This window comes from Gossypium arboreum, chromosome 12 (assembly GCF_025698485.1).
Source record: "Gossypium arboreum isolate Shixiya-1 chromosome 12, ASM2569848v2, whole genome shotgun sequence".
NCBI classification, from domain to species: Eukaryota; Viridiplantae; Streptophyta; class Magnoliopsida; order Malvales; family Malvaceae; genus Gossypium; species Gossypium arboreum.
Window position 1 is genome coordinate 6135777 of NC_069081.1, and position 72089 is coordinate 6207865.

Below are 72089 nucleotides of genomic sequence, written 5' to 3' on the forward strand. Positions count from 1 at the left end.
AATTATTCCATAACTATAAATTCAATATACATTTAATAAATAGTTTGAGTTATAGTAATACAAACCCGGAATACGAGTTTACTTCTCAACGATCTTTTCTTTTCCTTTGGATGTCGATGCCTCATTTTCCTTGTTAGCTACGAAAATAAAAATAATAATAACATTTTACATTATTAATTACATCATTAATTTAAATAATTAATTAAATTTCTACTCAATTTATGCCTAACTTTAAATTTAATCCTAATTGACTCTTTTATTTGTTTCATTTATTTCATACTTCAATTCTATTCATTTTTCTTCCATATTCATCCTAACTATTAAGTATTCATAACATAACTCTAATTTAAAATTTATTTTAATTTAATCCTCTAATACAAAACTTATAGCTTACTTTACAATTTAATCCTTTTACTAATTCTAACTGAAAATTTATTCAATTCAATCCCTAATTCATCTTTTTCTTCAACATGAACTTTGTTTAAAAGCTTATAAACTTTCAAACTATCAAATTAATTTCATCAAAACCTTGTTTTAAGACTTCTAAAACATCAAATTTAAGAGAAAAGGACTAAATTTAGCTTACCAAACAAACTTGAAGCTTTAAAATCAAATTTTACCCTTTTCTTTTCTTGCCCTTTTCTTCCCCTGTTTTTCGAATGCTCTCTGTTTCTTATTCTGTTTGTTGGCTTTTGTTTCTTTTTCCTTTACTTCGTTTTATTCTATGTACTTTAATTTATTTAATTTAATTTATTTGTTTTATATTAATAATTTAATTCTAATTATCTATTACTTTAATATTAAGTAAACAAATTATTTTATAACAAATGTACTAATATTCTTATTACAATTGTCATTATTCAATTTGTTTATTATACAAAAATCATATAATTTAATTATTTAATTTAATAAATATCTTTAACTTAAATAATAAGTAATTTAATTATTTATATTACAATTGTACTAATATAATTTTAACACATGTATAAATTGTATTAATTGTATACCATACATTTGTCTTAATCTAATTAATTTATTAAACAAAAATCTTATAATATAATAATTTAATTAATAAGTTATTTAGGAATTTTTGTCAACAAAAATTTAGTTTAAAACTACTTCGTGTTTAGGTTAATTAGAGTTCTAGTATACCTAAGAGTTTTATTTAGATTTATTTTGCTAGCCTATATAAAGACATTTACATTGTACACAAAAAAATCAATTTATTATTATTCAACAACTTTTCTTTGAGTTAATAAATTATTTTTGAGTTTTCTTTTACAAGAGTTTTTAACAATTTTTTCAGATTGTGGAGATCATTTTCAAACTTTTTCTTGCCAATTTTTCTTTCTTGGAGGGGAAATTAAAGCCACTTGAAGGGGATTGTGGATTCCTCTTGTTTCTAAGGCTCTTTAGGACTTATACACCTTACATTCTATCCTTTTCATTTATCTTTCTTATTTCCTTCTTATTGTTTATATCTTTGATTTATTATTCTATTTTATTTATCTTATTTATCTATTTTAATTGTTTTATCTTACTTGGATTCGATTGTATGTTAGGTTGTGTCAACATCCAAGATTCTTTCTGGACGTCTAAAGCTCTAAGTCAAATCCGCAACTTGGACAAGCTTACGATCCTTCTCCATCTAATTCGTTACCATTTGGTATTAGTTTATTGGCATTTTTAGTGTTCTTTGTTCTTATAAACTTATTTCCAACCAACAATCTCAAAACAATTTTTTTTACCTAGAAAATTTTCAAAAAAAATATTTTTGTGGGTAAAAATTTTTCAAATGATCTGAAAATTTACATATTGATTCTTAACACTCTTTTATAATATATAAAAATATTTCTCACAAAAAAAGTGATAAAAAGTACAAAAATAAAAAAATACGAAAAAAATTAAAAAAAATCTTTGGGTTGAATTCTGTGATGAAACTTTCTAGATCAGATCTACATTATTTTAGGAGGCTCTAATTTAAATTTCGTAATTTTTGGAAATTGGGAACACCTCGAATAGATTTTTTCAAGTTACTTCGCTATTTTTTAGGTTTTTGGGTTTCAGGGATTTTCATTGACGGTTTTATTGTTCATTTATGCATTCTAACACTTTATTTTTTTCTTGTGTTAGTAGGTTAAAGTACTTTGCACATTCTTTCCTCCGTGCAATACAACTCTTTGGTGTCTAGCTGATTTTGGACTCCTAGTGCTACTAGGTTTGCTTTGTTAGTTTGATTCTAATTCATCCTGATTAATCGATATAAAAAATTTTAAAAAACTTACAAGATTACTTCTTACCTAATTGGAAATTTAATTTTCTTTCTGAGTGCATAAGGTGAGGTTTGCTTAATTTTTTTTAGTGTTTTTAGTTCATCCTCTAATAATGGTACGCAAACATAGTATGGAAGAGTTTTGGAACCTCCTACTGATGGGGACAATTTGCTTGAGTCCAATTGTCTTGTAGTGTGACAATATCTTAGCATTCAAGTAAGGGATGATTCTGATGAAGTGCAAAGGACTAACATCTTCCACTCGAGGTGCTTGATTCAAGGAAAGTTGTGTTCTCTTATTATTGATAGTTGTAGTTGTGCCAACGTGGTGAGTAGTTTTTTAGTGGTTATTTTATCTTTACCTTTTCAAAACCATCCTAAGCCATATCACTTACAATAGTTTAACGAAGTTTCGAAAGTTATGGTAGCTAAATAGTCCTTAATTGCATTCAAAATGGGAAATTATTCTGACGAGGTTTGGTGTGATGTAGTTCCCATGCATGCCACTCATTTTCTTCTTGGAAGACCATAAAAATATGATCATGATGTGGTACACTATGGCAAATTTAATTGTTACTCCCTTGCGTTTAAAAAAAATACACTTTAGCCCTTTTGGAGCCCAAAAATGTGTATCAAGACCAATTGAAAATGATAAAATTTTGTGAGAGGGTTAAGAGGAAAGAAAAAATTGAAAAGACAAATGGAAAAGAGACCTTGAATGATAAATGTCTACTTGATGGTCCATTTTTGATGAGTGAAAATATAGATGAGGTAAAATTGGAGAGTTCTCAAATGGGAAAAGAAAATGAAAAACAAGAAAATATTCATGCAAAAGTAAGGAATAGTTATGTTTTAACTAACTACAACTCGAATTTGTTTTGTAGTGTTTCCTTGTTATAGGATTTCAAGGATCCATTGATGGACTTCCAATTATATTATTATACCATCAATAGACAATTTTACTTGTATGAAAGAGGTAAGTTGAACATTGATAATTCTCCACAAGTGCTTCAAGGTAAGAAATGTAAGGAAACATTAGAAATTGAATTAAGAAGGCATACATTGCATATGTTTGATAAGTATGCTACTGATTTTAGATTTCCTTGTGACATGTTTTCTCGTTGGTTAAGTTTCAATAAACCTTTGTCAGTTTCAATTAATTTTATGGGTTTATCTAGATTTGTAAAGGTTAAAAATTGTAATTTTGTTGCATTAAATAGGTTTATTAAAGCATTTTATACATTTACTCTTACAACAAAATTTTCTATCTTGACCTTTAACAATGAATTTTTACATAATCTTAACATTCTTGATTTTTATAATTATGTGAAATTCTTGACTCATTATTGGGAATTCTTATGGATGACCATGCATATTCAAAGAAAGTTACAGATTATATTTTTCTTGAACACTCATGTGCCTAACATCTTTTTGTTTAGTGTTGATAACTTGTTTTTAAAGGAGACATCCATGATCAAAGCAAATTTGAAGGATTGAAATAATATCTTTGATCCTGGAGATAGTTTTGGCGTCCAAGAAAGCTTAGCTAAGTATTTTTTTTTTCATTTTATTGTTATTAGTTCTAATCCCTTTTCTTTTATGCAGCTAAAGATTTGAGGACGAATCTTTTCGATGAAGGAGGAATGATGCAAGTCTCAAGGCCCAATTTTAGACCCATGAATGTGATGGGCTTACACTGCCCCAAAGCCAAAAAATATGATCAAAGGCCAACCAAATCAAACCAAGATTCAGTCAAAGGCAATATGTGAGGAAGAATCGTTTTGAGGAATGATACATGTATGAAATGGGTGAAATTTATTAAATTTCATTCACCGTAGCTGCCAGTTTTTAAGTTTGGGGAATTAACAGACTTGCGACAACTTTATTAACTGGATCCAAACATTTCTTGGTTAATATGTCTTCAATGAGTTTGAATATATATCTCTTAGCTTCGAAACGCACTTTGAATCACTCAAATTTGAGTTTGGGAGCTCAAGTTATGATCGTTTTAGTGAAGACTATGCAAGCAGAATTTTTGGACGGGGATGGAAATTACAAGTTTCGGGCTTTTAATTCGAGTTTAAATCATAGTGGGTTTGAGTTTTAAGCTTAATTTTTATCATATATGGGCTCAATATTGCATTTGTCAACTTTTTTTTTATTCCAATTTTTTTTATATTTATTAAGTATTTTAAGTTATTTAGGAGTTTTTGTCAACAAGAAAGTTTAGTTTAAAATTACTTCTTGCTTAGGTTAATTAGAGTCTAGTATACTTAAGAGTTTTGTTTGGATTTATATAGCTAGCCTATATAAAGGCCTTTACATTGTACATAAATTAATTAATTCATTATTATTCAACAACTTCTCTTTTCAATTAATAAATTCTCTTTGAGTTGTTCTTTTTAAGAATTTTTCTTAAGTTTTCTTTTAGAAGAATTTTAATAATCTTTTCAGATTATGAGGATTATCTTCAAACTTTTTCTTGCCAAGTATTCTTTCTTGGAGGGGAAATAAGAGTCGTTTGAAGGAGGTTGTGGATTTTTCTTGTTTCCAGGGCTCCTTAAGACTTCTACACGTCACGTTCCATCTTTTCCATTTACCTTCTTTATTTTCTTCTTTATTGTTCTATTTTATTCATCTTAGTTAATTATTTTAATTGCTTTCTTTAATTTTTTTTATTTGACTTGGATTCGTTTGCATTTCAGGTGGTGTCGAAATCCAAATTTCTTTTCGAACATCTAGAGCCCTAAGTTAAATCTACAACTTGGAGAAACTTATGATCATGTTTTCGCACTCATTCTTTATCAGAGTCATTATGTAAGTATTTTGGAGTTCTTATGATATTTTGTTTGTATATTTATATGCTCATGTTTTGGTATACTTGGTAAGGTGAACTATAAGACTTCCAAGGTTTATTTTGAAGCTTTGATTAGTAGCTAATTATGTATGGTTGTACAAGTTTAAATATGTTAGTTGATAAGTTTTGTCTAGATGTATTGGATTGTATGCTTGGATGATATTTGGTTGTAATTACATGTGTTGAATAGATGGTTATTGTGTAGGTGTTATGTTTAGGTATGTTTTAAGTATAACTTGTTAAGGTTGGAAAGCTTGAAAATAGACATTTTTGGTCATTTTGTCATTCAGTCTCGAGACAAGAAAAACATGTCTCGAGATCATTATAATAAAATTTACTTAATTGTTCATGCAAAGTCTTAATGTCTTCAGACAACTTCAACCCAGTCTCTTGTCTCGAGACAAAGCAGATTTTTTCTTGAGACCAGGATACATCAAAGCTAAACTATTTTTACGTTCTTCTAGGTCTTGAGGCAAGAATCCCTTGTCTTGAGACATCTAAATATCAAAGTTAAAATAGTGAAACAGGGGAAGCCTATCTTGAGACTCAGTTTCAAGACTTGAGAAGCAATGTCTTGAGACATGGATTTCAATATCTTAAAACATGTCATCATCGAAGCAAAATTTGTAATAAAAAGAATTATATCCTATCTTGAGACATAAAGACCCTTGTCTTAAGACATCTTGTTGAAATTTGATGAATAGAGTTTGGATTCAAATATTAACTTTGTTTTTGATCGAACGTAAATCTGTAACCTTATTTATAGAATCATATAATATTGAATCATCATGTTTACACTGATAACTATAATTGAATTTGATTGTTATAAATTAATATTAAATTTTTTGATTAAATTATTTAAAATAGTCTAAGTTGCTTTGGCAACGTGATGTGACTTCACTCATTTAGATCCGACGATCAGATCGAGTGTGAGGTGCCACACAACATGAATGTACTTTGGCTTTAAAAAAAAAAAGCAATGGTCTGCATGTTGAAAAATCTGGTTGTGAAAACAATTTACTGTTACAGCGAAAGTTTAAAATTTTTCAAAACTGAGTCGGTTTTGTGATATTTATAGTAATGAACATTATACTGAAAAGTACATATGTTTTGTGCAAGATGGATCCAAAATACTCCTGGCTTTCAATTGAACGTCCATCAACACTATCCTCGTACCCTGAATTGTGTTGAGTGTGGGCTTGGGAATAAAAAAAAACTATTATAAGAAAATAAATTTCCACTAATTTCTGGCAGAATAACATTTACTTATAAGAAGAGATAGGAAAATCTTAGTTGAATAATAATAGTACAAATAATATTTATTTAATAGAAAAACACTCCCCTAGTATAATTAGAAGAGGGGGGAGGCACACCCTAGATAAAAATACTAGGGTTGCCACCTTTCACATGTAGAATGAGAGGAATTGGGTCTCTCATGTATTGTATCTAATTCTATGTGATTCATGAACTTTTAACCCAATACTTTGTATGTAACACCCCAAACCCGGCCCAGACGTTATGACCGGATCCGACATGCCACATCAAGCGTTCAAAATATTTTATATTGTTAATCCGAAAAACTTACTTAGTGTTTTAAAAGATAATTTCATTATAGGTTAAAGTGAATGGAAGTCATGCACCGTAGGAAGCTGGAAAAGGGTGGTGAGTCCATCGGATCCGCTAAGTACCAAGCTCCTTCGGATCCAATCCTAGACATGCATACCGCCATTGCCACACCTTAACGTCATGGATATTTCTAGGAAACCGATTTGATTAAGTCATTTTAGGAAAAGTGATTAATTTTGGAAAATACTTTCATTATGGAAGCTTTGCTTGTTGTCTTGTTATTTTGAAATCAATTGTTGTTTTTGAAAACGCGCCCTAAAGCTATCCAATTTCAACAGTTAAAATAAGTAATACCTATCTTAGTAATACATATTAAAACCATCAAAAATAATTAAGCGGCCTTATTACATTTAAAAACCCAAAAACTTCAAACGTAAATAAAATGATGTCCAGTTCACTAAAAGAAAATCAAACTTTCAGAACGGGTGGCCACTCCGAATTCCCTCACAGCTTCAAGCCCACTATGGTTGGGGATTACCTGCGTGGATGAAAATAAAAGGGGTGAGTTTGGGGAAACTCAGTGTGTAAATTAACCCAACCATAGCTTATATCAGCTCAAACCACAGAAATAGAATAAGTTGGCCTTAGCCTAGAACAGAATTCAGAATAAAGCCCATAGGCCCATAACAGAACAGAACAGAACAGATATTACATGTTTATGCAGAAACCCAAACCAGATTCATCCATAACACCCCCGTACCAGCCTTACACCATGTGGGGAGACTACTCGACCCACCCAACCACTACACACCACAGAAATCGCAGCGAGGCTACCAGATATTGTGACGAAGTCACCAGATACAGATATTGTGGCAAAGCCACCAGAACAGATATATGTGGCAGAGCCACCAGATCAGATAATTGTGGCATAGCCACCAGGACGCTTCCTCCATAGTATAACCCAAGTCCCCATGCAACAGATATATAATCATGGCATACATCATACAGAATCAGATCGTCATGCTTTTCAGTCAAAAGTAACCCTAGGGGTATAATGGTAATTTTGCATACATAGGGGTATTCAAGTAATTTAACTATTCTTAAGGTTTTCATACATAACATAGTCATTTACGTGCGATCAGAAACACTTACCGCATTTTCTTACCAATTTGGGCCCGTTGGCCCATTATCCCGTTTTTGGCCCATTAAGCCTAAAAATATCGAAATGCACGTAATCGCACTCTGCGATCTTATCACTTTAATTTACCATATACATCAAACTATTAATCTCATGAGCATTCACACACTCGCAAGATCTCAAAATACCGGCTTTTCGGCATTTCGGCTTTTCGGCTTGTGCCGATCTAGTCTATAAGAGGGTGTTAGTTACACACCTGTTTGCGACGATATGCTAACGAGATCCACACACGAACCGCCTACAATTGGATTACTAACACGTTAATCTAACTATTCAAATACGAACTACGTATTAACCCCTTACAATATTCGGCCAACCACACCTATAGATCAGAGTAAGCTTATAAGAAATCAATAAGCAACTCATTAACAAATATTTGTCAGTGTTTACCACATAATCATAATTTCACTGCAAGCTGTCTTCCTGAGCAACAGTCACTAAATCATTTATAACTAGAGCTACGAAACTCTAAATCAAGTTCCGTTAATTTTCCCTGAAAATAGACTCATATATATTCTATCCATAAAATTTTCAGAATTTTTGGTTTATCCAATCAATACCATATTTTTCTCAAAGTTTCCCATGTTTCACTGTTTGACTAATCTAACCACTCTTCATTACGAATCAAATTTCTCATTGTACAGAATTCAAAATATGTTCTTATTTATTTCATTTGAAACTAGACTCAATAAGATTTAATTACATAATTTATTCAGCTTCTAATTCATCTCCCACAATTTATGGTGATTTCCCAAAGTCACGTTACTGCTGCTGTCCCAAGCAGATTTATTACCAAATCACTCTTTCACACATACCTTACATACATGTTATTTAAACATGTATATCACCAATCAATCATCACATATCTATGATTTTACTTAAGTATAATCTCCATTTAATCATTTTAAAGCGCAACATGTTAGCCGATTTTTCCCTTTAGCATCTAAGGCACATGCATGCTCATTTGTTTGGCTCAACTTCACCTATCTTCCATTTTTCATCAAAAGAACATGAAACAACAACCATTTCCTTCATTTTAATTCATGACTAAATGCTCACAACACAACTAAAAATCAAAATATGCTTCAAGAGTTAAGGTAGAATTAATAAGAACTCATTAACATCAAGATAGAAGCAAACTACCATGAACTTACCTTCAATTTTCTTCTTCCTAGTGACCGAATACTCAAGAGCTTTCTCCTCTCCTTTCTCTTCTCTAACTTTCGGCTATGATGAACAAAGATGGAAAAAACTTTGCTCTTTTCATCCTTTTGTTATTTTATTAAAATTTCATATTTCATCCATTTAATTCTTTAATACAAAAGACATGAAATGCCCATCATGGAACATTTACCTAACCCATTATCATGGAACATTTACCTAACCCATTATCAATTTTTATCAATTTGTGCCATAAATTATGGACATCAAGTGCAAATATTGTCTTCAACAACATGATGGCCGGCCACTTCATGTAAAATGGGAGGTTTGTCATGCAAATCCTCCTATTTTGCACTCCTATTTGTTTGGCCACTTCAATTTAGCATATAGCATTTTCAAACATTTTCACATAGGTCCTATTTCATAATTTCACCCCCTTTTTCTTATGGAACAAAAATTAACTAAAATTGTCGGGTTCTATCTTAAACTTGGGCCTTCTAGAGGCCCACTAACATAATTAAACCTATGCCAACATTCACAGAATTCCCGAAAATTGGGGTGTTACATTGTAATTTAATCTAACCCAACATTTGCTTTCCACTCCCAAAATAAATATCATTTATTTATTTAATTAAATTAATTAAATTAATTTCTCAATTAAAAATTTTTAACCCAATTTTAATCTCGTTAAAGTCATGACGGTTTTACTGTAAAAAGAATCTATGCGAAATATATTTAATTTTCATACGAATAGATTCATAATGACTAATTAATTTAATTTCATTATCGAAATTCAATTATTTAATTACAATTAATTAAATAATAATTTAAAAAATTAAATTAATTCTCAAGTCATCTCTATACTCAGTGAGATAATGCATTCATTTGTGAATATGACCCATTTCTCAAACTTCATCATTTTTATTCATTGTTGTTTATTTGGTTCTACATGCAATTCATTTTCGATTTCAACAGGCTAGCAGAGGGACCAATTTGACATATGTAATTAGGACTTAAATAATTTAGAATTGAGTTCCATCTTTTATCTATTAATTATAAACTTATTTAGTTACAAAGTAATTCCACTATAGTATCATGACTGAGTTCTCCATAATTACATACCATTACGAAAGCTATTTAATTAGTGCTCGTCCAATGACGTAGTCATCAGTGAGTTACCCTATTAAGGTATCCTTAATCTATTTGGGATAAATTCGTTCTCCCAGTATGATCCTATTTTATATCATGATAACCATTACATCTTCCTTCTTGAAAAGTCAATTACTATCAAATGGTAATTAAGTCATTAATCACAACGACAAATGACCCGTGGTCATGTTTATTTTTCATCTATCATATACTACCAATGAGAGGATATTATTTACCCATTAGTTAAGGTATGAATTCCACTATTGTGAATAATGCTACATACTGCAGAATTCATATACTCAACGCACCAACTTTCAATTCCTTATCTATTTGAACTCAAACTTTTACTTACATCAAAGTATATAAGTCACACATACATAGTCCATCATCTATTAGGATTAAGGTATGTCACAAGTGAATAAATCGATAAACGGGTCTAGGATTTATTCTACTTGGGTCTTGTTCGATGTACTGTCAGTCTAGATAGTCATATCTATGTTTCTATCTTTTGGGAGTCATCTGTTCCGATACTCAAGAAAAAGCATCTTCCCATTGAATTGATAGATGACATATTAATCTTTCAATCAGTTTGCTCATTTCTCATTAGATTAAAGATAAATTTAGGCTCACCTACTAATAAAAGTTATTTTTTCGTATTACGATCTAACAACGTAATATCGCTTAGTATCAATTAAATATTAAATAATCAATGAATCAATATTTGTTTCCATTTTGCTTTGCATGCAAAAACATTAGACAATATACAAATGGTACAATGAAATTAATGGATGTCATTGCTAAACTAATTTATTCGAAAAATACAAATATACAAAATGAATATATTACACTTAAAACACCAGATCCAACAGTACCGACAACAAATGATTTATAAGTCTTGCTCCTCTTGCATCTTTGATCCCTATTATAAATCCATCAACTTCTAGTTTGGAGAGCATTAGAGAAAGTACATACTAGCATTGGACAAACAAATAAGGAGAAATCAAATCTCCTTATCTCAGGTCATGACACGATTTAAAAAATCTTTATAAGATTACCATTAACCAAAATCTGGTAAGACACTGAAAAGATAATGGAAATCCACTTGTCACTAATGCCAACTAATTCCAAATTGCTTGAATGAAATTCCAACTTATTCTCTCGTAAGCCTTAATTATGTCAATCTTGAACGTTGCTAATGAATGTTTGCCTTTATGGTGTTCAGAAGTTCCCTTACCGGTAATATATTATTCATAAAAGGCCTTCTAAAATTCGAATATGATGTCATTCAATCCATTAACCAGTTGCGGATTCAGATTCGGATATTCGATCTCAATTTACCAGTGAGAAAAATATTGATTCCAATAAGACTTGGAACCCTAAACATCTTACATATAAAATCATACTTTAATCACTAATACTTGCCTTAAATTATAACTTACAAATATTAATAAATATGTATAAAAACATAATAAAATATTTTCTAAAATTAAATGTAATAATTAATAATAATATGAAAAGTAATATTATTTTTTAGAAAATATATCTTCTATAACATCTTATTCTCTTAAATCTCATTCTGCTGACTTTGAAATATATTCTTTTGTATCCATAAACCTAGTTGAATAATAAAATGAGATCATCAAATCCCTCAATTGTGTTTATCGCCTTTATTATTTGATCAACTCAATTATCTAAATTACTTTAAAAATTAATTAATATTTATATAATTAAAAAAATATTATAATATGAACTTATTTTATAATGTGGGATGTAATTATATTTAATACATATTACATTAAAAAATGATATACATACAAATTTAACTATGTATAATACATGTCAATTATTATATACTAGAAATTATATCACACACTTATGCACGTGGAAACCACATATTTAGAATATAGGTGTGTTTAAAAATAATATACAATAAATGATAAAATGTAATGTTTGAAACTAATAATAATAACACATATGCAATATGTATGAAATTAAAATAAAAACTAGTTTAACTTTTGAGTAAAAGAAAATTAAAATAGATAAATACATCATATTAAGAATATTAAATACACTCTAATTATTTATCACTGTATTTTCATTTTGTATAACACGTCAAAAGTTATCAAGTTGGTGAAAAGAAAATTCAATATTAAAAATTCTATTTCTAAGAAATTAATTATCGAGTTGACTTGTAATACTAACACAATCAATAACATTATCTATATACACAAATTTGGTGAGAGAAAATATTTTATGTTAAATGTTAATTTTTTAAAATTTACTCAAAAATTATTATTGATGTAGTGGTAAATAATTTATTTATAAATTCATTAAATATAGGTTCAAGCTCTAACCATATCAAATATTAATTCTTTTATTTAAAAATTATATAAAAATATAAAAACACAATTATGAATGTATAATAATTAGGTGAAATTATACGTCTTTATAATTAGTTTAAAATACTTTTTGATTTATTTGCAACATCAAATATTTATGTTGAATCCTTTAAAACTAGATGATGACGAATGCTCTATTGTGCACCCACCCTTCAAGATTGGCCTCTCGTCGTCGGACTACCTCCTCAGCCGACTGAACTATTGTCAGATATTAGTCGAGACCTTGAGAAATACTAGTTGGTTCGGTTCGTCTCAATACTTGTCCAGATCTGTCATGCCCCCCAAGACGAAACCACCTTTTCCTCCAAAGGAGGATGGTTCTTTTACGACTCAGACTCGAAGGAGCCAGACTCTAAAAGGACACCATCGGAATCCGAAAATGAAGACACTCTGCTCCTTGAAGACAGTGAGAACAACAACAAATCCGCCAATATGAAAAAGGTTGAGAGGAGCTGTGGTTGATAAAAATGATGAGAAGGACGCTAAGTTGATTGCAGGGGAAGTTACAAAATTTTTGTAAGGAGTTAAAGAATGAAATTTTAATTTTTAATAGTATATATTTTTATAATTTTTAAAAGTTTAAATTAATTTTTTATAATTTTAAGGAAGTAAAGTGTAATTTTATTTATATTAATTTAAAATTTTAAAAAATTTTAAAGAGTTAAAATAATAATTTTTTATTTTAAAGGCCAGGCCAGACTATACCAATTGCGTCTAGTTCATTGGCAAGCCATAGCTGATTAGGAAAGGTATAAAAATTGTGAATAGAAAATTATTAATATTTAACTTTTAAATCTTTTTGCCAAGACTATTAATGCAATTTTTCTCGTTTAATTTTTAATTTTTTGATTTTCTTTTCGCAAAGCCAAAAATAGAAGTATATGCCACTATTGAAATTATTATGTAGCAAATAAATAAATAATTAGCTTGAATTAATTATAAAGAGGTTTTAAACTTTAATCAAAAGTAAAAAAATATCATGTCAAGAATCCGTTAATGGATTAAGAATTTTGAACAGTAGTGACTAATCCGAACAATTATATAAATTAGAGTGACTAAATTGATAAAAATAATTTTAGAGTGACTAAAATAGGAACAATACCATTTTAGGGTGACTCGCAGTGTAGTTTACACTAATAATTATTATACAATTATGATATTATAATGTGCATTATCTTATTAATGATATGCAGCATAAACCTTAAATGTGAAACTAGTTTTTTGGTAGATTATAATATATACAATTAACATTATATAATTAAAGTCGATTATTAATGATATGTTTTCGGCTACTTTACTAAATTAACTCAAAAAAATTTAATATTTATAAAAATGACCCAGGTTCTAAAATAATCATCAAAATGACCTAAAATGAATAGTAAAATGAGGTTATGGGACATCATTGGTCGGCACCACCTCGTATTTTGCCCCTATGATTGCCTGATGATTGAGTCTGCCTTTAAAAAATTAATTTTTTTGACTTTGGGTAATCAAGGGCCGGCACTAGGGTATTTTTTTTAAAATCGTATCATACTAGTATACAAAAATACGAGTATTTGAAAAAAAAATTGGTGCCGGCCTTCTAATGGCTAGCACCACTCTAGTAAAAAAAAAAGTTCAAAATTTTTTGGGTGCTTGTCTTCTAATGGCAAACACCAGTACAAAAATATCAAGAAATTTTTTTTTTTTTGTGCTGGCCTTCTAATGGCCGGCACCACTATAGTAAAAAAAAATTTAAAATTTTTTGGGTGCTGGTCTTCTAATGCCCGGCACCAGTACGAAAATATCAAAAAAAAAAAATTTGGTGCTGGTCTTCTAATGGCCAACACCACTGTAGTAAAAAAATTTTTCAAAATTTTTTTGGTGTTGGCCTTCTAATGGCCGGCACCAATACAAAAATACCAAAAAAAAAAAATTGGTGCTGGTCTTCTAATAGCCAGGACCACACTTGTAAAAAAAAATTTAAATTTTTTGAGTGCTAGTCTTTAACAGGCACCGATACAAAAATATCAAGAAAAATCTTTTCTTTTTTTTTTGTGCTAGTCTTCAACATTGATGGCGGGCACCAGATATGTAAAAAAAAAAAATTGGGTGCTAATTAAGTAATGATTGGCACCAAATTTATCATATATATATATAGGTATTTTATCTTCCATCTAAGTTTTTGTTTGCTTTAAAAATTTTAGTTTCATCTTTGTTGAGAAAGAAGCAAAAGTTTTTTAAGATGAATTCTGAAATTTTGTTTCTTTATGTTTATTTCAATGGAGAAATCATACATACAACTGAAGAAGGATGTGTATTTCAAAGTCGGCAAAAAATAGCAATGAGATTCAACAAGTGGATTGCGCTGGCAGATTTAAAACAAAAAATCAATACAAAGATAGCAACCCGTTGCGGAAAGCAAATGCTGAGACTGTTTTACAAATTTTTGATTTCAAATGATCCGCTCAAGTTCTTAGAAATGGAGCTTGAAGATGATGATGATCTAGGGACAATGATAGCAATTTATTGCCCCACTGAGATAGAAAATCCCAGTCCGGTTGAGTTGTTTGCGGAGATAGCCGAACCAGATCCCATTCAAGTTGTAATTCCAGCAAGCCAGCGCTCTGGAATTGATTTTGATCTTAATGTCTCCGAGGAAGATCAGTCGGGTTTTGGACGGTCAATGTCAACTGCTGAAAATCTAAACACCGGTGGATATTTGTATAATATCCCGAACTGGTGTCCTCGTCTAGATATCCATCCAGAGGTGCTAGCTACTATAGAAGATGGTGATGAAGAGTCCGATAATGATGACAGTCCCACCATGATCCGAAAGATGATTTCAGTGACCCCGATTTGGATGACATCCCTGAAGACATAGATGAGGAAGGGTCAGTAGAGGGTGAAAATACAAACCCCCATTTGGCAGAAACACGGGCCCTAGTATAATTTTAAGAAATAATCTAGGGTTTTTCATGACAGACGTAGATCTTGATGCGGCTCTTGCACGCGAGTTCTCATAATATACAAATATTGTGTCAGCTCACCTACTTGATGATGAATTCGTCGATGAAGAGTTGTTTGTAGGACAACAATTCGATAACAAAAAAATATTATTTACATGCTATAAAATAACTTAGCTTGAAGTTAGGTGTGGATTATAAAGTGACGAAGTCAACGCAGTCTTTATACGTAGGAGAATGTTGGAAAGCGTCAAATGGAAATGGCGTGTTCGAGCCGTGTTAATGCAGCGGACACAGATGTGGATGATAAGGAAACTAGAAGGTCCACAGACATACACATCCACTCGTATGTCGCAAGACCATAGAAAGTTAGATGTAAAAACTATATGCAACTACATCATCCTTTTGGTGAAAGAGTCGCCCACCATTCAGGTGTCAGTCTGTAACGACCCAAATTCCAGTGGTGTCAGAACAGTGATTCGAGATCACTAAATCTGACAAATGAGTAGAAAATATTATTAATTTAATGAAAATAAGTTAGATGTGAAGTTAGGAAAATGATTGAAATAATGAATAGTATTTTGTAATAAATACTAAATAATTTGAAAGTGGAAACGAGGTATTGAGACCTCAGAATATTAAACCGAGCCATAAATATTTTTATAATTTTTTATGGAGTGTTAGTAAGTTAGTATTAAAGTTTCGTCAAGAAATTTTAAGGTTTCGATAGTCAATTGGGTAAAAAGGACTAAATCAAATTAAGTGAAAAATTGTGAAATGTGATTAAATAGCTCTAGTAATAATTAAAGGAGGACTAAATAGGCAATTAAACACCTATTATTGGGTTGGATGGCATGTGTGTGCAGGAAATATTGAAATTAGGTGTGAACAAGGGGTAAAATTGGAAAATAAGTAAAAATTGAATAGTTAAAAATGGGATGAAATTGGAAATCTAGAGATTTCTTCAATTTTCTTCATCCTCTTCAGATAAAAACAGCCATTGAAGAAACTTAGAGCTAGTTTTTCATATTTTTACTACAAGTAAGTTCAAATCTTGATTATTTCTTGAAATTTTTGTGTTTTTGGGACTTTTACAACTAGGTTCTATCATCTAATCCATTAGTTTTTGATTTCATGGTTGATTTTGAAAGTTTCCATGAATAAGTGCTGGAAGTTTATGATGATTTAGCATGGAATTAAAGCTTTAATTTGTTTATATGTCGATTTTATTGAAAGAATTATAAAGAAAGTGAATATTTGGGGACCTAATTGTAAAAGAGCATGACATTAGGGTTTTATGTGGAAATTCTAAATTTCAATGGTTGTGAAGTAACTTAAAATGTCTAAGGAAAGTGTTAATTGAGAAGAAAAGGTTCTATTGATGAGTTAATTGGCCAGGGACCAAATTGTGAAAATTATAAAATTTGGGGTAAAAGTGTAATTTTAAGAATTAAACGGTATAAATTGTGAGATAAAATAAAATTGAAATGAATGCTAATTAATGAATGATTTTGCAATTATAGATCAAGAAATTTAAGTGAACCGTGGAAAGGAGAAAATAGGCGAATAATTTTCTCAAACTTCTACAACTATTGCGAATTAGTCCAGGTAAGTTCATGTGGCTAAATTTTAGTGATCATTGTTATTCTTATGAATTTTATAATGATTTATACTATATGATTATGGTAAAACCATGAACAATGTAAAAATATGAAATTGAAGAAATGATCATATTGAATGAAACATCGGATTGAATACTTTTGTCCAGTGTCAAACGATGAATTGACGGAAAAAGACCATGGTTAGACCATGGCAACAAGTGATAAGTGATATCCGTATAAGACCATAGCTGGGCTATGGCATTGGAAAACAAGTGATAAGTGATCCGTATAAAACCATAGCTGGGCTTTGGCATCGGAGAAAAGTGATAAGTGCTCCCGTGTACGACCATATCTGGGATATGGCATCGGTATGATATATGACTCATGTAAGACCATGTTTGGGCCATGGCTTCAGAAAGTGAAACGTGATCATGTGCAAGTCCATAGTTTTACTATGGCAAAGTGAAGACGAAGTACTCAATTCCGTATAGTTTCTTAATTTGAAAAGAGATGGTAAACGATAAATGGGCCCAAAAGAATGAAGTTTAAGTGTGAATAATATTAAGTGAAATTCATTTGGTTTATGAATGACAAGAGAAATTAATAAATTGTATAATATACGGATGCTTTACCATATTTGGTAAGTTTATGTTTTAAGCCTACGAATTTACTAAGCTTTCACAAGCTTACTTGAATGTGATTGATATGTCTTATAGATTAAAGTGGAGTCAGAGGATCGAATCATCACCAAGAATCACACTATCTAGACGTTCTCCGGTAGTTTTTGGGTTATTATCTTTTGATTTATATGGCATGTATAAGTATTTGGTTGGATAAAGTTATAATTGGTTAAAGTATGTAAAAGGGATGGCACATGTGTATGAAACTTAGTTTAATCATTTAGTAGTAGTGTGTTAATATAAAATACATATTATGGGCATAAATTGGTTGATTGGTTGGTTGTAAATTGTATATAATTGTGTTTAAGTGCAGGTAATAGATGAAAGGGTGAGAAAAGTGGCCCAAAACGGCCTATTTTTGTCCACATGGCTAGACACATGGGCGTGTGTCTAGGCCATGTGTGACACACGGTAAGCCCACAGGCGTGTGAAATGATCGTATGTCCCCTGCATCCTTAAATATGAAGTTAAGATAACACACGGGCAAAAGACACGACCGTGTGTCTTGGTCGTGTGAAGGACACGGGTTTCAAGCATGGTCATGTGTCAAAATCATGTGAAAATGGCTTAAAATAGTGAAAAATCAGTTTACCACACGGCCTAGCCACATGGGCATGTGCCTCTTTGATACTTAAGAAATTGTAAGTCAGAATTCCAAACGGGCTGGCCACACGGCCATGGGATCCCCACGAGCTAGCCACACGGCCATGTCCCAAGCCACACGGGCGTGTGCCCCAATCTTCAAGGTAAAATTTCCAAAGTTTCCGATTTAGTCCCGAACCACTTCCAAAGTATGTATTGGGCCTCGTAGGCCCATATTAGGGACTTTATCATAAAATTTGAAAAGTTTTAATTTAGAATGCAAATTTTTTACTTGGTTTTATAATGCTAGGGTATAAGTCCAGTAATGCCTCGTAATCCTATTTCGATAATGGATATGGGTTAAGGGTGTTACGCGGTCCTTATTGCGGACATGCAAGCTCGATTCAAGTATAAAGTGTCGTACCGAAAGGCATGGTGGGCAAAGCAAATGGCAATGTAAGAGTTGTATGGTGACTGGGATGCGTCATACAATGAGCTTCAATGGTGGATAGTCGGGATGTAGAAGTATGTGCTTGGGACAGTGACTGATTTGCAAACATTTCCATACAAAGGCCCGAACGGGGAGATACAATCAGGGAAACGAGTTTTTCATCGATTATTTTGGACGTTCGAGCCATGTGTTAGGGCCTTCCCTCACTACAAGCCGATGATGCAGGTAGACGGGACATGGTTGTACGACAAATACACACAAATACTCCTGATTGCTGTTGCACATGACGATAATCGAAATGTACTTCCGATCGCTTTCGCAATCGTGGAGCGTGAGTGCTTAAAGTCTCGGGAATTTTTCCTAAGAAATTTGCGAAGGCACTTTGTCAAAGAAGAACATTTGCCTTATATCAAATAGATCAAAAGGATTACTTGCTGCGATAAGGCAATCGAGGGCTCCATAGAGGTCTGTTTATTGTATCCGACATATCGTAGCAAAATTTCACAGATATTATAAGAATAAAGATTAGAAAAAAGAACTCGTGAACATGGGTAAAAAAATTTGTTTGTGTTTATTTAAAAATTTAATTATCAAATTTGTTGCTGTTTTTAAAATGATGATTTCAAATTAAATATGAAGCTTATGAGTTAGAACCTCGAAGATTCAGGCAGAGGTTTGCAAGACTTGAATCTCAGATGTCATCTTTACCAACAGATCTCCGGACATGTTTGGGTAGCATAGAGAACTGGCAATGGACTCAAAGTTCCGATGATAGGTTTTAGTATGGGCAAATGATGACCAACCTGGTAGAGGCAACTAACTCTGTATTGAGGCGCACGCGTCATCTGCCGATTTCTGCTGTTTTTTCAGCAACATTTTATAGGTTGACCACATTAATGCCTAAGATGGGATTGAAGCAAGCTAAGCAGATCGAGGCCGGGCACGTGTATGTTAAAGACGTCCGAAAGGCCATGGAGTAAATAGTCGAAGGGCACCAACAATGAACGCAGAACTGTATTCACGCAACTTAGAGACTTTCCGAGTTCAAGAGTACATAGGCCGTCATTCGGGTCTTCCACCTAGGTCATACGCAGTTGACCTGCATAATAGGCAATGCGAGTGTGGGATATTTCAGACTCTTTGATATCCATGTGCGCATATTCATGCAGCGTGTTCGAGAGCAAACTTAAATGTTAAACAATTCATAGACGAGATATACATATTGCAATGCACATTGCGTATATGGGGGAACGAATTTCCTGTAATACCCAATGTCTCAAACTGGGAAGTTCCACTGCCTGCTTTTGAGATGGTGTCTGCCGTAGTCTCCGTAGACATCCTAAAGGTCGAACACAATCGATGAGAATTCGAAATGACATGGATGTCAAGGAGATAGGCAAACCCAAACTGTGCACTGTGTGTCGAACATCCAGACACAACCAATCAACATGCCCGCATCGTGTCTATGTTTATGGTCAATTGTCTCGTAATGCTGGACTCGAAGATGATGAAGATATATTATTGAGCGGTCAATTGTCTTCTAATGATATAAACAGTGCGATGTAAAAAATATAAAATTAGATAAATAATATAATTTATTCAAATTACGCACTTGATTAGATATAATACAATATACATAAATATGTAAAAATAAAAATAAAAAAATTCAAACAAAAACAAATCTTGAGATAAAAAATTTAGAAAATTTAAATAAAAAGATATAAGGAAATAACTGAAAATATAATGGAAATTTAAAAAAAATAGAAATGTAAATGAAATGAATTGAAAATATAAGGGTATTGAAATTGAAATGTAATATAAATAATAAAAATGAAATGAAAATTTTAATGAAAATAAAAATAAAATGAAAAAATTTATTGGAAATATTAAATGAAAAATTAAAATGAAATAAATATATAAACACTAAAATAATAGATAAAATTAAATGAACCAAAAATAAAGAATGAAATAGTAAATTTAAAAAAACTTAAATTATAGATAATTTTAATGGAAATAAATTTTAAATTGCAAAAAATAAATGTTAAATTTCAAAAATTTAATTTAAATGAAATGCAAATAGAAATAGAAATTAAATTAAATTAAATTAAATTAAATTAAATTAAAAATGAAATTGAAATTAAATTAAATTGGAGGAAAGAAATGAAAAAAAATGTGAAGTGATGTCTCAAATAGGCTGCGTGTCAGGCATAAGCCTGCCTGCCAAATTAATTTTAATGGGCAAATCAATAGCCAGCCACACTATGCTTTTTTTTTCTATTCAATTGAAATTTAAATAAAAGAACTTAAATTCTATATAATTTTAATGAAAATAAAATATAAAATGAAAAAATTTAATGGAAATATTAAATGAAATAAATTAAAATGAAATAAATATATATAAACTAAAATAATAGATAAAATTAAATGAACCAAAAAAAGAATGAAATAGTAAATAAAAAAACTTAAATTATAGATAATTTTAATGGAAAATAAATTTTAATTTCAAAATTTTGATTTAAATGAAATGCAAATAAAATAGAAATTAAATTAAATTAAATTAAATTGGAAATAAAATTGAAATTAAATTAAATTGGAGGAAAGAAATGAAAAAAAAATAAGGTGAAAAAGTGTGAAGTGATGTCTCAAACAGACCTGCGTGTCAAGCCTAGGCTTGCCTTGCCAAATTAATTTTAGTGGCCAAATCAATGGCCGACCACACTATACTTTTCTTTTTCTATTAAATTAAAATTTAAATTAAAAAACTTAAATTTTAGATAATTTAATGAAAAAATTATAAAATGAAAAAAATTAATGGAAATAAATGTTAAATTTCAAAAATTTAAATTAAATGAAGTGCAAATAAAAATAGAAATTAAATTAAATTAAATTAAATTAAATTGGAAAAAATTGAAACGAAATTAAATTGGAAAGAAATAAAAAAAAAAGGGTGAAAAGACCCTCATGCGTCAGCCTGTGTTATTGAAACAAGGCCAAAATGGCCTTTTAATGGCCAGCCTTACAATTCAGCCTTCTCTTTTTTTTTTCTTTTTTTTTTTTAAATTTTATAATTTTTTTTCCAATTTTGACCTTCAGTCAAATGGTCCCCTACTATAAATAGGGTACTTTGACGACCACCGACCACCACCGAGCACCTCTAAACACCTCCAACAACTGCTATTCACCATCAACCACCATTGACCTCCACCGACCACTCCATGGATAAGGTAAACGACGACAATCACATTGCAGCCAACGTGCATAAGGTAAACGACTCTCAAATTGTTTCATTTAATTTTAAATATACTTTAAAATTCTTTTTTAAATGATATTTACTATAAACGCAAGAAGCAGACTGAATTGTTAGACCCTAGTTGCATGACCCCAGTTATTTTCACAATAGAAGAATTTTGTCGTATTTGAATGTCGAAGGTTTTGGGGCAGTCGCGTACATTCAAATATCTGAGCTACGGGCCGATTCAATATCGGCCTTAGTAGAAAGATGGCACCTGGAGACACATACATTCCACCTCCCATGTGGGGAGGTAACTATTACACTGAAAGACGTAGCATTCCAACTAGGGTTGTCTATAAACGGCCAAGCAGTGACTGGGCTTGGAAGACTGCCCGACCTATAGGGGACTTGGGAGCGGTTAATTGGAAAGGTGCCCCCCAATAACGAGGAAGGTCGATTAACCAATATTAAATTTAAATGGTTAAAAGAAAACTTCCAGCATCTTCCGAGTAGTCCAACGCAAATAGACATTATCTACGCTGCAAGAGCATTCATTCTTCAACTTATAGGTGGGATATTATTGCTGGACGTCAATCAAAATAAAGTCACAATAATGTATCTCCCCTTATTGGAGAATCTCGAGCTTGCTGGAAGAATTAGTTGGGGCTCTGCAATGTTGGCATGCTTATACCACGAGCTTTGTCGAGCTACAAATCCGTCTACGAAAACAATGGGCGGTTGCTGCCTTCTACTGCAGTCTTGGGCATTATACCGAATGCCATTTTTGGCATCAGTGAGCCACCAACCATACGTGTGGACACTCGCTAATAGGTAAATATATAGTTTAATTTTTCCATCTATTTTTTAATTGTATAGCATAGTATACTCTTTTTTTTTTACATGAAAATAATAATCTGATATATTTATTCATTTTTTTATATGGGCAACTGTACCGAAAATCGGGCGATTGTTCACGGTACCTATGTACCATAGAGACTCACTCCGAGGATGGAGTAAAATACGATTCCGAATCTTTCTTTTTTTAAATACAATTATTGCACAAGAAAATTTTAAATAATAATATGTTGTCTATATTATTGATAAACCATAATATATACATATTTTTATCCCATGCTTGGCATATTTATGGATGATTTAATATTAGTTTTATTGAATTCGATACTCCTAATCCTTTAATTTCATGTTTTATACTCAGGAGAGCATAAGAAAGTGAAAAAAGCAAGAAACGAGCCAAAACGGACAAAATAGGCTGACTTCAGTGTTTCACATGGCTTAGGCACTTCCACATGGGTAATCCACATGCCCGTGCTAGACACACGGGCAGGCCACACTCCCATGTGTTATGACCGTGTCGACATTAAACTATGTCAGAATTTCACACGGCTTGGGCACCTTCACACGGGCGTGGCACACGGCTGTGTCCCTGTCAAGCTCAAGTCTAATTCTATTCGAAAAAGGTTAATTTTGGGCTATTTTGGGCATTCCAAAGTCTATTTAAGCATGCGAGAAGAGGATCAAGGAGGGACACAGAGAGTAGAAGGCAGAAAATACTCGAAGACAACCATTAGAATCAGCTCGGAAGTAGGAATTACTTCAAGACTGAAGATTTCCATTCAATTTCTACCGAAGTTTTTGGGTTTCTTATGTTTTGTTATTTTCCCAATTTTGAGATGTTTTCCCTTATCGTTATGAACTTTGTAACATCCCGAATTAGGGCCTAGTCGGAACAGTGGTTTCAGGACCACAAATCTGACATAAGAAAATTTATTTTTATTATATTTTTATGATATGAAATTTCACGGAATGATTTCGTGAAAATTTCGTTCGAAAATTTCGACGTTTGGGCACTCAATTTGGTCAAAAGGACTAAATTATAAAAAAATACAAAAGTTAAGTTCTACATGTTAGAGGTGTCTGATTGTTATGAAATTTTAAATGGGAGGTCCGTAAATGGTAATTATACCATTGTATAAATTTTTGACAAAAATAGCCTTGGTTGGGTAAATTTTGAAAGAATAGTAAAAAGGGCATTTTGGTCATTTAGGGATAAAATGAATTAAAAGACAAATTTTAAAACCCAAATGTGTCCCTTTCTTCTTGCTTCAGCCGAATGTACCAAGAGAAGCCATGGTTAGGGTTTGGACAAGCTTCCAAGCTCAATAGTAAGTGATTCCGAGCTCCGTTTTTAACGTTCTATGCATTTTTGAAGTCTCGATAACATGTTCTAGCTATTTCTACCATTTACTTAAGCTAGGGTTTGTGTTTAAAAATATACCCATAAATGATATGCATGTATTTTGATGTTTAATGGTAGAATATGAAGGCTCGGTGTGTAATAAATGACTTTTACTAAGCGATTTTTGATGAAAACGTCCGAAAGGACCGTTTTGTAAAAATTGTAAAATTGGTCATAAAAGGGTGATTTAGTGGAAATTAGGGGCTTCCATAGTTATTAAAATGATTTTTCTAGGCTTGAAATGCAAGGAAATTGAATAAAAATCATTTTACGAGCATTGGGGCAAAGGTGCAAATATGTGAAAGTTTAGAGGTTAAAATGAAAATTTGTAAAAATATGGTTTTTGGACCCATATGAATAATTGACTAATTATTATGTCAAATGTGATATTATAGATCAAGGAAAACAAGATTCGGGCTTAGAAAGAGATTGAACAAGGTTAAGTATAAACTCGAAATAAATAGTCATACTCGAAACCGAGGTAAGTTCATATGTCAACGATAATGCAACGATATTATTGTTCATACTTGAACTTAAATTTATGTGTTAGCATAGTGTGATGGATATTTATTTAGTTGATATAAAGATTATATATTGTAACAAATGCCTAAATATAATTATATGCAATACCATGTTTATGTCATGGACTAATGTCTAAATAAACATAGAAATGTGTTGAATTGGATGTACATTGCATGATCAGCTACACATAATGAGATACTTGATGAAAAGAGAAAATCCCGGTTGAATAAAAAGGGAAATCCGATGGATAAACCATGGCTTACATGACTTGAGATCCTGCATGTGTTGCAGAAACGAGTAATTTGTTGATCTCAAATATAGAAAAGGATCTAGCCAGGACGGGTGTTCCTTGAGTGATCGAGCCTCCCGAAGAATATGTGTACATTTAGGATTTAGCCAGACGGTGTCGATTAGGATCTGAATTTAGCTTTGGGTGGTAATTGAATCCGATCTCATTTGAGTATATGTCGTCGTAGGGGATTTAGCCTAGACTGGTAATCCCGACAATACTCTATGAGTTTATATTACAGGGGATTTAGCCTGGACTGGTAATCTCGCCGTAAGATGTGAGGTTCGCGAGAGTGCGTACTTGAGATGATCACTTGTATGACTTAACGGTAAATGGATTATCCATCGAGATTTCTGAGAAATTAAATGGGTATTATAATGAATAATGCAATGAAAGTCCCGAGAGCGGTGTGGTGATAAAGGCAAAGTTAATCGATATGCTATGGATATGTACAGGTACTTACATTATACTCATAAGTGATGCCTTATTGAGATGTGATAAATGATGAGTAAGCGAATTCATGCATATGTATGTGTATACATGATGAACAAGTGAAAAGATTTGAAAGACGAACCATCCTTATGCTTATGATTATGAATTGTGTTGCAATATCATGTTAACTTACATTGTGTATTTGAATATGTGATTTATGAAATAATGAGTCCATGATCAATGTGACAATGAAATTATGATAGCTATTGTGATTTTGCACTGAAACAGTGTTGAACAGCAGCAGTAGCTCGATTTTGAAAAATCACCATAAATGGTAGAAGTAGAATTAAAGGCTAAAAAGTATATGAAATTAAATCTTAATGAGTCTAGTTTCACATAAAGGAAATGGTGTAAGCAAAAGAATTTTTTATTATGAGATATTTGAATTCTTGTTAGACAGAGTCAGAGTGACTCGAGATTCCCCTGTCTTAAATTTGGAAAATCACTAGAAATTGTAAAAAAATAATCATGAGTTAAAATTAATATGAATGAAATCCTTAATGAACTTTATTTTCAAGAGAAAGAGACGGGAACATTATCTGAGTCTCGTACTATGAGATATTTGATTTTTAGTAGATAGAGGTCGAAGCTATCGAGATAGTAAAGCAGGGGAGAGTTTAAAGAATAAACTGTACTTATTGGCTAGACCAAAAATTCTGGAAATTTTATGAGTCTAGTTTCAGTGAAAATTAATGGATCTTAATTTAGAGTCCTGTGGCTCGAGATATAAATAATTTATCGACTATGACTCGAGTAGACAGCTTGACCAGAATATGAATAAAAGTGTAATTATAGTTGTTTTACCTAAGGAAACATGTTGTTATAATGCTTATTATTTTCATATGAACTTACTAAACGTAAAGCTTACTCCCCCTTCCATTTCTTCCAGTGTCCTCAGGTCGGCTCGGGGTTGGAGATCATCGGAGGCAACCTCACACTATCAAGCTACCATCTTTGGAGTATTGTTGAAACTTAATTTCTTCAAGTGAGTGGCATGTATAGGGACTTAATTATTGATATGTGTTTTTATGTTTTGGCCAAGATGTTGGCTTATTTTAATTCATTGGATATAGCCATGAGATGTGGCTTATATTGATTTTGGCTTGTAAGCCTATTTGTCCATGGTATGTGTTAATGTCTTGTGATGTGGTTATATGATTATGCTTATTCGCTATGTATGAGAAGTATATGGCACATGTACATGATGAATGCCTCAGGACCATTCGGGATGGTCGTGGCCATAGAGTGAATGTGTGGCATGGTAGTAAGATGATAATGATTGAACATGAACAATTGTTGAATGTGTAGAGATTAAGTGTTGGGTAATAAACACATGTATGACAACATGCAAATTATTTAATTGAATTTCACCAAAGGTTGATTAAACATTAAATTGATGTTATAATTTGTGCCTATAATGTGTAAAAGTATGGAGGAAAAAAATAAGGTCAACATAAGGCTTGGAAAATAGCCTAAGTGTTAGCTACACGGGCAGAGACACGACCATGTGTCTCAACTGTGTGGAGGACAAGGCCTAGTACATGGGTGTGTGGCCTGGCCGTGTGGTATAAATTATTTTACTGACGTCATGAATAGAGAGTTACACAGGCTGAGGACACAATCGTGTCCCAAGCCACACGAGCGTGTCCCAAGCCACACGAGCATGTGTGACCACACGGCCCCACCCACACGGGCGTGTAACTCTCCAAAGAAAAAAAATTTATTAAGTTGCCCAAAGTTTATCGAATGTTTTCGGTTTTATCCCGAACCGCCCCGATGTATGTTTTAGGCCTCGAAGGCCTGTGTAAGGGTCGATATGCATGTGTTTGAAAAGTTTTAATTTTGAGCAAATTAGGTGACCCGGTTTTGTATGTTTGTGAATGTTTAAGTCCGATAACGCCTTGAACCCTGTCCTGGAGTTGGACACGAGTGAGGGTGTTACAAACTAAACTCCCTAAATACCTAAGAGAGATGAAACCTAAGATAGATCTTATTATCATTTGAATTATATGATAAATACTTCTCTTATTCTTAATTATGAGTTTTAATCCTTGCTTTAATATTCCAGGATATTAATTCAGGTTTTGATGTGCTTATTCAGTGGAGCAAAAGTCCCTGTTTAAGAGTAGATCTTCCATAATTAAGCAGAGTTGCATGCAATCCTAGAGATAGGACGACATAAATATACCGGATTAGAGTCAAATCTAATAAAGGAGTCTATAGATCGAGTCAATGTGACAATAGGGGTTTTAATTAGAAATTAATCAACCTAGAGTAAGTTGTTTTTAGCCTCGAGAGAGATATTAACATAAGCTAGGATTCTTACGGATTAAGTCAAGTGAATAAATCGTCTAATTCAGAAGTAATAAGTGAAGTCTAGGTAGATTCTTCCTTGGGTATTGTCTTCTCTATCGGTTTTCCAAAGTATTTTCCAACTTTAATCTCTGTCGTGTTCTTAGTTAATTAGATAGTTAATCTTAGTTTAAAAACATCCATTTAATTCCTAGGCTAGATAATAAAAAGATAGTAAATTACTAGTACTTTTAGTCCTTGTGGATACGATATTTCTGGTCTCACCATAACTATACTACTGTTTGATAGGTGCACTTGCCTTAGTTGAATTTTTAGTTAGTTTAGCGATCATCAATTATGCAGTTTATATGGATGCCATATGTTGAGGATGATATCGCGGCGCTCATACCAGCATGGGTTTTCGAGCAGCAACAGTTATTTGTGTCAAATGTGTCATTAATTAATTTCCATATGATGGAGTGGCACAATGGAGGTCGGGTTTTGAGGCAGTTCAGTTGCGCACAACCTATCCCAAACCCTCCCGTCACATCAGTAAATTTCACGGAATGGACAAATGGGGTTTGGGTCGGGACTCTTTAAATTGGGCACAAAAACATGAACCATATATCTTTCTATGGAATGATCGACAATCGAGGTGCCCTCCATTGTATGTCTTAGAGGGAGGGTTCTCTTCTACGCTTGAATACACAGCATGGTATATGGCACACGGGAAACCTTTTATATACCAAGGTCGTTACATGTTGATCCAAAGAGACGCATAACTAAAATCTTCCAGATGGCAACAAAGGAACGCACAACCTCGCCGTAACTGAGTTCCACCATTCGGGAACATCGAATCTGATACTGCCTCGAACCCCGATCTCAAGCCCCAATATGAAGCATCCGACTCATCATCACACCAACCGGAACCCGAGCCCGAGCAAGAAATTCCTCCATCATTCGAGGATATTTTTGCTGACGACCTCAACCCTCAACATTTGACACAATCCAGATCATCCTTGTACCACTCGGCGTTCGATCCCGAAGCACATACACCTACCACTAAGGATATTTTTCCATCGACACCTCCGGCCACGTAATACCCATTAACTCTTGATTATGGTGTATATAATTATTCTACTTTTCTAAGTACACCAGAGGGGACACCGAAGGCCAGACCGAGCAATTATCAAACGCCTCAGCAAGGTAAACGACATCACCAGCGGAGGCATCCGGATCGTTACATGCTAGCGTTAGGAACGTCGTCGAGATCAAGACAATTTTAGTTTTTATCTATAAACATTTACTTTATTTTGTAATTATTTTACTTTTAATATTAGTTTAATTTCCTAAAATAATTATATGTTTTAATAAATGAGTTCGAATATTTAAATTATAAATTCTAATTGAATAAGTAATAGAAATTGAGAAATGAAATTTAGACACAATAAAATACAAACATTCTAAAATATTAATAAAAAAGATATAAATTTCAAACAAGGCCATCATACATTAAATTAAATTTAAACACCCAAGAAACTACAAACATATGGGTAAAATTAATACACGAAAATTGTAAATTCAAACTACATATAATACGGACTAAATTAAATTTACAAATACCAAAAAGTAAAAACATTCAAAGAAATTAATATACAAAAATATAAAAAATGAAACCTTAGTTCCTAAACAACTACATTAAATTTACATATATAAACAAATACAAACTTTCTAATCAGGTCTACATTGAATCGTCTTCTGCTTGAATCAGGTTTACGTTAAATCCTAATAAATTCCCACATTTTCTTTACAATTAATTGTCTTCTGCTTGAATCAGGTCTACGTTGCATCTGTACAGGATAATTCGATAACTGACACGATCAGCAAAATTAAAAAAAAAACAGAAAACCAAGGGAAAATATAACTTCCTAAAAGCTCCAGATCATTTCTTCTTCCATTGTCCCCTGAGATACCTTTCCACGGGAATGCTATTGCACCTTAGATAATGTCCATCTATGTTGAACATCTCGATTACCTATCTAAGGCACATAAATTTATCCAACCCTTAATAGCATAACCTTTAGGGTGAACATAACAGTATATAATTCAACTCCGTTAAAACATGACAGTATATAATTCAACCCCGAAATTCGGTTGTACACCACAAATAACTCCTATATACAATCCACTACAAAAAAAAACTTCCTCATACAATCCACTACAAAAAAACTTACTTATACAACCCACTAAAAAAAAAACTCATTTGATGATAAACTAAAAAGCACTCTCATTTTTATTCTTCTCTCAAAAAAAATTTTCTTATCGATTCACACTATCAGAACCCAAACCACCCACCATATATATAAGGTTTGGTACCGGCCATTAGAAGGACAGCACAAAAAAAAAATTCCTGATATTTTTGTACTGGTGCCGACCATTAGAAGACCAACACCCAGAAAATTTTGAATTTTTTTTTACTACAGTGGTGCCAGCCATTAGAAGGCTAGCACCAAAAAAAAATATTTCCTGATATTTTTGTTCTGGTGCCGGCCATTAAAAGGCCAGCACCAAAAAAAAGTTTTCCCTGATATTTTTTTTACTGGTGCTGGCCATTAGAAGACCAATACCCAAAAAATTTTGAATTTTTTTTCCTACAGTGGTGCCGGCCATTAGAAAGCCAGCACCAAAAAAAAAAATTCTAATATTTTTTGTACTGGTGTCGGCTATTAGAAGACCAGCACCCAAAAATTTTTGATTTTTTTTTATTAGAGTGGTACCTGCATTAGAAAGCCAACACCAAATTTTTTTTTTTCAAATACTCATATTTTTGTATACTAGTATGATACGATTTTAAAAAAAAAATATCGTGGTGCCAGCCATTAATTACCCAAAGTCAAAAAAATTAATTTTCTAAAGTTTGACTCGATCATTAGGCAATCATGGGGGCAAAATACGAGGTAGTGCCGGCCAATGATGTCCCATAATCCCATTTATTATTCATTTTAGGTCATTTTGGTGATTGTTTTAGAACCTGTGTCATTTTTGTAAATATCAAATTTTTTTGGGTTAATTTAGTAAAATATCCTATGTTTCCTTATATACAATTATATTATTATAATATACATTTTATATAATTATATTTAAGCTTAAATCCTAAACATGTAACTAACTTTATGATAGATTTAATATATAAAATTAGGATTATATAATTAAAGTAGATTATTAATGATATGTAGCCCTATATACGATTATGATATTATAATGTACATTTTTATATTAATGATACATAATCTTAAACCTTGAAGGTGTAACTAACTTTATAGTAGATTATATATAACAATCTAATTTTCAGTGGTGTCAAAAAGGCGGTTTCAGAATCCCATTTTCATAAACTGAGTCTGTAAATATTAAATATGAATATTTACAAAGTTGGTATAATAGAATATTAAAGTTTGGTCCTTCAATTTTGTCTATTAATCGCTTAATTATGGTACATAGACTAAAATATAAAAGTCTAATCGCTATAGATTTTTAATTAACTAAAGTTTCAAAATGGTAAATAAATCATTTTGTTACATCAAATAGTGGAAAATGATGTAAACTTCGACTAACTTTGATTAATGGTGTAAGATTAATTAATTAAGGTTTAATTAAGTAATTAAAGATTTAATTAAAGTATATATAGTAAAATTAACTGTAGAAGTTCATCTTTTTCTTTCTCTTCACCATCCAAATTAGGGAAAAGCCATTTTTGAACTCAAAGCATTCGGCCCTTTATTGGTATGTGATTTCAAATCTTTTTTTTTTTTTGTATTTTTTATATTTTGAAGTTACGGGAGCTTGATTTAGCTAGCTCATGTACCAATTTGTAAAACTATTAAACTTTTTGAAAGTTTCTATTATTGATTTATTGAAGAAATTGATGTTAAATTGATAGATTTTAAACTAAGATCATGAAAAAGGACGAGATTGTAAAGTTTAATTTTTAGTTTTGCAAATAAGCTAAAGTGAATAAAATGTAAAATTTTTGTGAAATTTTAGTATAAATAGGAAGTAGAGAGCCCATAAAGGATGTAATTGAAGTCGGTTTCTAAACTAAGACTCAAATTTTAAAGATATTATTATTTCAGTTTCAGGAACTAAATTGAATAAAATACAAAACTTTAAGGGTATCGAAAAATGAAATTATATAAGTTAATACATATCATGGAATAAAATAGAAATGTTTGGTATTGATGATTGTCTAAAATAATTGTTTAGATCAAGAATTGGGTCAAACTAAAGATAAATGGAGAAAGGCCAAAATTGTAGAATGGTCATTGAAGATTCAATTTACTTGTTGTTTGAACAGGTAAGTTAATATGGTAATCATAACTTAGATTGTATGTATTTGAATTATATTCATGTATGTTTTATTATAAATTAAATTGTTTGTGAAATGGTACAAATGGTGAGAATTGAACTAAATTGAAAAGTGATAATTATATGTGCAATAAATGCCCGTGTGAACTTAGTAAATGTTAGGATACGATTGACATGCCAATAAGTTTTTGTGTGTGCTAGTACAGGATTGATTACAAATGGTTACCGAGGTCCAACATTTTTTGCGGATACTCAATACATGTGACACAGGTTTAACTCAAACGAGTAACCTGATATCGTTTTAAAGGTTTAGCCCGGGCAGGTAACCTGACATGTATGTATTTTCAACTTGGACAAGAAATCGGATGTGTCATTAGAAAGGTTTATCCTAGATAGGTAACTTGACATAAATATTTTCAGCTCAGATAAGCAATTGGTTTGGTGTAGTTATTTGTGTATCCAAGTCCGTTTTCTAGGGTTCATAAGGCGAAATGGCTAATGTATAAACAAGAAATTGAAAATAGGTAAATGAAGTTGATGTTCAAATGGAAGAATACAAAATAAATTGAGTATAATGCCTTTGATAATGTATATGAACATATTATTCTTGAATTGAATGAGTTCTTGTGATTCTTTATCCAAAATGACATGAATTTGCTTGTTACATGATTGAGGCATCATATGGTTTGGATTATAAGTTAATACTCACCTTGTTATTGTTTTGAATTGTCAAGTCTGGCCAAATTATATCAAGTGATGGCAGCTTATTGTATTAGATAAAAGATAAGATAAGTTTTATTTAATGGCAATGAACTTACTAAGCATTCTATATCCTTACTTTTTGTTTTCTCTTTTCCTTATAGATTGTCACCTTGTGAAACACGTCAATTCAGATTGTCTCAAAGCTTACACTATCCTCATTTCGGTAGTTATTTGGTCATCTTGAGTCAAGGAATTGTAGCATTTATACAAGTGTTTTGGTATATACTTGGTATTTTTTATTCATATATGGAGATGAACATATATGCATTTCATGCTTAATGATGTGATGATTTACAGCTAAATGTGTGGCATATGGAATAGTATAAAATGAGGTAGAAATGGTAGTTTGTTTGATTGATGAATAAATTGGTAATGCATTTGAACAATTGTAACCTATAGTATGCTTGAAAAACGTGACCTAATTTGATAGTTGTTGGTTGTATATAAATACTTATAAGTTATATATATGTATATGTGTTCACAAGTGTTTGAGATGGAAGTGAATTGATATGTTTTAAGGATCTTTAGCATAGGTAAATATTGGTAAATGGAATAATATAGTTGATGTTTGATTCATGGCATGAAATGTTAAATTTAGTTGATGTATAGATAGAAATTGTTTTGAGAAGATGATGAACATAGATGTTGAGCTTGCTTAGCATGTTTATGGTAGGTTTAGATTCAATTGAAATTGGTACATGATGTATATATTGTATGGTTTGTTTCGAAACTATTACCAAATACTCATTTTTACCAAATGTAGGGTCCTCGTCCCAATGATCATCTTTCATTGTCACAACGTTGGCCGACAATATGTGACATCGTGATGTGACATATTGTTTTGGTGATGTCACGACGCTGGCCCTAAACTTTGAAGACTTTGCAATTTGGTCCTATTTCATGTTCAAGTTGACAAAAGAACTTTCGTAAGCTCAATTAAGACTTGGAAATTAATTGTTTAACTTGAAATGAATGTGTTTGATATTGAAATGCATATGTGAATGATTATTTTACTGTGTACTTGACTGTAGTTGCTCCAGCAACAAATGAAGTGTCCTGCAATTTGAACTTGGCAATCGGGTTGGGTGAGGGGTGTTACATTATAATATATACAATTAGCATGTGTTAAGTATTTAAGTTATTTTGGACTGCTATGGAACTTTCAATTTGTTTAGAATCCTTATGTTTAAGTTGTTAAGTATATTTAAACTGTTGTGAAATTATTATGTTTAATTTTTTTAGATTGTTATTTAACCATGCTTTATACATTTGCAATTATTTTTGTTAATTATGAATAAATTTTATTTAAAATAAATTTATTTTGTTTGATTTTAATTTATTTCACGAAATGTCCAACATATTATTGAAAAAGTTAAAATTGGAATTTTTTTTGTAAATTGTTATGAATTTTTAATTTTTTGGAATTCGTATGTTTAAGTTACTAGGCATGATTAAATTGTTGTGAAATTATTGTTTTAATTTGTTTTTATGGTTATGTAATTACTTTTGTTCATTTTCATTTATTTGTTTATTATAAATAATTTTTATTTGAAATTAATTATTTTATTTTATATTTTAAATTTAAATTCAAATTTTGCAATTTGAGTATTCAACATATGATTGGAAATGTTAAATTTAAAATATTTTTTATTTCAGATATTTGAAAAATAATGATATTTAATTCAAATTTAGATTATAATTGGAAATGTTAAATTTAAAATATTTTTTATTTCAGATATTTGACAAATAATGATATTTAATTCAAATTTAGATTATAATACTCGAATAATTTACTGATTCATTTTTATATATAAATTTACATATTTAGATTCAAATCATTCAAAAATTTCAAATATTCAATCCACTTTCATTTGTATACATTACATGGAATAATTGGTCGGAAATCAAGCATCTGTAGTTCCTTTTGACATGAAGGCCATAATTGTCTTGTTAAACTATTTTAGCAAGTGTCCTGGCTACAAGAACGTTAATGTGGCTTCAATAGTCATCTTACAGAATCTAAAGAAGGCCCTCAAACGACATCGTTGCGTTCTTTATATAACACATATTAGTATTCATAGGTGTAACTAACCATATATCCATCCCTCCAAAGTTTAGAAGGACGTTGTTCTGTCATTGCTACTCTAGTTCTTGAAGATAAGGGTTTGTGGTGAGAGAATTGTAAAAGAAAACAATGGGATCGACATCGACCAAGATAAAGTTGAGGACCTCCGACCAAAAGGTTTTCGAGGTGGAGGAAGGGGTTGCAGTCCAGTCTCAGACGATCAAATACTTTTACGAAAATGGTTGCCCCGGCAGCGTCATCCATGTCCATAGCGTCTCCGGCGACATCTTATCTAAGATTCTCGACTACTGCAAGAAGCACGTAAATTCCACCGCTGGCAAGGAAGACATCTCCCCTGAGGAACTCTACGAATGGGATGCTAATTTTGTCAAGGTTGACCAAAACACCCTCTTCGACCTCATCCTGGTTAGTTTCTTTTCTTTTCCCAATTTGCCATTCTGCCATCTTCTTGTTCTTGAATCTTGGTTGTATTCTACTATCATGAGAATGGGGTTTGCTTGCAGGCAGCCAACTGTTTGAAAATAGAGAGCTTGTTGGACTTGACATGCCAAACTGTTGCCAACATGATAAAGGGGAAGAGACCTGAGGAGATTCGCACTACCTTCAACATCAAGAACGATTACACCCCTGAGGCAGAAGAGGCTGTTAGGAGGGAGAACAAATGGGCATTCGACATGCTTGGGGTATGAAGCTTCACCGGTGATAGGTTCTCAAGTTTGAAAAAGTTACAACATTGCCCCTTTTTCTTGACATTTGCTTACAATCTGTTTCTTGAGGATTTCATATGAGGATGCCTCTTTTCCATGCTTAAGTCTTTAGTCTTCAAATTTGATTGAATGTGTTGATCGATTTCTTGCTTTACGTTTTGTGGTATATACTTAAAATCATTGTAGAAACAAACATCTCTTACACCATCCTAGATAACAATCGAAGTTTAGTTGATTCATGTCTTCTTTTCAAGGGTGTTGGAACCATGGTTATAAAAGAGTTGGCCGATGACACGATGAGCAAGTGCGTTACAAATGCAAAGTCACTAGTATGTGTAATTGCGGAAAATCAGATTGTTATGATGAGGTCAATTTCATAGCTTGCAAACAAGAAAAGCATTGATGTATATAAGCAACCACAAAATCCCACAACACCAAGGATTAAGGAAAGCGTCAAGCAGATAAATGTTGGAACTGGTTTTATTGAACTCTTCTTTCATTTCAAATGCAAAATGTGACCCATATTATGAACCAAGTCCTGAGGCTAAGATCAAGGACTCTTAATTTTTCTTGGCAGTTCATTTATTCCAGAAAGCCAGGAATCAGGTTATATATAGCGCTCGAAAACAAGTTTGAAACCCTATCATCAGTTTCTCTACACACAACACTTTCATGACGCTATCAAGGTATCTAAATATTAATGTAATGTCTTACTTCGCAAACAATATTACAGGAGCTCATCCACCAGAGATTTGCCCTGGAACTTCTCGTTGATTGATGCTATAGAAGAAATAGTTTTGTCCAACTGAGAACATTCATGTTCCATGTCATCCAAACGGGCCTTGATTTCTGCGACTTGTTCCCGGGCATCAACGGCCTCCTTTTCTTTCTGAGATAGATTTTCCATTCGAGATTCCAGTTCTTTCTTTACAGACTCTAACGAACTTTCATACTTAACCTTTTTGGCTTCAAAAGTTTGTCGTTGACTAGCAAGATTGATGGCTTCTGAGATTTCATTGAGCAGAGCACGCAGCCAACTAACATCAATGTTTGCAGATTCTACATCCTTAAGAACAGCAAAAATTTCTTTTACTTTTGATTTGGTCAGTTCATTGAATGGAGTGGATTGCAACTCTTGAACCACAGCACACAAGCATTCTAAATAATATGCACGCATGGAAGCCGATTCCAACTGACAGTTAGCTGCTATGTCTCCATATTTATCGAAAATTGACTGTAGAGTTGAGGAGATGCTTTCTTTCACACGGTATTTTCCAACTGAAACACAGGACTCAGAGATTATGGATTTGTTATCTTCCTTACCACTCTCTTCTAAAGCTTGGGTGATCCCTGTGAAACTGAAGGCTGAGCTAGTCACATCTTCTCTCCCATCCTCGGTACTTGCATCTGAACTTACCTTTGGGGAAATTTGAATATTCTCCCCTTTAAATTTGGTTGCTGTATCACCGGGAGACTGTCAAAGAGGAGGATATAAGCAAAGATTTACATTTATAAAAAATCAAGTATCACTAAGCTTTCATATGTAAGTATAAGCCTTTGCGAGTTTGTAAGAGGGAACAACCACGATTTTGCCAGACATAGGCAACGGTTGAGAGTATTGAATTTGAGCCTTATCAAAAGATTGCTCTTGGGAACGAATCTCTTCAGGGTGTTGCTCAAAAGAAGAAAAGGACTCGGCATTCTCTGCTTCCAACTTCTCCCTATATAAATGAGACTGAAGTGAGTTGGGGTCACCATGGTAAATTGCACCTAGGGCAGGGGTAATCTCAAGTGCTCGAGGGGACTTAGGCTGAGACTCAGATCCCTTCTTTTTCCTCTCAAAGCTTCTGGAATCATCAATAAATTTGGCACCTACAATGAGAAGACTGTAGTCATGAAAATGCAACAGTGAATTTGTGTACCTTGAAAGAAAACATCAATCTCAAGGAAGAATCAAGTCGTTAGATGTTATCAAACCGGTGGAAATGCATCTCAAAAGTGTATCAGACTAAAAATTACCCTCAGCATGCAACAATATGCCAAAACAAGATCATCAAACATGCCACGATCTAAGAACAACATGGCTTATGAAACTCTTTAAGAACATCTACAAATTCTCCAAGGTTCTATGAATAGCCAACAATAAGATTGATGTGGCATTTGAGTACCTCCACTATTCCATCCCGTCTCCATTCAAGGGAGGGAAAATAATCTTGATCCGATCAAGAGGAGTCCTTCTACCCAAAGGTTGTATTTAGTTATCAATTTATAAGAATTTACTGTATTCCTTATTGTTTCACCAAATTATAACTGCAACTCCAACAAACAAAAAACATAAAAACAAAACAAGTTTGCAGTGGAATTGTTTCTAGCAACTTAGTGATAACGAGTAACAGAATTACGACAAAGGTTTGGCTTTTGGGGTGAAGAGGGGGTAAAATCTGTTTCATTTCTGATCCCCTGTGTAGCATCATTATTCCTTTCAAGAAATTTTCGTTGCATTCATGATAAGCATTATTAGATGCTTACTGTTCTCTCGACATCCTTCTTTTCCTAAGCTGACCTCGTTTTATAACATTGCGAATATCTAACAAATAAAACTGAAAACATGTATGCCTATGTTCAGACAAAGGTCTGTAAAACCCACAGAATACACATGAACAAATACAACAGTTCTCTTAATCATATCATCAGAAACCTGATTCTTTTTTGGCCTCTGTACTTCTGTTGAAACAATTTTCATCACATTCATGGTATGGATTCGATGCCTTTCCGCAATTTTGGTGCACTCTTCCCTCGCCACCTTTCTTTTTTCTAAGCTCACTTTGTTTTATACCGTTGTGATTATCTAACAAATAAAAAGACATGAACACGTAGCTTTAGAACATCAACAAAAACCTAAACAATAATATAGTAAAGAACTTTTAATCATGAGCAGAGACCGGATTCCTTTCTAACTCCCTGAATATTGGCCTTGGAACTTCTCTGGGTGCAATTATCATTGCATTCGTGGTAAGGATTCAGTGCTTTAGGGCAATTTGGTTGCGATCTCCCTCCATCATCAGTCCTTTTGTTACGCACAACTTCTTTTATACCGTAGCGGTTATCTAACAAATGGAAAAGCAAATAAAACCTGCCTTTAGAAAGTGATCAACAAAGCTTTGACTTAAGCTAATAAATCAAAAGTTTCTAGGTTAGGCTTAACAACATGCCTATATCAGCCAAGAACCAAAGGAACCTAACTGTTCAGGTACTAACAAGAAATTTAAATTCTTTGTACTCTGAATTTAACCAAGCTGCAACTGATGATATGGAAACAAAAATATTTTCCGAAGATACACTTTTCTCTGGGAATTCTGTTATTTGTCAAGCCAAGAAAGACTTAAAATGACATGTTCCTTATTCACACTTTCTACCAAACATTTAAAGATAGACCAAACTTCACCTTTTAGATTAATTAGTTCCACAAATAAACTTTTATTAGGTTACTTAAACCATAAACTAGATTTCAATCATCCACCTTGCATGAATTACATTGAATCGATCACAAACCAATGGTACATGAAAGCATAAGGGATTCCAGTGTTTATGAACTCCTAAAATGAATTGATCATCTTTCCAAATGCAAAAGGAAGTAATAGAATTGAACAACTTCATCTGTGGAACAACATGTTTCGCAAAGATCAGTTCGGAAAATCGAGCACAAGGGGGTAAGATTGATTACCTAATATCTTTTTATCCTTTTCCTTATATCCCTTGCCATCAGCAATCTTTTCTAGGCAATATGCACCACATACATGGTAGGGATTAGCAGCATTAGCACAATTTGAGCGTACTTTTCCATTCTCATCCATCTCTCCTCGTTGTTTGATTTCAATTTTACCTGTACAGGCTCACAATAAATTAAAACAATCTAATTACTAAAAGCTGTCACATGCCATTGAAATAGTAAACACAAAGATCCTAGCTTGCTAGGATCTTCCTTTTTCTTATAACTTTTATCATACACAAAGTCTTCGATCTCACAGCCAAAAGCCACTTCTAAATTTATACACATGATTGAAGTTCAATCCACAAGTAACCCAAAAAAAAAAAACTAGAAATTATATATAAAAGAAACAAGTAATCAGTTTTCAATAGATGGGAAACAAAAACTGTTTCTCTCCTCCAATAAATAAGCAGCCAAAAACATGATCGAAGACACTTTTTGGCCTTCCGTTAATTTCAAAACCAGAAGTCGATGAGTCAAGACGAACAGAGGGGGGAAGCCAGCAGAAAGTTTCTTTACACTTCCCTACTCTTTCTCCCCTTCCAAACAGAGCATAAAGTAAAAAAGAAAATACACAAACTCCAAAATCCCATCTTTATTATGAGCATACAGAAAAACATGGATAAAAATATTAGATGTTGATAAAGAAGAGAAAGAGAATACCAGAGAGAGAGAGAAAGGAGAACAGAAAAAAGAAGAGATGGTATCTGAGACACAGATTTTATAGTTGAAAGTCTTTGTATTATAAATTACGATTGACTAATGAACCTGTCCGAAAACTGAATTAACAAATCAAATTGGAATTTCTCCCGTCTTTAGGATTGTCGCAGTTTGACCTGAATTTTCTTTCTTTTTTATTTGGTAATTGACCTGAATCATATCTATGTTCATACTACATATTTTACTTTCCTTTTCATACATTAATTCTCCATTTTATTATTTTGTAAAAGAATCTTTATATATTAATATAATGTTTTTATAGGCGTTGATGTTACAGTTTTCTTCTTTCTGTCAATTAAAATTTTAAAATAAAATAATATTTGTTTATCTATCTATTTTTGTGGGGAAAGTGATCTCAGTTATTATAAAATTATAAAAATATTTTTATCTTTTCCTATTTTTATATCATATTTAAATAAAAATTATAAATTACAACTTTAAAATTAAACACATATTTAATAATATTAAAACATTTACACTCTACTTATTTTCATTATTAAATTTTTTTAAATATATATTTTAATTTTCACCCATATAAAATTATTCTACTTAGAAATATAATGTTAATAAAGAAACCTTGAAAAGGCTCCAAAGAATGACTTTTTTTCACCCATAGTCTTAATATATTATTATGCAAATTTTAAAATTTTAATTTAGTAAACTAAAAGAAAGAAAATCCGCTTTCACTTTTTTTTTTAACCTCCCAATGAATATAATCTATATATCTACAACATGTCCCACCTCTTTTTTTTTTCTTTTTTTTTGCCCTTTTTCTAATTGTCCTTGGTGTAACTGCCAAATTTGTGGTTCAACTTCACAATGTTTTGGGTAAACTGTACAATTAGTCATTTAAATTTTATAAATTTTTATTTTAGGCACTAAAAATGAAAATTTTGTAATTTAATAACTGCCGTTACATATTGTTATCATTTCAGTTATTTGCAGTTAATTTTTCATTAAAAATACTAATTTTAGTCACCCAATTTTAGTAAATTTTAATTTTGTCACTCATTTTATATTTTTAATTTTTAATTTTTAAATATTAATTTTAGTTTATTTCTGTGAAGGAAAAACTTGAAATTTTGCCTAAGAAATTTGGGTTAGAAAAATCATTTTTCTTTTTAGTTTCGATTTTACATTGAATTACTCGGGATTTATAGGAACAAAACTTTAGTTTTTATTGGAAAGTTAATTTTTTTTCCTTTCTACAATTAATTTTAATTTTTTTCAATCAGAGGGAAAACTTGGTGTTTTGTAGGAAATTGCTTGGGTTTTTCTAGAAAACTTGAATTTTTACATCAAAAATTATTTTATCTTTTTAATTTTTTAAGTTTTTAGAATTAATTTTAGTTGTTTTTAGTAAAAGGAAAATATATGCGGTTTTGTAGGGAATTATTTGAGTTTTTTTTCCGGAAAAACTATGGTTATCTAAATCGGACAGGACCAATCAGTTGGACCGAAAACTGTCTGGGGTATTGGTCTAGAAAAAGCTTTTAAACCGATTGAATCGAGAATTGATACATACCAATTCAACCTAGTTAAACAAACTCGAATAATTCTAATAAAAGTCAAGTAATTCCTTTTCTTGTAAATTTTTAAAAATTATCAATGGTGGAAGAAATAATATAAACTGATATTGACAGGTTCAACTGGGCTAAAAATACCTGGTAATTCCTATAAAAGTCTAGGTAATTCCCTTCCCTGTAAAAGTCATGACATATGACAAACTTTTACAATGGAGGTTTTTTTCTATAAAAGTCCAAGATATTCCTTATAAAACCCTAGGTTTTCCATTCCCTTTTATTAAGAAAAAATTAAAATTAATTCTAAAAAAATTAAAAAGATAAAATGATTTTTCTAATCTGAATTTTCAGTAAAATTTCAGGCTTTTATCTTCATCGAAAAATAAAATTAATTCTTTAAAAAATCAAAATTATAAAATGAGTGATGAAAATAAAAATTTAATAAAGTTAAATGACTAAAATGAGTGTATCTAATGAAAAATTAACGACGAGTAACTAAAATGATAAAAGTAGATAATAGTGGCAACTAAAATGATGAAAGTATGTAATAATCGTGTCAAATTATAATTTATTTTTTATTTTTAGTACCAAATGAAAACTTATGAAACTTAAGTGACCAATTATGCAATTTACCTAAAAACACATTAAAACGTGATGAATAAAGTTGGGAATTGCAAATTCTTATTGCAATCTTTGAGGACATCCAGAAAAAAAGACAACAATATAAATCAAACGTATAAAATGTTAGGACAAGTACCCACAAATATATTAAACTATTGCTGACAAGTACGACGGTTGAATTTGGTCACGTTGGAACCAATTTTTATTTTATTTTATTTCCCTTTTCTGGAGTTTTCAGAAAAAGATGGCGTTGATTCACATTGAACATAAATTATAGGTTAAGAGCATTTAATAAACAATGAAGTTCTAGTACTTATTTTTGGTTCAATTCTATTATTAGTACCTATACTTTATAAAAGTTATGAATTTAGTTATTATACTTTAATTTTATTATTTTTAGTCTTGTATTTTTCAAATTTTAAAATTTTAGTATTGACCTAAATAGTAATAGTTAAATTCGTTTAGTTAAATTTAATTGTTAGTCTCAGTATTATGCATATAGTTATAAATTTAATCTATGTTCTTAAATTGGATCATTTTAAATTTCTATATTTTTAAATTTTAAAATTTGAGTAATGACACAAATGATCGTCGTTAATCTATTAAATGAATTAACAATGTGACATGACATTTCATATGTAATCATATGTTTAATGGACATTATAGTTATCTTTTTATAAAATTAAAATTTTAAAATTTTAAAATATAAAAATATTAAAAAAACTAAAATAATCAAATTAAAGTATAGAAATTAAATTTACAACTTTCTTAAATATAGAAAATAATAACAGAAATTAACCTTTATTTTAACCGTAACATCAACATCCACGCCGCCCAAATCGTGAAGGATGGTGCCTTCTGATGTGCTTGTACAAGCACCAAATGCGGGCACGCCAATGCAGGTACCGGGGAGATTTGCATGCTAATGAGCCGCATGATTTCGTGCAGGAACGCGACGTTTTAGAAGGTGGCAATGAAGACCTAACTAATCTGCAACTGGGCCCACCGAATGAAGACCTCACCCAAGACTTTCGAATGGCCCATCACCTAGAAGCGTTGATGAATCGAATTTAAATATAATATTAATATATTTTATATTTATTTAAGTTTTACTCCAATAAAAATATGAACTAAAATCTTGCCACAAATCCTTTTTGAACATTCCAGTCCAAGGTGATGGTAATATAGAAAGCAGAAACCCAAATTAGTGATGGTGAGGCGCAAGCAGCATTCACCCATGAGGAGGAGCGGTCGAAACTCACAGGGAAAATGAGCGTTGTTGGAAAGAGGAGCGGAGCCATGGAAACTCAAAGGGAAATATGAAAATACTACTATCACAACATCCCTGTACAACTATTAAAAATAAAAAAATGGAGTGAGTGAAGTGGCACAACAGCTAATGGAAGTTTTGAAGGAATACCCCAAACTTTGGTTTACTCAAGCCATATAGCCTATGAAGTGTAGGGCTGCATTCTGAGTTCGAATCCTGCAATGGTTTTTCTTTTACCTTTTTCTTAATGTCGTTTCACGGTAAAAACTATTGATTTTTAATTTTAATTTAGATTTTATTTAGTTTAAAAAACTCACTTTAATTTAAAGGATGAAATTATTTGGTTCTCATTATTCTTTTAATAAAATTTTGGTTAAAATATCACATAAGTTTATGTATTCTTTATAAATTTAAAATTTAGTTTTATTTTCATGAATTTAATCTTTTATTTTTAAAATGTTAAAAATTCATGTCTAACTATTAACACAGTTAAATTTATTGGTATAACATTTTATAATAAATATATATATTCACTTTGTAGTCATATAATTATAAAATGATACTGTAATGAACCTAAATGTAACAAAAATTATTAATGTGACATTTTGTAATATAAATAAATAATAAAAATTCACTTGGTAGCCATATAAAAGACAATATCATAATAAACCTAAATTTAATACAATAATTTTAAAACAATTAACAATTGGACCAAAATTATAAATTCTAAAAAGTAAAGAGTAAAGAGACTAATTTTCAAATTTTTAAATGGCATAAGGACTTGTGGCATATTTTATCCTAAAAATTTTCATCCAATTTGTGACGCAAATATGTTGAAAATTTTTTAGGCAAAAAAGTGAGCGTAGATTAGCCGCGCCTAATGAAAAATCAGAAAAAGTAAAAGAGAAGCTTTGAAATTTCTTCCCAAATAAAACAAAGGGAATCTAGAATGCGTTCACTTTTACATCTTCTATATACGGGGAAAATCCAGTTACAACTTACAATAATGAATAATTAAAATAGATTTACCTACTTTTATAATTTTGTTGATTAATTTACTAAAATAATTGTATCTATAGTACATGTAATTTTTTTAATTGATTCAATATTTCTATCATATTGATCTAAAATATAACATTTATTTTTTTAAGGCCGGTTGATACAAGTGTTCATCAAGTGCGGTATTGTTTTAGCATTCCGTTTACTGAGGTAGTATAAGATTGTTACATCTCAGTGGTCTCTTAGTAGTCCCCTTTTATAGATAAGTTTGGTCTCGCTAAAAAGCAAGTGGTCTAATGTCTAATGGTTCAATGGGTGACCAATCGAACAATGCTAGATGGAAGACTAACCAAGAGATGCTAGGTGGAGAGCCATCCACAGGTGTCTCTCAAGTAGCTTCTCATGGTGTTACGTGTTTGGGAGGTGCAAGGGTATACCCAATCGAAAGGTAGGTTACAAAGTGGCTTACCTTAAGACCTTCTGTAGGTAATCTCAACGGGTGGTAATTGTCATAAGAGAAATAACATCATCTTCAAAAGCGTCCTTAAGACATGGGAGGTAGGTTATTACTGTATTGAGGACAATTTTGAAGATAAAGGGTTATTTTAAAGATTCTGGAACATCTACTTTAAATGAAAAGTTGAGCCATTGTTTGTAGAGAGTGGGCCAATGATAAATTGTGTTATTGCAAGGGACATGTGTCCAAATGCATTGGTCGTATAGTGTTGAGATAGTTGTGTAATGAAACACATTGTTTTGGGGATTTATATATATAGGTTTCTCCTTCTTCTTCCAATTATTTGACAACTTGAGATCTCTTGTTGTTGTTCCTGCTCCTTTTGTAATTGTTCTTTGAATTCTCTTCATAATGTGTGGGTGGCTGGTAACTAACAATGCAAGGTGGAAGACCAACTGGACGATGCAAGGTGAAGGGTCATCCGTAATAATCTCGTGGGTAGCTTCTCATTGTGCCACGTATTTAGGAAGTGCAAGGGTATAACAAGGCTTAAAGGTCTAGGGAACCCTTTCAAAAAAAAAATGCACTTAATTGAGCTCTTGAACACTAAAATTTGTAATGAGCTGATTTTAGGCAGTGTCAGAAAATATGGTTTCGAAATCTCATTTTCGTAAATTAGTCTGTAAAAATAAAATGGGAATATTTACGAAGTTACTATGAAAATATATTGAAGATCAGTTTAAGTAATTTAACAGAGAAAATAGTTAATTAAAGCTTAGGGGCTAAATTGAAAAAGTTTAATTGCTATTGAGTTTTAATTTAAAAAATGCTTAAGGACCTAGTTAACAATTATCCAAAGGGTTTGAATGGTTATTAAACTATTGTTTTTATATTATTAGTGGGAAATGATGATTACTACCATTAACTTTAATAACAACAACAACAACAACAACAACAACAACAACAACAACAACAACAATAATAATAATAATAATAATAATAATAATAATAATAATAGAACATAAATATTAGATTAATTAATAAACCATGACTAATTAACTTATTTAAGATTAATTAAAAACTAAATTAAGTATAAATAATAAATTAGTGGAATGAAAGATAAGTTTTCATCTTCTTCCCCGTCCATTGAAAAAAAAAAGAAAAAAAAAACTCTCAAGCTTCAAACATCATTCGACCATTCAAATTCTTAAGGTAACCAAGACTTTTTCTTTGAATTTTTATAGGTTCATAATCATGGGAGCTTGATTTAGCTAGCTCATGTGTTAATTTGTTCATTTAGTTTATATTTAGCAAGTTTCCATTGTAGTGAAATTGATGATTTTGAGCTTAATTTGAAGAAATTGATAGTTAATAAGCCTAGTATGAAAAGGGCTAAATTAGAAAGTAAGTTAAACTTGTTAGATAACTTTGTAACATTAAAGACTAAATTGGATAAACTGAAAAAATATCATGAAATTACGTTATAGATAGGAAGTATAAGGTCCCTAATGAAAGAATGTGAAATTGGATTTTGATCCGATGTTTGATATTGAAAAAAACAAGTATCCCGAATGTAGGGACTAAATTGAATAAAATACAAAACATGTTTGGATATGTATTTCAATGTGATGTGGATGTAAAATGATATTGTTTCTAGTATTAAATTATCAAACTTAGCTAAAGATGACGTCGGGCCCTCACAAGAGAAAGGAAAGATGAGAGTTATAGATGAGTGACAAATTCAATTTGTACTTTTATGATTCAAGTTCAATACATAAATACATGTGCATATATATTTGTGTGTGTACACACATTTATTGTATTATTTCCTTGTAACGACCCGAATTTTAGTGGTACCGAAAAATGCAATTTTAAAGTCCCATTTCCATAAATCGAATCCATAAATATTAAATAGGAATATTTACAGAGTTAATACAAAAATATATTGAGATTTGGGTAAGTAATTTAACTGAAAAAGTAGTTAATTAAGGCTCAGGGACCAAATTGTAGAATTTCAATCGCTATAAAATTTTAATAAGGAAAAGACTTGGGGACCTAGATAGCAATTATCTAAAGGATTAAAATGGTAAACAAATTGTAACACCCATTGCCTGACCCGGCCACCGAGCCTTAGATATAGGATGCCACAAGTGAAACTAGAACAAAAACCGACAAATTATTCATCGAGGCATTTATTCATACCATAAACGTTTTCACATGATGATATGCAATTAAAATTAACTCTAAATCGAGTTTATGAAAGTTCTTTTGGTGACTCTGGTATGAATTCGAACAAAATTGCAAAGTTTGAAAGTCTGGACCCAACGTCGTGATGTCACTTCCTCCACATCGTGAGTCGCCCAACAGTTTGTCACGTCCCGACATCGAACAACTTGATTTTGCGATGTCACTTACTGTCGATCGACATTGCGACGAGGACCCTATTTTTGGTGAAATTTAGCCATTTGGTACCTATTCTATGCCAAGCCAAACCTTTAACTCATTTGGTGCATAAATGTACACTTAAACCTACACAAAACCAATCCAAAAGCATGTCTAAACATTCATTTAACCATTTCTAAACATCCATTCTAACATTTCCACAATTTGGCATCAACATATCAATCTAACCTATAGCAATTCAACCTACCAATCATGGGTTTATAACCATTCAAAATCATCATTTTACCATGCCTTATCATACTCAAAATGCTATTCAAATATTATTCATAAGATAACAAAACATTACCAATTCATTTCCATCACTTCTAACCATTCAAATAGCATTCAAAGACATTATATGTCAAAACCAAAATCATCATGTACTACTTAGCAAGTGATACATAACATCAAACATTAACTAATTCAAACCAACATCTCAAACTAGTAATATAAGCAACCACATATACGCAAATAAGTCCAAATTATCATTTACAAACACCTATTTACATGCCACATAACCGGACGTAAATGAACAAAAGACTACCAAATCAACAATTGGATAGTGTGAGCTTTGAGGTGATCCGATTGATAGGTTCCGCAAACGGACAAACTACAGAAAAAGAAAACAACAATCAAGTAAGCATTTTGAATGTTTACTAAGTTCATAAACATAAAACAGTAAATTTAACTCACTTTATACTTATATACGATAACATATCCAACCTAACAAATTAAACTTAACATGGCAATTCAATTTGTAACACCCCTTACCCGTACCCGAGGCCGGGATAAGGTACGAGCCATAAAATACGGGCCATAAAATTTCATTCATATTTCAAAACGTTCATTCACTTACACATAGTCCCTTATTTGAGTCTACGAAGCCCAAAACATACTTTAGAAAGGGTTCGAGACTAAACCGAGAACTTACAAAAATCTTGGAAATTTCATGCTTTAAGGCTCCACATGCCCGTGTCCCAAAGTCGTGTTCCATACACGGCTGAGACACATGGTCGTGTCTCTGCCTGTGTGGAATATACCTAGGCTATTTTCCAAGCTTTGGTCAACCTTAATCTCTTACACACTTATACAAAATCAAAAGCATATAACATGGTATTCATTTAATGAATAAATATTCTCAATTAAACCACAAACATAGCATTTGTATGTCATCATACATGTGTCTCTCATACTCATTTTACCTTGTTTATTATAGTACCACTTATACATTTATACCAAGATTATCATCTTACCAAATATCTTCAGCTTAATCATCAAGCATTCATATTTAAAACTAGATCATATCTTTATAAAATATCACAATTCAGATACGCAAAATAACATGTTTGCCTGAAACATTTCAATTCAACTCCATATCCAACAAGCATTACATTGAGACTAGTCATATATATATATATATATATATATATATATATATATACATGTCATGATACATATCATTCTCTTTCTGTTTTCTTATAAACACATATCATTTATTTCATTATATCAATATTTCATATACCATAGTTTCCATGTATTCCACATATATTTATTTTCCTCCTCCTCCTCTCCATTCCACATTCTTAATGTATATAGCATTCTTGTAAGTACGATTTCACAATTTACTAATAAATGCTCACATCAAACTATCCACAAGAGTCATAGTCACTTACTTATTTATAATTCGAGCTAAAAAGCTCCAAATTAAGATTCGTAAATTTTCCCTGAAACTAGACTCGCATATGTTTCCACCATTAAATTTTCATAATTTTTGGTTTAGCCAATTAGCACAGTTTATTCATTAAAATTTCTCCTATTTCACTTTCTGACAGTTTTGACCTCTCTTCACTAAAAATTAATTATCTTACAGTACAAAACTCGATTAATGTTCTTGTTGATCTATCTTGAAAATAGACTCATTAGGGATTTTAAAAATATAAGTTTAAACCTCTAATTATTTTTATCCAAATTTTTGTGATTTTCCAAAGTCAGAACATGGTATCACGTAATCATTCTGAACTAGTCTTACAAAAACATAAATATCTCAAAATATAGAACTCCTTTTCCTGCTCTGTTTCTTTTATATGAATATAGACTCATTAAGCTTTAATTTTATATCTCATTCAGTCTCTGATTCAATTTCTACTATTTTTGGTGATTTTTCAAAATCACATCACTGCTACTGTCTAAAACAGTTTTATTGCTAATTCTCTCTTTCACACTTTCTTTGTATTAACCTCATTTTAACATACATATCACAAATCATTTTCACCACATTTCATACATCACAAGTATAGGCCCATGATCACAAGGTCACCATAAAATCATCCTCATGTATAACTTACTTGTTTATAACCTTACCACATCCTGGTCACTTAATGAACACATCATTCACATAACCAAGTTCCTGCACTTATTCATCACAAAACTCACAAAGCAATACATAAAGAGTCTCCCGTTGAACACTTCAGATCAATCCTCGATACTTGGTGGTTTCAGCACATAGCTCCACCCATCATATAGTTCGGCTCTCTTGTACACATGGTGAACAATCAGTTCCACCCATGTGACCTAGCCAATTTATCTCGTAGCTCTCTTGTCTACATGGTGTCCTTCACCTGGAACCACGCATGCGACCTAGCTACATATATCCCGTAACTCTGTTGTCTACATGGTGTACACAATAACACCCATGTGACCTAGCTACATCATAATGTCTTGTAGCTCTCTTGTACACATGATGTGCACTCAAAGACCATACATGTGACCTAGCTACATACTATCTCAGATCATCCAATCTTTCCAAAGGTTCAACCGGATTTCTCTCTTTTCCAACAATTTCACCAATCAAGTAATTATCCACAAACATATTTCCAATATCATTATAAAATATCATAATACAAGTAATATTGATGTATTACTACATATAAACTTACATCTCATTTAATATCAAGGCAATAACATTAAATTACACATTGCCTTATTAAAAATCATATGAACTTACAATTTCCCATAATAACCATAATCATAGAAATCACATTTATGTATGATAATTCAATGCACTTCATGTACCATAGACATATTTTTAAATCAATTCATAAACTTGGCACCATAATCATTTAATTTAACATAATTCAATTAATTCACTAAATTTAACTTTCAAATATAAATTACAAGATTATTGCTGTATTATTATCATACCAACTTACATACTTTCAACACCTCAGAAATCATAATAAATATATCAATTTTACATTGAAACATGCATAAATTAATGCTTATTATACATAAGAACTTACCTCGATACTAAAACGGCCATTTTACCAACTTTCCCAATTTTTTATTTTTCTCTCATTCTAGGTTCAAATCTCATTTTCCGGGATCTAAAACATCATATTTTACTTATTTAATTAATGAACTATTCAAAACAGTCCTTAACTCAAAATTTGAAAAATTACAATTTTACCCCTAAACTTTTGTATATTTACACTTTTGCCCCTATACTCGGGAATTAAACTTCATCCCTTATTCTTATGTTTTATGATATGCTGATCACTTTTCCCTTCTATGGCAACATCAAATTCTCACTCTAACATATACTTATGACTATTAGGTAGTTTTACCGATTAAGCCCTTTTCCTCGTTTTCACTCAAAACCGAGTAGCACAAGTTGTCTAACATAATTTAAAACCTCATATTATATCATAAAACAGCAAAATAAACACATTTCACCTATGGGTATTTTTCCAAATATGAACCCTAGCTTAAATTATTGCTAGAATAAGCTTAATCAAATTACCGGGATTCTAAAAACGTAAAGAACTTGAAAAACGGGGTTAGAACGGACTTACTATTGAGCTTGGAAAGCTTGAAAACCCTATCCATGGCTTTCCCCATGCTAATTTCGGCCTCCATGAAAAAGATGAGTCAATTTTGGCTTTATTTTCCCTTTTTATTTCTTTTAATTACCAAATGACCAAAATGCCCTTCCTTACTAAACTTTCAAAAATTCCATCCATGTCCCATTTTTGTCCATCACTTAGAAATTGGTCAAATTCTATTTAAGACCTCCTAATTAATATTTCAAATCAATTTCATACTAGAAACTTCTAGAATGCAAGTTTTGCAACTTATTCAATTTAGTCCCTAACTTCAAACTCAGCACTTTATGTATAGAATTTCTTCACGAAATTTTCAAACAATCGTGAAATCATATCATAGACCTCAAAATAATCATAAAATAATTATTTCTATCTCGGATTTTGTGGTCCCGAAACCTCTGTTCCAACTAGACCCAATTTTGGGCTATTACACAATTTCACAATGTGAGTTCTCATATGATCATGCCATATTAAAATTCAACATGTAACTTGTATTTTCATCATTAATCAACAGTCAATCATATACTTGTCAAGCTCATTCTATATCATTCTTGTATTATTAGTCCGTATTAATCATTTAACCCAATGAACCCTAGTAAAGAAATCCTGGTACACGAGTACTACACCACAGCAGAAAGCACCGTAGTGTTGTACAGAGGCATTGAAGTGCAAGCTTGTACAAGTGTGCAACTAACCCTATTTTCATGCCAACCATATCATATTATTTACTATGTTCACACAGGCACTATTTTTTTTTACAGATAATAACATTTATTTACAATTTAGTCTCAATCTCACCATTTTGTAGTATTTTGTAAACAACTTAAACTATAGTTAAACATTCATGATTCAATTATACAACAATTTCATTGCAACTATTTCATCTAAACTTACCAAACAGGATTAGTAATAATGAAACATCGAGGACTAATCTATAATTTTTTTTTCGCGATTATCTACTAGTTGGTTCAATTCTAGATCTATATCATAATTTAATTCAATTTATCAATTCCAAACATCATTTAAGAGCCTACTATGATTATTCCTCAATTCAATTTCATTTTTTAGATATTCCCTCAAGTTTTACATTTTATTCAGTTTAGTCCCTAAAATCGAAACAATCGTAACTTACACATTTGAGCTTCGTTTTATAATCCTATTTCAATTATAACCTTAAACAAACCTTTACTATCTATTTATATCAAAATGTCATGACAGTTTTACCATTTATTCGTTTTAGTCCTTAAGTTTAAAATTAACATTCAAACTTTACAAACTAATCCTTTTGCATTTCTAAGCTTAAAAGACAACATTGTAACACCAAAACTTCAAGCATTCATCCATGGTAACTTTTTGTAAATTTAACAGTTTTGAAAAATAAAACATGGGTTAACTAATTCAAGCTACCACTAATAAAAAAACGTAAAATTTACGAAAAACGGGCTTCAAACGCAAGGGCTGAAGTTTTGTTTGAAGCTCAACAATGGATTCCTTGATTTATTTTGTTTAGAATAGTGAGGAAGACAAATAAAAGATAGGTTTTGTTTATTATGTTTTAACATATTATTTTAATTATTTAATCAAACTTTTAACATTCATTATTGATAAAAGACACCACTAACTGTCCATTCACCCTTAAAATGGATGATTTGCTATTTAAATCCTTGATTTAATTACCATTTAAGCCTTTAAACAAATTAAAATCTATAGCGATTAACTTTTATCACTTTTATGATTTAGTCCTTGTACCACAATTAACTACCAATTCAAAAAATTTACTACACTGAAATTCAATATAATTATATGATAGACTCAAAAATATTAATTAATAATATTTATGAACTATCAGAAAATGGGGTTCAGAAACAACCGCTTTCGATACCAATGAAAATGAGTTGTTACATAAACTAATGTTCTTTATATACATAATGAAATGTGTTGATGATATCTATTATGCATAATTTATAATTAAATTAACCAATTAATTAACTAAAATACTTAATTAACTTAACTAGCTTACTAATTGTACTATATATATGTTAAGTGGGATGCAAGATGAAAGCTTTATCATCTTTCTCCAAAATCATATACACCATTGAAGAAAAGAAAGAAGAAAGCTCTGAAACTTTTGAACATTCGAAAACCATTACAAGTAAGTTCCTAAGTCATTAATTTGTCCAATTATTCAAATTTTAGTAAGTTGTTATTGTTGAGAAATTGAAGAATTGGGCTTAAAATTGATAGAAAATAAGCTTAGATTATGAAAATGACTAAACTGTAAAGCTTAGTAAGCTTGCTTGTTAACTTTGTTACATTAGGAACCAAATTGAATAAAGTGAATGACATGAGATTATACTAGAAATATAAAGTATATGGTCCCTAATGAAAGAATATGAAATTGGATTTTAATCTGAAGCAATATACCGAAAGTTATTCAAATCTTAAGTTTAGGGACTAAATTGAATAAAATGAAAAATATGCTTGGCTTTATTTGTGAACATGAATTGGATGAAATCTGTTATCGCTTATTTTTTGAATTATCATCCGTAGCTAAAGATGACGAAGAGCGGTCAAGAGGGAAAGGAAAAGCGAGAGTCGTCAATGAGTGACACGCAATCTCGATTTTTGCTTTTATGATTTGAGATCAAGTCACTTGTTTTCGAATTCATGTTAATTGCATTATTGAGTATTGAGGTGAGTATATAATTTTCGTGTGAATTGATTGGATGTGATTAGTATTGAATATTGATATTTTGGACTGAATTGAATAAAATAGAAAGTAGGATGATTTAATTGATACATGATATGTGATATGGGAATGGAGCGAAACATGTTATGTGATATGAGAAAGTTTTGAATTGTTGATGAATTGAAATGTGATTATGAAATTGAATGAGAAATGATATATGAGTTGGATTATATAATGCAATCGGAACATTAGTACCTATTAATTATTCGGGAAGCGTCAAATATAGTTGCATGTCATAAGATTAGATTGTATACAGGTTTGCACTTCATTTTATCTGATGATGCTCTTATGTGCCAATATATTTTCTATGGCTTGTCCAATGATGCACTTCGTGTGCCATTATATCTGCTTCAAGATATCTGATGATGCACTGCGATGCTAGATTGATGTGTTGGTTGGTTAATCTGTGTATCCGTCTTGAATCTGATTCTGGTTAATTGGGAATATAAAGAATGAATTGGATAAACAATGTTGGATTTGAAATGATACAAATTTATATTATAAATGTATACATGTGAGATGTGATTAATGACAGCATGTGAAAGACCATACGAATGTTGGATCTAGTGCTCAAAGTGTAGTATTTTCATTAATGTGCACTTTTAATTTTTGCCAAACTGATTGGTTAATAAAATTATTCATGAATTACATTAATACTTTGTATAATTTCCTCACATGGGATTTTCTTGCAAAGCACAATGGAAACAAATGTTGCTCATTGGTTGTTTAATGTTTAAACTAATACAAAGTGGTATTATGTAGTCGGATCGTAATACAGAAAGACAACTTGTATTTGTATACGAAGCTAAACATACCTTTAATTTAATTGAAAACGATCAAACTGATTGAAATACTAATATGTCGTCTATCAAGTCCAATTGTGGAGATGCTTTATCTTGGGCATCAGAGTGGATGACTCCCAAAAGATAGAGACATAGATGTGATTGACTGGATTGACAGTACATTAGATAGAACCCAAGAAGAATAGATCATGAATCTATTTATGGGTTTATTCACTTGTGATGTTCATAATGTGACATACATAAATCCTAAGTGGATGATGAACTAGGTATGTGTGACTCGTACACTTTAATGCAAGTAAAAACCTAAGTTCGAATAAATAAGGAATCAAAAGTTGGTGCGTTGGGTGTACGACTTCTACAGTATGTAGTATCATTCACAATAGTGGAATTCATAGCTCGAAACATGGGCAAATGATATCCTCTCATTGGCATTACATGGTTAATGAAAAGGAAACGTGGCCAAGGGTCATTCATTTTTGTGATAGATGACTTGATCACTATTTGATAGTGATTGACTTTTCATGAAGAAAGATGTAATGGTTACCATTAGATAAAATAGAATCATATTGGGAGAACTGATATTATCCCAAAGAGATTAAGGATATCTTATGAGGGTAACACACTTATGACAAGGTCATTGGACAAGCGCTAATTGAGTTGCTTTTGTAATGGTATGCTATTAGGGAGAGCTCAGTCATGATATTATAATGGAATGACTTCGTAACTAAATGAATTTATAATTAGCAGGCAAAAAATTGGAACTTAATTATAAATCATTTGAGCCTTAATTGCATATGTTCAATCGATCCCTCCGCTAGCTCATTGGAACCATAAATGAATTGCATGATGAATAAAATGAATAGAAATTAGTAGAAATGGTGAAATAAGAGAAATGGAAAACATTCAAAATGATTATGGTTTTCTCCGAAATGGAGAAATGGAATCATTTGGAAATGAATATGGTTTTCTCAAAATGGAAATGAAAATTGCAAATGAACATGGATTACTAAAAAATGATCAGAAGAATGAATTTATGTTTTTAAGCTATTTTAAAGCCTAAAAATGAACATAAACCATTCAATCATAGTGAACAAATTGAATGGTGAAATATTAAATATATTTTCTCAAAAATTTTATCAAGGATAAAATCATCATAATTTTATCGAGGGTAAAATTGAGACACAAAATTTATTTAATTGAATATAAATATTGAATTTTATTTGGGAAATAGAAAAACATAATCGGGTTGGATTATATAGCGAAGTATTAGGTCGAAAAGTTCAAGAAGTACTCGTAATTGGACCCGATGTGAGAGAGGTCTAAAATCCTCTCATAAAACATGAACAGACGACAATCCTAGTAGGAATACAAGGGGATGTCGTTGACCCTACCTATACTCTAAGTAGGAGGTTATTTTTCTAATTGAAATAAACTTCTACAATTTAACAAGAGTTTTGTTTTCTTTTCCTATAAATAGATGGCACCGGTAGGGCTAGAAAGAGAACTTTAAGATATTGTTACTCGGCCGAAAAATAGAGATAATTTGATCTCAATTATTAAATATATTTTTTGAAATAAAAATTCTGTTAGTTTCCATTTTGAGAAGAGAATTTTCATTTTCACCCCAAAAGAAAAGAAAACTATTTTTAGTTCTATGTTTTGATTCAATTTGATTAAGCTCACGCTCGAGGTAATTTATGGTACTAGAATAGTGGAGAAGATCATTTGGTTTAAAGACGGGAATGACAAAGATTCATCTATCTAAAAACACAAGTATGATTTTGATCTAGGGTTTATTGTACCTGAGTAGAACAGTACAAACCGTCAATCTTTTTATTTAAAAGTTCTACCTGATTAGATAGTGTAGTAACTGCATCGAGGTTGAAAACACCGGCTGCTTTTATCGGCTTTGTTCTCATGACTTGCCACTAATATTTATTCAATGACATCTCTTCAATAAATTCGTAAGCCTCTTCAGGTGTTTTGTTGTTCAAAGTTCCACCAGCGGCTGCGTCGATAAGTTGCCTTGTTGAGGGGTTCACACCGTTGTGAAAAGTCTAAACCTGTAACCATAAAGGTAACTCATGGTGAGAGCAACTTCTCAATAAGTCCTTTTTTCTCTCCCATGCATCATAAAGAGTTTCTAGATCCATCTGCACAAAAGAAGAGATATCATTCCTCAATTTAACTGTTTTAGCTGGCGAAAAATATTTAAGTAAAAATTTTTCGGTCATTTGTTCCCAAGTAGTGATTGACCCTCGTGGTAACGAGTTCAACCACTGTTTAGCCTTATTCCTCAATGAAAAGGGAAACAACTGAAGGTGAATGGTATCATCAGAAATGCCATTAATTTTAAAAGTGTCACAGAGTTTCAAAAAATTCGCTAAATGAGTGTTTGGGTCCTCATCCTGCAAACCATAAAACTGAACAAATTGTTGTATCATTTGAATCGTGTTAGGTTTTAGTTCAAAATTATTTATAGCAATAGCAGGCTTAATATACTCGATTCAGTTCCTGTTAAATTAGGTTTAGTATAATCATACATAGTACGAGGAGCAGGATTCTGATTTACTGGATCAGCAGCAATCGCAGGAGGTAGCGGATTTTCTTAATTTTCACCCATCTCCTCGATTGTGGTGTAAATATTGTCCTCTCGCTCTTCCTCTATGTATCTTAGGCTTCGCCTTATTTCTTTTCGGTTTCTGATCTCACTATCAAAAAGTAATGGTCCCGACGGGTTTCTTCTAGTCATAAACTATAAAAACCTGCCAGAAGTAAATAGAAGAAAATTTAGTAATATAAACAAAATTAAAATAAAATTTAACTTGCAATAAAATAAATGGCTAAAGTAATAAAACTTAAGCATTCCTAATATCTTAATTCTCTGGCAACGGCGCCAAAAACTTGATGTACGTGATAAGTTTTATATTTATGATTGATCATACTTGAAAACTAACTATTATCACGATAAATGCAAGCACACCTATCGAACAGTAGTATAGCTTATAGCAGGACTGAAATGTCGAACCCACAGGAACTAAAAGTACTAGAATTAACCTTCTTTTTATTATCTAGCCTAAAAATAATGGGATTTGCTTTATCTAAACTAATTAACTAAACTAAGAATTCACAGGAAGTAAACTGGGGAAATACTTTTGAGGAAAATGATTGATTTAGACAATACCCAAGGAAGAATCCACCTAGACTTCACTTATTATTTGATCTGAACTAGACAATTTATTCACTTAACTTGATCCGTAGAAATCCCTAGTTTATATTATTATCTCTCTCGAGACTAACAACGTCTAACCCTAGGTTGATTAATTGAAATCTCTTTCTAATTAAAACCCCTAGTGTTGCATTAACTCGATCTATGAATTCCCCTATTAGGTTTGACCCTAATCCGGCAGAATTATGTCACCCAATGTCTAGGGGTGCAATCAACTCCGCTTAATTATGCTAGATCTACTCTTAGACAGGGAATTTTGCTCCTCTGAATAAGCACATCAATACTTGAATCAATATCCTGGAATATTAAAGCAAGAATTAAGAATACATAATTAAGAAATATATAATTCAGAATATAGTAACAAGATCCATCTTAGGTTTCTCCCCCTTAGGTATTTAGGGAATTTAGCTCATATGTGTAAAAGAAAACATCTCAGAAGAATAATAATAACAAAACATAAAGAAACCCAAAAACCCCTGAAGGAAATTAAAGGGAGATCTTCAGTCTTGAAGGAGAATCTGGCTTCTGAGATAGATCAATCGGCTTTCTTTGAGTAATTCCCTAGCTCCCACTCCATGTGTCTTTCCTCCAGGTGCCTCCTCCGATGTTTATATAGGCTTTAGAATGCTTCAAAACCCTCAAAAGTGGCCTTTTCCGAGTAGAACTAGACTTAGGCTCGACAAGGACACGACAGTGTGCCACGCCCGTGTGGGTGGCTTAAGCCATGTTAAAGTCTGTTAAATAGACACAACCGTGTGGTCTATCCGTGTGAGGAAGTCCAGGCCGTGTTGATTTCCCACGTTGACCCATTTTCTCAGTTTTTGGCCCGTTTCTCGCTCTTTTTGCTATCTTAGGCTCTCCTGAGTATAAAACATGAAATTAAAGGATTAGGAGTATCAAATCCACTAAAACCAAGGAGAAATTATCCATAAATATGCCAAGCGTGGGGCCAAATATATGTATATATTACGGTTTATCAAATATCCCCATAGTTAAGCATTTTCTTGTCCTTAAGCAAAATCCTCAACTCGCAATCAAAATAAATTCTTCTCAACTTATAATTCTCATCAATAATGTTTCAAAATTATCCATAAGCAGTCATACATTTAAAATTTAACCAAAAAAACATTAAAGTTTCAAATAGTCAAAGCTGAGCATTCTAATCATAAAATTATAGGCCTCCCCCTTTATCTAAGTAATTATCTTTGATTCCAAATTGACAATGGACGACTTCCTCACTAAAGGTTCACTCAAATCACTCAATGTGTTCAAGGTTCAAATTAAGCACTCATTAGTCAAACATGAAAAGTTATTACCATAGGCTTGCATGAAAATCAAATCTCCACCACTACAAATGAGATGATACATAAATTAAAAGGTCTTTGAAAGGTTGTAAAGGGGCTTTGGGTTAAAGGTGTGGATAAAGGCTGAAAATGAAACTGTTAGAATCGAGATTAACTTGATAAATTACCTAACTAGAAAAATAACTAATCATCAATTGAATAAACGTGAGCTTCTTCTCAGAATATGGAATTAAATACTGAAACTCAAAAACAAAGAATTACTACTAAAATGTATGTATGTATGTATATATTTTTTTAAGAATAAGAACAAATACAAGAATAAGAGAATTGTACGATTCGAATAAAAGTACATAGTTAGGCAATTAGCCAAATCAAATCTCGACAAAAAGGAAATCAATAAAATAGAAAAAATTCTCAATGAATCAAAAAGGGTTAAGTTATGGTTTATTATTAAGGGGAATATTAAGAAAAAATAGTTAAGGCCCAAAGGGGTTCACTAGGTGTCAATTATGTGGGTAAGCTTTTTATGGGGTAAATAGGTTAAAACCTAAGTGCCTTTATCATTTTAGTATATCAAATCAAAGGTGTGGTCTTGACATGTAAAATCGATGCAAGTTCTAGAATAACAATTCAATGTTGACACACTCATAACCAATAAAATCAGTGAGCAAGAAGGATATATGTCTAAAAGGCTCAAAGTCTCACAGAAATTATGGGTATTTGATGTCAATCCTGTAAATTCAAAACTTCAAGATAATACCTCAATTCAGGGAAACAACCTAGCAATTTTAATTTTTAAAAGTTTCAAATTATCATACTTGATTCTCTAATGTCTTAAAGTTTAAACAATCGATGCATAGTTACCTATGATTTAATTCAAAACATATCAATAAAAATCATAAATCAATCAAAATTTACTCCAATAATGAGAAATTATTTGAGAACAAGATATAAATAACCTCCTCACACTTAAGATATACATTGTCCTCAATGTACAAAGATATATAATAGCAATGTAAGCATAATATCAAAAGAAAGGAAGAGAAGTGAAACTGCCCTGAATGTTTGGATGAAATCCTTGGAATAGCGAAGGCTGGATTTGTAGATATGACCAATGAAAGGTATGATTCTGAGCTATTAATAAGAAAATAAACACAACTGTGGAAGAGAATTAAGGGCTTACTCGATAATAACCATTAAGATAAACATATCTCAAAATATAAAAACATAAGTCTTTAAAAATAAAAGAAAGATAAAATTAAAAATAAAAATAAAAAATAAAAATAAAATAAGTGGACTCAAAGGTCCTCATCATCGGTGTCGTGAGCCGGTGGTGCTGGAGGAGTGATATGGAGGTGCTTGTGAATCTACCACAAAGTCTCATCGATACTGTCAAACCTCGCATCAGGACTGTCGAACCTCTAAACACAGTACTGACGTAAATCAGTAAACTCCTTGAATGACACTCATCGAAAGCTGACAGCAGAAGTAGCATGGCAGTGACTCGATGGTGGGGGTTTGTAGTGTGGGGAAAGAGAGAGGAAGGAAGGAATGTGTAGGAAAGGGAGGACAAGAGAGAAGATTTTGATGCGTATGAAGGAAAAGGGAGGAGAAATGGTGGATTTTGAGGTGATGGTCGGAGCTTAGGTGGCAACGGTGGCGAAGAGAGTGACGGCTAGGGTTAGGGTGTTGGGGAAGGGGATGATGAATAATGGGGTTTTATATCGATATTAGGGCACACGGCCATGGGGCACGCCCGTGTGCCCTTATTTCAGCCCGTGTGTTTCGTGGTTTTCAAATTTTGGCGCGTCTAGAATTCGGCCCACACTGTGTTCTTTGGGCATGTTGGTGCACACGGCCGTGTCCTGTTTCGTTTGCTTCTCCCACGTCAGTGTACATATGCGCACGCCCGTGTTATTTTGACAGTTTCGACCATAGGTAGTGGGCACGGGCGTGTTGTACGCCCGTGTTAATTTCTCAATTTCTACCACGGCTTATAGACACGGGCGTGTTGCACGCCCATGTTAATTTGGCAAGATTGCCCACGGCAATGTCGCACAACCATGGCAACGTATCGAATTTCGTGTTTTTTGCTCTGTTTTCACACGACCGTATCGCACGACCGTGTCACCGCCTATGGTATAAGCACGGCCTAAGGCACGCCCGTGTGCCTGGCCATGTGAATTTGGAAAGCCTGTGTTCAAGGACTCAGTTATTGATTTAGATGTTAAAAACTAAAATTTAAAGAAATCAACACTGTTAATGCTCGGGTTGCCTCCCGAGAAGCGCTTATTTAGAGTCTAAGCTCGACTCACCTCTCTGTTGCGTGGTCATGGTGGTGCGAGGAGTTTACACTCCTTATTCCTGCTATCAATTTTATCAAAATAAGGTTTTAGACGAGTACTATTGACCTTAAAAGTGCCGAATTTGGAATGAGTTACCTCGACTGTACCGTATGGGAAAATGTTAAGTACCATAAAAGGGATTGCTCCATTAGGTTCAGAAGTGGTAATATGAGGGTCTGCCGCATCAATAGTACTTTGTCTCCAACCTTAAGTTAAATTGATAAAACATTGAGTCTTTCATGGCATGGTTTTGGTTTATCGTGTGTTCTCGATTTCTGTGTCCGCCATTCGTCTAGTTCATCGATTTGAAGTCTTCTTTCTTCATATATGGGTCATTTGTTGTTACTTGAACATGGCTCATGTATGCTCTTCGAACGTGTTTCCTGTAAAAAAGATTGCACCACATGATTAGTATTAGTAGCATGATTTATACAACCACCCTCAATATTCGATATGTTACTCAAATTACGAGCTTGAAGAGTGATTGTTTCATCACCCACACGAAGTGTGAGTTCACCTATACCAACATCAATAATGGTTCTAGCAGTTGCTAAAAAGGGTCGTAATAAAATTAAAGGTACGTCACTATCCTCTTCCATGTCTAGAACAAAAAAATCAATTGGGAATATAAATTTATCAATTTTGACAAGTACGTCTTCAATGATACCCCTAGGAAATCTAAGGGTTTTATCTGGTAACTTAATGCTCATCCTAGTTTGTTTGGGTTTCCCAAGACCTAGTTGTTTAAACATTTTATAGGGCATACGTTAATGCTTGCCCCTAAATCAGTCAATGCATTATTAACATCTAAACTACCAATTAAACAAGGAATCGTAAAACTCATTGGATCTTTGAATTTGTTGGCCAATTTATTCTGAAGAATGGCTGAGCAAACTGCATTCAACTCCACATGCGATGCCTCATCCAACTTCTATTTATTTGCTAAAAGCTCCTTTAAAAATTTAACTACGTTTACCATCTGCGAAAGAGCTTCAATTAGCGATAAGTTAATATGTACTTTCTTTAATAATTTAAGGAATTTACCAAATTGTTCATCCGTGTAGTCTTTCATTGTCGCACTAGGGTATGGCACTCGAGGTTTATATTCTCTACTTACCAGTTTTTTTCTCATTGTGGTCCACCTCATCCTTACCTTTACTTACCACAATTCCTTAAGTAAAAATTTTTCGGTCATTTGTTCCTAAGTAGTGATTGACCCTATTGGTAACGAGTTCAACCACTGTTTAGCCTTATTCCTCAACGAAAAGGGAAACAACTGAAGGCGAATGGTATCATCAGAAACACCATTAATTTTAAAAGTGTCGCAGAGTTTCAGAAAATTCTCTAAATGAGTGTTTGGGTCCTCATCCTGCAAACCATAAAACTGAACAAATTGTTGTATCATTTGAATCGTGTTAGGTTTTAGTTCAAAATTATTTGTAGCAATAGCAGGCCTAACTATACTCAATTCAGTTCCTGTTAAATTAGGTTTAGAAATCATTCATAAACATGCCAAGTATGGGGTAAAAATATGTATATATTACGGTTTATCATTGTCACATGAATTAAATTAATTGTTGAATTAATTTAATTTGATAGTTAAATATTAAATACATTATATGTACAAACTTGTTGTACACAAATAGAGAACATAGATAAAACTAATATATGAATTTGATTCATACAAAATATTAATTATATATATTTTACCAAATTTATTAATATAAACAATTATATTAATTAATTTCAGTTAAAATATAAAATATATGGAAATTGATATTCTTTTGGAAAGAATATAATTAATATATGAAGTTGATTCATGTAAAAAATTAATTGTATATATCTTACTGAATTTATTAATATAAATAGTTCTATTAATTAATTTTGGTTAAAATATAAAAGACATGGAAATTAATATTCTTTTGAAAAGAATATAATTCCTTTTTTTCTAAATTTTCATTTGTCTTCTCTATTAATATGAGAATAATATTATATTCTTTTGGAAAGAATATAATTCTTTTTTCTAACTTTTCATTTGCCTTCTCTATTAACAAGGGAATAATCTTGGTTTTCCTTTTTAATATGTGATATTAAGGAGGAGAAAAGGATGATAATCCCTTAGTGTGTTAATGTTACCAACTTAATAAAATAAAGGTCTAGCAACCATTTTTAATTCTCTCTAAAAAGTTCAAGAGAAAGTGTTTGTTCGTTTTTTACGAGGTGGATTATGTAGAGACCATGATATTTTCGTTGTGGCTTGGAATTGACATCGAATCAGCAGCATCCTTTCAACATTTTCAATAAAAAAAGGTACATTTTTCAACCTTTTTCAACCCGATTCATTTCTCGTACATGGATCAGTGGTTGATGATCGCTGAAATAATTTTTTCACTACGCCACAGGGCGTATCGACGATCCAACACTATGTGCCAGTGTGATTACTTCTATTTATCAAATGATGCACTGTGTGCTAGTATCTTTACTTCAGTTTATTCGATAATGCACTGATGTGGAAAATTGGTGTGTTGGTTAGATGATCTGTGTATCTATCTTGAGTTTGAGTCTGGTTAATAAGGATTATAAAATATGAACTTGATAAATGATGTTGAATTGAAATAATGATATGAAATGGTACTATATGTACATATATGTGAAATGTGACTAAAGATAGCATGTGAAAGATCATGCAAACCAAATTATTACAATCCCTGGGAGCCAATATGGAATAGATATGAATCAATAGATTCAAGAAAGAACAAGATAATGAAATGAATAGATAGTATGAAATGAAATGGAAATGAATATGTTATGTGATTACAATATGTGACTTATAGAACTTGGTTAAACGGATTAGTGCATAATCTTGATTCATGAAATTTGCATAAATGAAATTAGATTATGTGTTGAATTGTATCTTTAATATGTTAATGCTTTTGTATTAATGACTTGAATCATGAATATACCACTGAGTTTTATCGCTCAATGTACGGTTTGTTTATTCCTTGCGCAGGTATTATTAGATCTCTAATCGTCGTCTAACATGTGAATGTTTGACTGAAAAATACAACAACAAATATATATAAAATTGAAGTAGTGGTGTTAGTAAGTATATGGGTCAAATTGTAATGTAGTATTGTGGTACAACGGAACACATGGAAATATTTCGAGGATCATACCCAAGGGAGGATGAATTAGATCTACTGAAATTTTTTTTACAACAATAAGTCTAAATAGTAATAATTAAATTTTATATTACGATAAATCATAAAAAAGATGTATATTAGAAATTAAATAACTAAAGTAAATAAACAATAAAATAAACAAACGATTAAATCAATTAAACCAATCAAGAAGATTAACTTGTTTCAGGGGTTGTAATTAACTTTATATTCGGGCTTTAGGGTGGATTAACTATTAACTAACCAATTATTACCTCACGGACTCTAATTGATTAATTAATTGGTTGATACTCGCTTATCTCCCGACCTCACTTTCTCAACTAGGATGAATTATGATTTACTTGGAAAACTTATCTCCCAACCTCGTTTAATCATTGATTACTTCCTAGGGTTGTCAAGTCTAGGGTTTAAGAACACGTAATTTATATAAACTAATTCGATTGACAAACCCTTAATCTTTCGTTCATCACTTCCCCATCCACTCATTAATGTCACTTAAGGAAATTAGCTACTCTTGGTATTCATAATCTCAAACTCAATTGATGTAAACATGTAAATAACACAATTAAACCAAAAGAAAAAAAAAGATGTAGAATAATCCTAATTTGTATCGATTAAGAGCAGAATAGCGAATCTCTCGATTGTAATAATAAATGTTGTTACTTACAAAGGATAATAAACTAAAATACTTCAATTGAATGAAAGAAATCTTGGATCAAAACTAATTCCTAGAGAAGAGAACAAAGCGTTTTAAGAAAATAAGAGAAAGCCTAATCTAAATCTTACTAATCTAAATCTTACTCCTAAGCTACAAGGGTTTTTGGATGTGTCTAAAATGACCTAGTTACATCAAACCCCTAAGGTTTTACTTATAGGAGTGTGAGTAGCCAGAGTTAGGTCTTCGGCACATCCTAAGTCTTTGTGCAAAGTTGATTGTGCGAACAAAAATAGCCTTGAAATACTTGGGCTCCACGTCGATCCTATGTTGCGCCATACACAAGCTATGGCATGACACGATGCTAAAATTATGGGCTTGGAAGTCCTTGTCGTACTTTCACTGCTTAAGAAGCTTGTACTTTACTCGTCCCACATTCCTACGTCCATTGGGCCCTAAATTGAACATCCTACACACTTAATTCAACATATTAGAACTACCTAAGGCCCGTGTTGGCCTAATAAGTCACTAACACTCACAAAATGTGTAAAAACTCTTATTTTTTTTAACTTTTAATACTAGACTACTAAATACTAAAAATGCAATAATAAATACTAAAATGGCTAGAAAACAAGCTCCTCAAGTGCAAAAATATCCCAAAATAACTACTACATTTGATAGCAGGTCAATCTCGAAGACTTGAGGAGTGATCCAGCATTCGATCTAAAACTCTCGACTCAACAATGTTTGTATATGTTATAATTAAAGTCGATAATGGTAGTAGAATGATCGCAAAGTAATAAGAAAAGAAAACTAAGAATATACAGATTTTACATGGAAAATCTTTTTGAGAAAAACCACAGATAGAGGAGGAGAAAATTTACTACTGTTGAATATCGAATAATATAAAAGGAGTTTCGACTACATTTATTTATAGGTTGAAAAACCCTATTCTAATCAATGTTAAATAGAATGAGTGTAGTTCTATAAGGAGTTTCGGCCTCTCACCTCCACAGATCCCCTTATTTTGTCACTGTATTTATTTCTTCAACAAGTGACGGGATTTGAGTCACACAATCTCTAACAATCTCCACCTTAACACGAATTCTCAACAAAAAAGTTCTTCACCTCTTCCACAGAACCCCTAAAGAGGTATTCTTTAACAATAAGCACTAACCAAATCTAAGCAATACTCAAACTTGGTTATAGGAAGTGACTTAGTCATCATATTCACAAGATTATCATAAGTATTAACTTTTCTCACAACGATATCACCACGAGCAATAATATCACACACAAAATGATACCAAACATCAATGTGCTTCGTTCTCTCATGAAACATTTGATCCTTCGTAAGGAATATGGAACTCTGGCTATCACAAAACATTGTATTGATAAAAAGGTCTTTACTGAGTTCATCAAAGAGTCACTTTAACCAAATAGCTTCTTTACAAGTCTCAATAATCGTCATGTACTCAGCTTCAGTAGTAGACAAAGTAACTAAAGTCTCCAAAGTGGCTTTCTAGTTGATGGCGCAACCCCCAATAGTAAAGATATACCTTATGAGTGACCTTCTTTTGTAAAAGTATTTAGCAAAATTAGAATCAACATACCCAATGACTCTATCTCTAGTTTTTCCAAATTGTAAGCAAACATCAGTAGTACCTTGTAAGTATCTAAAAATCCACTAAACTGCTTTCCAATGTTCTTTGCCAGGATTCACCATGTTTCTACTAACTGTATATGATAAACTTGGACGTGAGCAAACCATAGCATGAATGAGAGATCCCACCATACTAGAATATGGAACAAGTTACATGTAGTCAATCTCATTATCTAATTGCGAAGAAAAAGCCAATGAAAGCCTGAAGTGGGCTGTTAATGGAGTACTAACAGGCTTAACACTCTGCAAATTGAACCTACAAAGAAGTTTCTCAATATACCATTTCTAACTTATATGCAATTTACATGCTTTTTTATCTCTGGGAATCTCCATATCGAGTATCTCCTTTGTTGCTCCCAAATATTTCATCTCAAATTCTTTACTAAGCTAGGCTTTGACCTTTCTTATCTCTCATTTATCTTTGGTTGTTATCAACATGTCATCAACATAAAGGAGTAGATATACAGATGATCCATCACAATATTTCTTAAAATAAATACAACTGTCAAAACTGCTTCTTTTGAAATCATGAGTAGTCATAAATGAATCAAACCTCTTGTATCACTACCTAGGTGACTGTTTCAGGCCATAAAGGAACTTTTTTAGCAAGCAAACATAGTCCTCTTTTTTTGAAACTATAAAGCCCTCTGGTTGTTGCATGTAAATATCTTCCTCAAGTTCTCCCTGTAAGAATGTTGTTTTCACATATAACTACTCAAGCTCTAAATTATACATGGCCACAATACCAAGCAAGGCTTGAATAGAACTATGCTTAAGTATTGGAGAAAACATATCTATGAAGTCTAGACCTGGAACCTGATTGTAACCTTTTGCAACCAGCCTTATTTTATACTTGGGTTCTTCAAGCTTGGAGTCTCTTCTTTCTTCTTGAACACCTATTTACAATGAACAACCTTTTTACCCTTAGGAAGTTTCATTAGGTCTCACGTTCTGTTCTTTTGTAGTGATTTCATCTCTTCTTGCATGACAATCATCCACTTTCTTGAATCTTCACATCTAACTACCTCGGAATAAGTAGATAGCTCTTGCTTTGCATCTATATCTTTAGCCACATTTAAAGCATAAGCAACTAAATCAGCCTCGGTGAACCTTGTTGGAGGTTTAATTTCTCTTCTAGGCCTATTTTTGGCAATAGAATATTATGATGATCACTATGGTGAAAAAGCAACTCTACTCTGATTTTTTGTACTAACTTGAGTAGTAGACTCTATTGTAGATCATTGATCAATCTGAAGCTCTACCTACTTCACATGTGTGTTTAATTTCTATTGGTGTTTATCGAAAGATTCTTTAAGAGATAAGTTAAGTAGCATAGCAGTTTCATAAAAAATAACAATCTCTGCTAATCACAACTTTTCTATTTTTAGGACACCATAACTTATACCCTTTAACACCAACCTTATGTCCCAGAAAACACACTAAATAGATCTAGGTTCCAATTTACCATTATCAATATGAGCATACGTAGGACACCCAAAAAATCTTCAAATCAAAATAATCAGTAGGAGTACCAAATCATACCTCTTGTGGAGTCTTTTTCTCAATGGCTACGGATGGAGACTAATTGTAACACCCCTAACCTGAATCTGTTCCTGGAACAGGGTTATGAAGAATTACCGGAGTTTACAAATTGAACAGATAGAAAATGCAAACATTTCATATCATGTAGCATTCTTGTCAAAAACCAATCAAAATCGTACATATTGTCCCTTATACGAGCCCTCAAGGCCCAAAATATGCGTTAGAAACAAGTCGGGACTAAATCGTATACGTAAAGAATTTTTCAGAAAACATTAAAAATTTTCAAAGCTGCAGGGGTCACATGGTCGTGTGGCTAGGCCGTGTGACTCACATAGCCAAGAGACACGCCCGTATCTTAGGCCGTGTGGACATTCAAAATAGGGAAACACGGTCATGTCTGTGTAACTCACTAACTTGGGTCACACGACCAAGCCACACGCCCGAGTGCTAGGCCGTGTGAGTACACTAACTTGCATTCTAAAGAAGATAAAGGGGGCACACGGTCGTGTCACCTGGCTGTGTGTCACACACGGCTGAGACACACTCCCGTGTCTCTGCCAGTGTGGACGAAAATAATTTGAAGCCACATTTCTCACCCAATTTGACACCAACCTAACTTAACATTTTTGGACATCAACAAGCCATAACAAGGCATTCAAAACAATCCAAAATCAAGTCTTAAACATGAAATATCACCACATACAACCAATATTCCCTTAGGCACCTCAAATGACAACTTAAAAACATGTCAACCAAGTATCCAAACTCACCTAAATGACTAAATACATATATGCATATTCAAACCACATTTTACTTTCTTTCATTCTACCATATCAAACACACATCAAATATGATAAGGCCACATATATACACATCAAAATATACCAAACACATACATATAATTCAATTTAAAACATATAAATATACAATTTAATTACACGAACTTACCTCGACGAGTGTACGTAGATACGGAGGGGACTAATCTGATATTTTCTTTTTACCTCAATCTAACTCTGTACAAGGTCTGACAGGATCTGCACGAATAAATTTAACTCATTTCAATATAATTCTCATTCTATTTAATCCAACATGGAATTTTGACAAAATTACCATTTTGCCCTATACTTTTAATTCCTTTGTAATTTAGTCCCTAAGCTCAAAAAATGAAATCCATGCAATTTAATCCTTACTCAAGCCTAGCCAATTTTTATACATATTAACAACAACCCATATATTTCACAAAATTCACAAATTTTACCATAAATTTATCACATTTTTTAATTTAGTCACTAATTGATAATTTCACCAAAAATATCTTTACAAAAATTGTTTATCTAACAAAAACCATTCATTTTCTATCATCAATCTTCAAAACTCAAGCATGTTCATCAATCGCAAAACCCTAATACTTTAACAATTTTGAAAATTAATTCCTTGGCTAGCTAGATTAAGCTACAACGATCTTAGAAACATAGAAATAGTAAAAAACGGGACAAAAATGTATACCTAATTGACCAAAATAAGCTTGCCTAAATTTCAAGTTTCCATGGCTAGATTTTTTTTTTTTTTGGTGGAAGGTGATGATAATAGTTTTTTTTTATTTAATTTATTATAACTTTAATTACTAATTCCTAAAATTAACCTTAACAATTCATTAAAATTCCAATGATGACAAATCCATGCTTATCCACTAACAACCTTAATGGCTAATTACTATATAAGGACATTGAATTTAAAATTCTATAGCTATTTAATACCTTTAGCTATTAGAATACAACATTTGCACTTTAAGCAATTTAGTCTTTTTATCAAATTAAGTATGTAAAAGATAAAATTTCTTAACAAAATTTTTATACGGTATTTTATCATACTGTAGACCATAAAATAAAAATAAAATAAATTTTTCAACTTTATTTTTGTGGTCCCGAAACCACTGTTTTGATTTCACTAAAAACGGGTTGTTACACTGATTAATCAGAAAACATGCAGTAGAGGTCGCTTCAGTCCAAAATGACTTCGGTAAACAAGCATTCGACAATACATTGAACCTTTTCCATGATTTTTCTATTTATTCATTCTGCAATGTTGTTTTTTTTATGAAATATGACAAACTGTCAAGTATCTCACTATCCCTTCTGATTTGCACAATTTATTAAACTCATCATAATAGAATTCCAAGCCATTATTTATACGGAGGTCTTATATCTATTTTCCTGTCTGCTTCTCAATCATAGTCTTCCAAGCCTTAAATGTGGAAAACACATCACTTTTCTGCTTCAGGAAGAATACCTAAACTTTTCTAGAAAAATTGTCAATGATCGTTGGCATATAATTAGCGCCAACCCTCGAAGGCACTCTAAATGGTCCCCAAAGATCAGAATGAACATAATCTAGCGTTCTCTTCATGTTATGGATTCTTCTAGTGGATCGAACTCTATTTTTCTTCTCAATAATGCAGTGCTCACAGAACTTCAGTTTTCTAATTCCTTATCCATTAAAAAGTCCTCTTTTGGTTAATTTTGTCATGCCACTCTTACTCATATGCCCTAGATGCATATGCCAAATTTTAGTAACACCATCATCTAACAAAGAAGAAGAAGTGATGACTACATCACCAATAACAGTTGAACCCTAAAAAACATATAACTTTGCAGTCTTTCTCTGCCCTTTCATCACGAGGGAATTCTTGCTAATCTTTAGAACCCCACTTTCAGTTGTGTGTTTGTACCCTTTTGAATCAAAAGCACTTAATGAAATCAAATTTCTCTTTAACTTTGGTACATTTCAAATGTCACTAAGTGTTCTGACGATTTCATCAAATATCTTATTTTTTATCATGTCAATACCTATGATTCCACATAAAGCATTGTTTCCCATCAGAACAACATATTTAGAAATTGTTTCATATATTGTAAACAAATCCTGATTAGGACTCATATGGAAGATGCAACCAAAATCGAGGATCCACTCATCGCTCACTTTAGAGTTGTCAATAGAAGCAACTAGGAGTTCACCATCGTTTTAGTCTTCTACTACATTAGCTTCACCGGATTGTTTTGGTTATTTTTCTTTTTGA

General features: G+C 32.0%; 2 protein-coding genes and 1 non-coding gene across 6 annotated transcripts; 2 read left to right on the forward strand and 1 right to left on the reverse strand.

Moving 5' to 3' along the window:
- The first annotated feature begins 35127 nt into the window (after positions 1-35127).
- Positions 35128-36592, forward strand: LOC108479581 (SKP1-like protein 1A). Its single transcript, XM_017782275.2, has 2 exons — positions 35128-35560; positions 35659-36592. Exons 1-2 carry the CDS (start codon positions 35264-35266, stop codon positions 35842-35844), a joined length of 483 nt encoding a protein of 160 aa, XP_017637764.1. The 5' UTR covers positions 35128-35263; the 3' UTR covers positions 35845-36592.
- LOC108479580 (uncharacterized) lies at positions 36341-40574 on the reverse strand. Of its 4 annotated transcripts, none has more exons than XM_053023130.1 (6): positions 40400-40574; positions 39587-39745; positions 38805-38969; positions 38561-38710; positions 37448-37734; positions 36341-37336 (listed from the first exon to the last, which is right to left on the reverse strand). In XM_053023130.1, exons 2-6 carry the CDS (start codon positions 39714-39716, stop codon positions 36590-36592), a joined length of 1479 nt encoding a protein of 492 aa, XP_052879090.1. In that variant the 5' UTR covers positions 39717-39745; positions 40400-40574; the 3' UTR covers positions 36341-36589. The 4 variants fall into 4 exon arrangements, with proteins under 4 accessions (XP_052879090.1, XP_017637762.1, XP_052879089.1 ...); XM_017782273.2 differs by having other exon boundaries at positions 37445-37734; XM_053023129.1 differs by having other exon boundaries at positions 40295-40574.
- A 16601-nt stretch (positions 40575-57175) lies between these two features.
- Positions 57176-57282, forward strand: LOC128285873 (small nucleolar RNA R71). Its single transcript, XR_008276420.1, has one exon. It is a non-coding gene; the product is annotated as a small nucleolar RNA R71 (small nucleolar RNA).
- Positions 57283-72089: the final 14807 nt, after the last annotated feature.

Excerpts from the sequence above, each read along its gene's own strand:
- LOC108479580 (XM_017782273.2), bottom strand. The coding sequence starts at position 39,716 with ATGGATGAGAATGGAAAAGTACGCTCAAATTGTGCTAATGCTGCTAAT. Across the intron at positions 38,711-38,804 it reads GGGAGTTAGAAAGGAATCCG|ATAATCACAACGGTATAAAA; the intron begins GTCTCTGCTCAT and ends TTTATTTGTTAG. Across the intron at positions 37,735-38,560 it reads AGAGGCCAAAAAAGAATCAG|GTGCCAAATTTATTGATGAT; the intron begins GTTTCTGATGAT and ends TTCTCATTGTAG.
- LOC108479581 (XM_017782275.2), top strand. The coding sequence starts at position 35,264 with ATGGGATCGACATCGACCAAGATAAAGTTGAGGACCTCCGACCAAAAG. Across the intron at positions 35,561-35,658 it reads CCCTCTTCGACCTCATCCTG|GCAGCCAACTGTTTGAAAAT; the intron begins GTTAGTTTCTTT and ends GTTTGCTTGCAG.